The sequence below is a fragment of the Agelaius phoeniceus genome, chromosome 6, assembly GCF_051311805.1.
Source record: "Agelaius phoeniceus isolate bAgePho1 chromosome 6, bAgePho1.hap1, whole genome shotgun sequence".
NCBI lineage: Eukaryota > Metazoa > Chordata > Aves > Passeriformes > Icteridae > Agelaius > Agelaius phoeniceus.
In genome coordinates, this window is record NC_135270.1 from 439,449 (window position 1) to 500,396 (window position 60,948).

Genomic DNA, 60,948 nt, shown 5'->3' on the forward strand with positions numbered 1-60,948 from the left:
GTGCTGATGGAACTGTGAGATGTGTTTTCTTTGCATTCCTAATGAGCACAGAACAGAGGGGAAGGCTGCTAGTTTAAAGCAAAAAGCTTATTTTTAAAAGTCTGTGGTAATTCCTCACTCTTAAAGAAGTTTACTGTGGTCTATGAGTGTGTGTGGAAAGAAGGTTTGGGTTGTTTGGGTTGTTTGTTTGTTTGTTTTTCTTTGCTTGCATGTTGCTGACCTAACATTCTACATAATTCCAGTGTGTTTTCAAAAGTTCTTGCTAGATTTGAAAAGTTTCCAGAGAAGAAATTGTCTGGTCTAGAGTATGAGTTTCATCTAACTGTAGAGGAAAGATCTTATGAAATTTGTAATACTCTCTCAGGTTCTGAAAAACCTTTAGATCAATTTTATACTGATAACTGGGTTTAATACTCTGCTTTTCATTCACAAAAAACAAAAACTTGGGTTAAAATTAATGTGTTGCAAAGTAGGTCTACCTCGGTTTATTGGTTCTGTCAAAAACCTTACTGTGTACTAACAGATATGTAATGTCCTTTTGAAACCCTGTCCATGAATTCCATGTTGGAATCCCCTAGTTCAGGAAAGCCTTTTTGGAGAGTCTTGGTGAGACAATTTTGTGTGAAAGCTTAACGTGTAACCATTTCATCCCTCCAGTGTTACCTGTGCAGATTGGCAGTGGCATTGCACTCTAGGTCTGCTGAATCCATTTCCTGTGCACAGAAACCACAACAGTCACTTGTAGGTGGAGTAGGTCAGGAGTGTGGACATGGGAAGTGCAGGGGGTGGTGCCAAAAGGAGGAGAAGAAGAGAAATGAGGAATGTAAGGAACAGCTCTCTGGCTTTAGCTGTGGGTGTCCCTGAAGGCTGCTCGAGCAGTGCAGCCACACGTGAGGGAAAGGCTTTCCCTGCAGCCACAGCACCCAGGCCATCATCACACAGGAAACTTCCAAGCACTGCTGAACTTGGTTGTGTCAATGCCAAACTGCTGGATCGATTGATGGGCCAGAAGTGGCAGCTTGGGGAAATATTTGGCCATCCTCTAAAGGAGAAAAGTGAGGGCATAAAACTGGCGGTGAGAGGGTGATTGTCTGTTCATTAGAGACTGTGTGATGTAAGAGGTTTAAAAATGGCTTGTTCCTGAGTCAGTGGAGCTTCTCTGAGGCAATCTTCTCACGCATGTTCTCTGGTGCTTTTTGGTATAAATGCCATTATTCTCCAATGCAGCATTCAGTTGGGCTGCAGGTTTTAGTATTGCTTAGGTAATCAGAGCTTTGAGAATGTATTTCTGGACTGGAGTAGATCTGCTGGTGTTGACATCTTTGAAAAGGTTGGCTGCTTGAAATTCAGTTTTGCCTGGGTGATCCTGCCATTTTCTAGGGAAAAGGAAAGTGTGATATTAGCCATTTTTAACATTTTGTTACAGAGTATTTATTATGAAATTGTGACCGTGTTCACAGGGGTTCTTGGATGAGGGAAAAGACGAGGATCTGACTCCATGTTTCAGAAGGCTTGATTTATTGTTTTATGATATATATTACATTAAAACTGTACTTAAAGAATAGAAGACAAGGTTTCATCAGAAGGCTGGCTAAGAATAGAAAGGAATGATAACAAAGGCTTCTGTCTTGGACAGAGAGTCTGAGCCAGCTGACTGTGATTGGCCATTAATTAGAAACAACCACATGAGACCACCCACAGATTTACCTGTTGCATTCCACAGCAGCAGAGAATCATTGTTTACATTTTGCTCCTGAGGCCTCTCAGCTTCTCAGGAGGAAAAATCCTAAAGAAAGGGCTTTCCATAAAAGATGACACCTTGAGTATTCTGTATTTCAACCAATTATTACTTGGGATGCATTTTGCTTTTGAATTCACGGGATGATGTTTAATTTAATATTCAGTCAGAAGTACTCGGTGCTGTTTACCATGACAACCAAAAACAATGAATAATATATTTATGTCATCCATTAATAACCATCCAGCCATTTAAAAGTTTCATCCTAATGCATTCTGGAAATCTGCAAATTAATTATGGAAAACCCTGAATGACTATAAAATTGAAATGCTGAAGAATTTAAATGATGCAATTAAATGCTATTGCATGTAACTCAAAGTTATTTTCTTCTAATACTTACTCATCAGTCTTAATTTCAATACCAGCGTTTAGCAACAGAATCAGCTCTTATATCATCTCGAAACATTGGAATTTCAAGTCAAGATTGTGTTCTTTTTCCTTTGGTTGCATTATTTCCAGGCACAAATTGAAAGCCTTTATTTAAACAAAAGTGGTCTTTTTAAAGACAGATTACAATGCTCATCAAATTAAGGAGGTTGAGGTCAGAGGTGTCAATTCTTGTTGTTTAAAAAACCCCAATGAACCCAGTCATGGGAACTGGTCTCCAATCACAGCTACCTAAAAATCCTGATTAAACTCTGTGGTGCTGGCAAATCCATACATAGCTAGTACTAATAAGTAAGATTTGCTGACCAGGCTGCCTGAGAAGTTCATATGTACATAAATATCTTTATCCTTATCACAGTTAATGACCTGACAATAGCCATTGAAGAATAGTTTGTCCCAAAACTAACTTAGACTGTAAAATCCTGAATGAACAAGAGGTCATGCAAACTGTATCCCAGTTAAAAACCAGCACAGTGGTGCAGAAAATCAAAGCTGTTGGGTGTGTACATTGGGTGTGCAGTGAAATCTTCAGGCAGGTCAATTGCTTTGAAAATGAAAAAAAATTGTGATTTTAGGGAAGGGCCAATTTTAACAGCAAGAGAGAGAGGGTATAGGATCCCAAGGAAAAATAGCTTGAAGCATCAGGAAATCTTTTATTTGCTTATTTCTGTTTGTTTCACTGATATCAATGCTTTTGTATAAGCTCAATCATTTTGACCAAGGCCAAATGACTGTGCTTAGGTAGTTCTGTTTTAGGTACTATAAAATCTGAGAAATAAAACACTCTGCAGGAATGTATTTTTTATCAGAAGTTCCACTTTGTGTATCCCTTTAAATCAGCAATTAAGGGGAGTGAGACAGTTTAAAATCTCTTCATAGTCTGGACTGGAAGGCAGCCCAGGAACCTGAACAATGTCACCTCACTGAGTCACCCTCACTGCTGACAAATCAGCCTGGAAATCCAGGTTCTGAGCCAAAACAAGGAGAACAGAAAATAAAAGCCCAGGTGAAGACAAACAGTAGAGTAGGCAGGGCTGAAATGTTTTTTACTAGGCAATCTTGAAAATAATTTTGTTTAAATAATCTGATTTAAACTCTAGAGAGAATGTTTTCTTGAGGGTAAATTCATTGAAACAAACATTTTGAAAAACAAGTCATGAAGGGTATCCATCTTATAGAAAACAGATTTGTTTTTTTCTGTATTGTTTTCCTTCTCTTTTCATGAACAACAGTAAAATACATGTATTACATGTAAATGATCAGATTTGGCCGTTTCAAGCCAAATTTAATCCAACTAAATATGTGGGGAAAAAAGTAATAACAAAGTGAAGCAGGTTTTTAAAATTATGTGGTTTTCATCAAATAATGCTTATTTTGACATTCCATTATCTGGTCGCGTATTTTGGGACAAAAACCATTAATTATTTCTCATATATCCTTAAATAAAACCAGCCCAAGTCTCTCAGTACAAACACTCCTGCTTTAAATTCTGAGACCCTGAGTGTTTCATGCAGTTTTGCAGTAATACAGGTTTTTTGGAATATCTGATTATGTCCTTACATTGTTTTATATGTATCAGAGGAAATCTAACATTTGATCAAGGTGCTGACTGTGATTTTTTCATTTGATAGCTGTCATAAAATTTCTGTATGACATTATTTGGCCTGGGGTTTTCATTGATTAGTTTTGATTAGATTTTGGGGGTTCCTTTTGTTTTTTAAATTTAGTAAAAAAAATCTGCTTTTATTCTAATTCTCCTATCATTTTGAGAGCAGAGCAGTGAGTCGGGCAGTACTCCAAGCTTACAGAGCTGTGTTGTTGCTGATAACAAGGGGAGGTTTTCTCTTTCTCTTTCAGTGCACGAGAGGGGAGTGCTGGAACCCTTGGCAGGAGGAAGCCCTTCCCTGACACACGGACGTTGGCCGAGCGCTGTGGAACAGCCCCGGGCTCTGCTGGAAAGGTAATCCACGTCTGGGCTCAGTCCCAGCAGAGCTGTGCAACCCCATCAGGAGCACGGGGATCAATATTCACCTTCCTTCCCTGATCCCCCACCACCGAGGCTTTCTGCATGCAGGGCCTTAGCCTTTGCACCAGTGTATGGATCTGTCCATGTAGGATCTAGCTTGCCTCAGGGGCACTACGAATACAACATTGCACAAGTCCTGCCGTATCAATATTCATTTGTTTTTATTGATTAGTTGGCACTTGTAAATTCTGGGTACTGAATTAATGGGTGCTGAATAACTACTTTGATTAATGAAGCTAAAATTGGCTTTAGCATCCTACACTAACTACAGACATTTTTTTCTATTACAAAGCTAATTATTTCTTTTTTTATGATCTGCAGCTAATTTACTTATTTGCTGATCCTTGGCACCTCACTGGAAGCCACAGAGTAATGAAAGAGAAGCTATTTATAAAGGTTCCTAATTTACAGTATTACACAAGAGCATCCTTACTCTAACTCCATATTTAAACATTAGAATTAATAAGTGAATTTCACCAAATGACTGCATTTCAGAGGGTAAAATTTTAGAAGATTAATTTGAGGTGCTGCCTCTTTTACCACTGTTTTGGCACATTTTGTATGTGTCTTATTCATGCATGTAGTTATTAGTGGAGACACAGCATAAGGTAGGTGAACACATTCTTGAATGTGTGCTCTGACACACAGTCCACGTGTCATGGTGGTGTTGTCTTTGCTATTTCCTTTTTGCACAGAAGTTCTTTGTCTGATTTTTATTGAACCATATCTTTTGGAAAAGATATATTTTCCTTTCGTCCTTGGTAAGTATAATGGGGCCCATTTTTTCTTTTTTTGGAGCCTTCTCTACACAATAAAAACCCCAGTGGAGGCGGACAGTGCTCATCCTCCATAGCTGGTCTGGGGCCTAAGCAGCAACATTATGAGAGTCACTAGCAATGTGTGTAAGAAACAACTCACCACAAGGGAAAATGAGACACAGGCACAGAAATCCCAGATCTGTTTAGCAAGCTACTTTTTTAGAGCTGCTTGGAGAATGTGACACGCAGTGGTGACGTCCTTGTGTCAGGTAATGCAGGTGACCAGCGCAGACACAGCAGGAGATGAGGACTCCAGACTGTCAAGCACTCGCACTGTGGGGGTATAAAAACCCAGGGGTTCCTTTGTTTGGGGCTCCTCATTGCAGGCACCAGACTGGAGCTGCTCTTTTTCTTATTGCACCATGAATAAAGTATTTTAAGGGTCGTGATGTCTGAGGCTCTCCTGTGGGGATCCCGGGATGGAGCCGGTGAAGAGACCTGGTCTGGCTGTGAGTGTGGAGGGCACAGGTGAGAAGGGGCCTCAGTCCCAGTGCAGGAGTGACTCCAGGATGTCCAGACAGGCATGGTGCCTTAGCAACTGCAGTTCACACCTCTCAAGGTTTTCATTAACTTTCATGGGAGAAGTAGCCCAGGTAAGGGCTAACAATCTATGGATGAGGGCTCTGTTAGTTAAGTGAAAAGGGAGATGTGCTGTGCAAAACTTCTTTGTTTATTGCTTTTGCTGACTGGCTGGAAGTGGGGTCACAGTAAGCTCGGAGGGCTTGATATAAATGAAATAATTTAACCAGAAAATACATTGTAGGGAGATAGAATATAAGAAAATAAAGGTAGTATAGAAAGTAATCTTAGCCCTTAAGGAGTTGCAGCTGAGCCAATTATTAGAGATTGGCAACAGGCCTGACTTTACCAGGCCAGAGCTGTAGCCAATAATAAGAAGAGTGTTATAAAAGAGTGGATTGGTTGGTTGAGGGGAACTGTAGTCAGTTGGCTGCTGTGAGAAGAAGGAAGAGTCAGTGCTTAGAGGAGCTGCCTACGAGAAACATCAAGGAGGTACAAAACTTTAGCAATACGGAACTTTTGTAATATAATGACGACAAAGCATCTTAAGGAAGGTGACTCTGCAAAATGCCATCCTTAACCAATCTCACATTTGTGCCTTTAATAGTTGTTATTAAAGTGTGATTTTACGTAAATGAAGATGTATATGGTTTCCGGATTGATGGAACTCAAGCATGGGATTACTGTAATTTTGCACAAAAATGCACCAAGGTATTCTCAGCCAGCATCAGAATTAATGAATGAAAGCAAATAATTTCAGTTCTTGGGGCCATCACAACTTCAGTGATATTGGGAAATCTCCCAGTGGCACAGGGCCATGAGATGGTGGCAGCATTCCCTTAGTGCTGCTGGCACCACGAGGGGTGGCTGCACAGCCGTGTGTCCTTTGTGCTGGCTCACTGATTGCTGTGGCTGGGGGTGCCTTGACATGAGCAAGAGCAACAGTCTCTTTTAGGAAGTTCAGGAGCCGTAGGTTATCAAATATGGTTTATATTGGCTAATTTAACTGTTGAATAAAATGTAGGTGATATCTGCAATTCCTGTGCCAGGAAGCGGGTGTAGAAGTGCAAAAACGCTTGGATTTTAGCGTATGGCGTTATACATCCCAGTACAGTGTGTGTAGGAAGGTGGATGCCAGTTCACACACATTTTCAAAAGCAGGGATGACTAACTGTCAGGCTGGAGAGCAGAAGTCAAAGTTTGCTTCTGTAATGGGCTGTGCAGAGTAGCAATATTTTTGTTCAGGTCTCTAGTAACCTGTGCATTAGGAATAAAAATTACAACTTAGCTGTTTAGGAGTCAACGAAGAACAACTGCTGTCCTGTTTCTCTGTGAGCAAGGGCTGAGCTGGTGAGTAATGACATCTGGATCAATGCTGATTTTTATTTGCTATTTCCTGATGCTAAGCATGAGTCTCCTTCACTTTCACTGCTTGAAGTACGTATGCCTTCACTGCTCTGTTTTTCATGATTTCTGCCTTCCCACTGAAGCTTGATCCTTTTAACAAGACCTGTATGGGGTAGTTTGCAGTAAAAAGTATGGATTGTTTTTGGGAATCTACTTGTTTCTGACTTGCACCTATTGCACTGAGCCATGTTTGTAAATGTGAAGCTGAAACATTAGCAATATTGCAATACTGTACATTTTTACTTGTTATTCAGAAGTACTATTAATAGTGTCCTGTTTATGGATGACTAAGCAAAAAAATTGAAATGCAAGTGAAAAAAAATTTGGCTAAGAAAGAACAAAGTCTTGCCCACATATGCTTTAAAATAACAGTGTTCTGAGTGGTGGCCCCAGGCAAATAGTTCGACGTGGAGTGATGGGAGCAGACTACTGGAAGTAATTATAAAAAATTGATGAGTTGATAACATAATGCTATAAAGCACCAGCTTCATCTGTAGCTTTTTAGAGTACAGGAAACTTTGACCCAAAAAGGTTTAGAATGGCTGGAAGGCATTTGATTGAAAAAAGGGGAACTATAAAGCTTAAAATAAGAGGCAGATTCAAGTGCTGGTAAAGTTATCATTTTAACTGAGCTGACTTTTAGTAGACTGAATTCCTGTAAACCATCTAGTGCATAAAAATAAAGCAAAATGGTAACTGAAACTATATTTTGTAGCACAACATCTTTTATTTCAGTATAAGTAAAGGACAGTTTGAACAGTAGAAGTGGAGTTTTTAGAGGAAGGGTTTTGCTTTAATGCAAGTTTGGAGACTAGAATGTCAGTGGTGAACATTTTGAGAAAAGCGAACATCTTTGATTTGAAGCTATCAGGATTTTTTGTTCCTCCTTGTAGAGAAGAAAATAACCAGAATCAGTCACTAAGGTTCCTTTGAAGTGCTCTAGCAAGTTATGAACTGCACATGTTGGTAACTGTCTGCGTAGCAAAAGTGCTTTCCTTTTAGGAAGTGGGTGAGAGAAATAATTTGAAATTTTCATTTGCAAGATGATGTTCATGGTAGAAATGGCTATAAGTTGTCCTGATCTTTCTAAAAAATATTTCTTTGACAGACCTTGTCCAGATCAGGAAAAAGAGTCACTAACAATCTCAATTCACAAAAATATGTTTAAAAGACCATTAGTACTTTAAACCAAGTTTAGAGGTATTCACTTTCAACCTACCGTTGCTCTTGTTCCTTTTTGCAATAATAATAACTTCAATAATAATAATTTCTGTTCCATATTCCTGTTTATTGCTGTATATATGGTATATATATATATACCATAGCTATGCTTCTTTATTTATTGCTGTAACAAACACCCGGGAAAATTGTGCAGTACCTTATTCTAAATGATATAGTAACCTGGCCAAAAAAAGAAATTAATTCACACTGTGCGTACAGTCTGAGTGAAAAGAGCACAGCTCTCGTTTTGGTAGGTAATGCAGATTGGTACAAGGTTAAGAAACAGGTTACCTTTACAACCTTACAATTTTTGTGAAAGTGTTAGCACTTAAAAAAATTTTTTCTGCTTGGTTTTTTAAGATGTAGTGAGACTGCAGGAGTTGGAGGCATGCCAACTTGTCTTGTGCAGGAACAGGTGAAAATGATTTTAAAAGCAATATTTGTGTTTTACTTCATTAGCTTTCTCTTACTTACTGGTATTCAGACTTGGCTCCTACTCATGCTTACCTGCACACCACCACCAAAAATCCCCCACACATTCCCTAGCCCTGTGAGCTCCCAGGAAAGCGCTGCAGGAATTCATCAATGGAATGAACAGCTGTCTGAAGGCTGCCCACACCTGCACAGGGAACTGGGGTTTAGCTCTTATCCCACCATGCTTACTGTCTCCTGCTTGGCACAGATCCTTGCCTTTGTTCTGGCTGTCAGAGCTGCAGGAGGAACGTTGGTTCCAGAGGGAAGTTTGTGCTTCCTGGGTTCTTTGCACCAGGCAGAGAATTCTGTCATTGCTGGGAGCTTGGCCATCAGCAGAGCAGAGGGACTGATCGGCTGGGGTCAGCGTGATCCAGGGACAGGGATACCAGCAGTCAAAATAGAATCCCAGATGTGTTGTTTGGTAATGTGGGAATCCCAGCAATGAACATCTGAAAGGTGCTTTTCAGAGAAGGATTCTCTTTTACCAGAGTTTCCATTCAGAGGTTTATAAGGCCTGGTGCTTGTTTTGGAATTTGCTAATCTTCGATTTTCTCTGGCAATTAAAATGTGCACAGTCAGTGATGGAAGTAGAACAATTAAGGTTGTGTAAAGACCTGGCCTACTCAGATTTTTCTTGGAGAGAAAAGAGGTGTGGGAGGGGAATTAGCTAAAGAAGGCAGTACTTCTGTCACCTACAGCCTACATGAAAACTCTTGCTTATTTAAAGAAATAAGCTGTCACTGTAACTTTGGTGGATGGGGCCCAAAAGGAGGATGAAATTCAGGCACTTTTTCATACACTTGTGGCATAATGAGTGGCTGTACTTCTGGCAGGGTATCACAGTACATGAAGTAAGTTCAGGTTACCTGTAATCTTGATATCACAAATGATCTAGTATGGGTCATAAATCCTGTAAATTTGAGGTTGCCTAAAATAGAGAGCAAAATGATCAGTCATTCTCATGAGCTGACCTAGCCTGGGTAATCACAAGGAAGAGTTGTGACAGGAACTAAAGGAAAATGCGGTTCATTGAATCTTTTATAAATTGATAAACTCTTGCAGCTTTAAAGGAATGACCCTTTCAAAGCAAAATAATGAAATCCATCTCTTGTCAGTTTGGGGAGATTTATAATTGTAAGCTGATGAATTTTAGCAATGCTGTCAGTCTGCTTTTCAGATCAATGCCAATGAAATATTTTGTTTACAATTTAGCCTCCAGCTCCCCTGAAATTTGTGAGTTTTAATACCAGAAGTAGTTATGTCTAACTCTATCGATCCACTGGTAAATTAAATGGTAAACAAAAGCAACCTTATTATTTTGTCAAAATGCTCTCAATAGGAAGCAAAACTCTTTATTAAAACAGGATATGTTACACTGAAATGAAAAGGAAGTTTCATTTCAAGAACCATCTTCTAAAAAACAGAGCAAGACCTTCACACAGCTAGATTTATTTGATGGGAATAGTACAAAGGTAATAAAACTGAAATTGTATATTGAATTTCTTTTCCCTGGAATAAAGACCAAGGACCTAAAAAAAGATCTAAGACCTACCTAAAATGCACATATGATAAATTTGCTCCAGCAATGTATTTTCTTTTTTTTCCTTCAAGTAGCTAATGAATAACTTTTCTTTTTGAAATTTTAGGGCTTATGTATTTCTATTTCATGTCGAATCCCCTACTGATCTCTGAAATATGTTGTGCAAACATACATTGTATGTAGGTTATATATTCACAGTGACATTACTGTGGTACAGGAGCACAATGAACGCAATCTTTAGGGGGGCATTTCCAGTGCTGAGTAAGTTAATATTTCAGCCACGTTCCAGCCCATGGAATCATTTACTTTTGAAAAGAGCTTTAAGATTATCAGTTTAAAGTTATCAAGTGTGCTGACCCTGCACTGCCAAGCCCACCACTAAACCATTTCCCCAAGTGCCACATCTAGGTGGCTTTTGAGTAATTCAGTAGGAGAGTAACTCCTAGCTAAGGACAGCCACATAAATGTTTTTTCTTATGTGGCATGATAATTCCATAAAAGAACCAAGTTAACAAAATAACAATATATTTTTAAAAAATCCAAACCTGCATGTAATGCTAAACCATGATTTTAAGTTTTTTTCTTGATCACACCAATCTGAAGTGCTTGCATCACTACCGGCCTCTTAACAAATTTCTAGAGATTGAGATTTGTGCAGCTTACAAATGCCTGTGGTTCTATAGTTTATCCATCTCTAAATACCTCCTTGAGATGGTATTGGCTATTTAGGCTTGAGGCAACATGAAAAAATTGCTATTTTTATGATTAAAATCTACCTGCTACAAATAGGACATGAGAATTCCTTTGCAAGGCATTCATCTGCCTTTGGGATGCTCCCATCTGTCTCTGGGAGCAATATTATTCTCCAATAAGTAAAAGAACCCTAACAAAATTAACTTGTTTATAAATCCTACATTTTAGACTCTTTTAACCTTTGACATGATGGTTTTCAAAGCAGTTTTTTTTTTAATGTTTCCTCAAGTGCTTTGCTGTGCTGAAGCCCTGGCTGGAAGTGAGGCTACATGTCCATGCAGGATTAGATGGGCTCTGACTGAGGAGCTTTTCCCCGCTGCTCCAGGTGTTAGTGCAGGTTTTGTGCTGCCCCAGTGGCAAAGCCTTGTCTCCCCAGCCTGGGAGAAGTGTCAGTGCTCTAGGAATTTTCAACCATTCCATCACCTGGAAATACAGGATGAGAATGCTATGGTAATATTATTTAAATTGAAGCTATTCAGCATTTCAGCATTCTGGGAGCAGAATTTGAAATGTCTCTTTGAGGAGACATTTCTGAAGTAAGCCATACACCTTGTGGTGATCTGGTGGAAAATCTGTGTACGTTGGGTAAGTTGCAAAGGCTCTCAGGCGAAATAGTGTCTGCATGGTAGCACTTACTGGTAATATTCTCCTTATGCCAATACTCATTCAGAGAGCAGGGTTCCATTGATCCAGAGGAATGGCAAATTAAGTTTCCCAATCTACTGTACAGGCGTGTGTGGGATGTAATCTGTAATAGCAGTGTGTAATAATTGCAGGAGTCTCTCCTGCAATCTTTCCCTTAGAGGCTTTGTGAATGTTATCTTTATATTTATCAACTACTTGTACTAATTAATAGCAAAAGCTAAGCATAATATGATTCAAAACAAGCAAACAATTTGTTTGCCCTGTAAATATGACATATTACAGAAACATTTATGCAAAGACCTCAAATTTCAGGAGTAGGTATAGCTTAGTGTGTTCTTTGCTTTTGCTTTTCAGTGTGATTTCCTGTTGACACTGGTAAACTCTGTTCTGTTCAGCATGGGGACAAGAACATGACATGGCAACTTGCAACTCTACCCAGCCCTATGACAGGATGATATGGAAATTTTTTCTTGCTGTTTCCACCGATCTTATTGATCTGAAAAATAAAGCCAATGGAAGGAACAGGATTACTGTTTCACAGCAAACTTAGATTTCTACTCCTTTCAATTTTGGTCTAGATCTGCTCAAAGTTGCCATTTCAATTTTCCCTATTGACTGAGAGCAGGTAGAGTTCTGTTTCCAAACCACCAAAACACAAAAACACATAATGAAGCAGCCCCTGCTGTTTCGTTGCCATTCTTGTCAGAGCTACCGCTGCTATTAGCAGAGAAGCTGACAAGAGCACCAGTGCCACTGAGCAGGTGGGTTGTCCCCAGAATGTATAATTCTGGGCAGTTTATCCCAAAATGACCGCAGTCTAATCCACACTCTTTTATTTGAAGCCACCATCTCGAAGGTCTATGAACTTTTCACTTCCTTTTTGGAGGAAGGGAACTGTGCTTTGAGAAACACCAGCATTCAGATGGATTGGCTGGATAGAATATATTGTATGGCTGGATAGAATATATTATACTGTCCCCTTGTCACAGAGCTCAAATTTCTGCCATTACCAAGTGTTAATGCCCCTCAGAGTTTCAGCAAGGTCTTTTACAGCTCTTCCTGACATGGGCAGATGTTATTAGTGTCACTGATGGAATGAATTGCCTCTGCCTAGGGCTGCCATGGCCTCTGAAGTCTGAGATAGAAATTTTCTGTCATCATAATGTAAAATATACAAGCACTGCTGAGAGAATCTGGAGATTTTTGTATCAGAACATGCAAATTTTCATTTATTTTCACCCTCTGCAGTGAACCCTTTGTCTCCAGCGAGAGAAAGGGCAAAGGTGTTACAGAGTGGCACCTGCAAATAGCCAGCAGCCTGTTGCTGTCATTTGCTCTTAGCCGTGCTCCAGCTCTGCCTGAGCCTACAGAGGACACCTCACCTGGCTGTGTTTTTCTCCTGGGCTGCCTGTGCCTGATGAGCCATTCCCTGTAGGACAGATCATGGACACTCCTTAGTAACTCTGATAAACTGTGGAGAGCAGCTGAAAGGAGCCTTTGCAAGGGGATGCTGGGATAGCAATAATGGCACAAACACAGCTGCACTGGGGGAACACCCAGAGTAAATATTCTGGAAGTTACTGGGGTGAGACAGTCCCATTTCACCGGTGACCCTGTGAGGCTGAGCTAAGGTTTACTTGGCTTTCTTCATTCACTGTAAATGTTCGTCCTCTCTAGGTTGTGATTGCTCATGGTCATTACGGGCATGTATCTGTCTGCTGAATTAGATTTCAGAGGTAAGCTCAAGACCTGTAACAAAATCTCATTTAGTCTTTTTGTGATTAAAATAATCTCCCTACCTCTTTCTTTCCCTTCAGAAACAAATTGATTGCTGTAGAAGTGTAGGTAGAATCTTTTTTAAGAAGATGCCTGCTACTGGAATAAGATTGAAGTTGACATTTTGACTGTAGGTCCTTCTAGCTGAGGAACAGATTATTAAAATACTTCTAATTATAGAAATTGCTTAGGTGTCTTACACTATGAAAAAGAGTATTTTACAGGGGGTTGGGCAGTGTCTCCTCAACAGGAGAGTTCACACAGATTGCTCTGCCCGTTGGGATGCCAGTGAGCCAAATTGATTCTCAGCAAGTTCTGATGTGCTTAGCACTGAATCTGACTCAACTTGACAGTTCTCTAAGTGAAGTGGGATTGATAGCCTTACAGCAGCTCCACTTGTTTTTCTTTCTCCTTTATTTAATTGAATAAGAGTTAGTGAAATTCTATTGTCTGTCTCTGCTGTGCAGACCCACAGTGTAAGTATAAAGCTGTCTTTGATGTGCTATGACCTCATGATTTTAATCTAGCCAGATGAATTGCACAATTATATATTTCATGACAGTCACAGTAGCTGGGCTACAGGAGTTGCTTGAGAAGCATAAATTAGCCATATGCCCAGGTATTTAATTAACAAACATCCTATTCTGGATCTTGCTGAATCTGGCATCTCAACTGTAAAAACAATGAGTTGTTCTGTTATGCTTAGATGTGCACTTTGATTTTCAGCAGATAGAGTTATTGAGTCTTTGACAAATAAATTAGGTAAATAAGCAGCTAAGTATGTTAAGAAGCAGCTCCTGTCTGCTGTAAATTAGTCTGGATTTGCTGACTTTGAGAGAGGAGGCTCCTGCCATCCCTGCCCATGCACGTTGGCGTGCAAACAGCCCTATCAACTTAGCTCACACGGTGGAACCCAGTGCTCTGCCCTGTATGGTAGCAGCCAGTTGAAAATATTTGTATACAGACAGGGCTTAAAGGAGCTGTAGAGCAGTCTGATGGTGCTCAGGTAAGGTTCTGTGATTTGGGAACACAATCAGAGACAATTCAGAGCAGCAGTACACTTGTGTTTTCCAGACTTCTGCAGTGGCAGGACTATAGAAATTATCCCTGTGTTAGCTAAGAGCTGACCTGCTGTTCTTATGCCACTAATACTGACATAGACACAGATAGATGTATTTGATCCTTAAATGCAAGACTGAAATTTTCAAAAATAAAGCTACAACATCTAAAAATAAATAGGATGCTGCGTAACTCAACATCTGTCTGTTGAAATCAGAGCTGCAGAAGTTTATAGTATGAAATAGTTATGTGTAATATTTAAAAAGGGCAATTTTATAACTGATAATCAACACTTGAGGTTATGTAAACTGAAATAAGGAGCATGCTCTCATTTTCAAGAGTAAAAGCTACTTGCTTATGAAAGGCATGGGAGCAAGAAGAAATTTCTTCACTACTCACATCACAGTTTGCTTGGAGGTAGATGATGAGCTTCCATCAGGGAAACCATCATCCTTCTTCCTTTTTGCCCTATGTAGGCCCTAACCGTGGATCACAGGATTTAGCAGGGCCATTTACAGCACCGCAAGATAGATAGAAGGAAAGGTGTAGCAGTTATTGTAGACAGCACTGGATGATCCATCACTTGGATAAGTGAGCAGCCTGTTCTTCCTTTCTGTTCTCTCCAATAAGGACTTGACAGACAAGAAATTGTCCTCTGTGGTACCTAAACTATAAAAAGTGTGCTGGAACTATTGCTGGAGTGATTGAGCCTTGCTTTGTGCTGTTTCCTGCTGTGTGTCATGGTCTGCATGTTCCAGTTCTCTTCCCCTGATATTAGCCCTTGCCAAGAGGACCATCAGTTGTGAGAAGGTTCAGCTGTCTGTCACACATTAATGAATTCACCTTTTCTTCTAAAACTCAAAAGACAATAAGGCATAGATTAGTGTTTAAAAAGTTAGATAGTGTACTAACATGGTAACTTTCAGGTAGACAGATATTCTCAAGCTATGTTATAATGATCCCTGAATCAATTCTTTAGTGAATTATTGAAGTTAACCCTCACCTTAATTAAGGTCATGGAAAACTAAGTTTGATATCAAAATTTATTTATCTCTTAAGTCTTTCTCAAGATGTCACATCTGAGATAGGAATCAATAAATTAATTCACAATGCTGATATATTGCAACCACTTGGCTTTAAGAAAAGAACATTTAAATATTTCCTTATCTAAGTATGCACACACTCACCTGAGTTTATTTTCAATGTTACTCATTAAAAAAAAATCTCTTGCCAGTGTTCAGTGCTCATGAACAGTTATGGTTTTCTGAGGAATCAGTACTTATTCCAGCACAAGTGTCTGGGTTTGGAATGGGATCATTTCATTTCTTGAAATCAGAATATGAAATCAGGGAGTTGCAAAACAGTATTTGCCACTTAATGGAATCTGTTTCTGCTTTCCAGTGTGTTAAGGTTTTAGATCTGAATTTTCATCTTGATAACTTTTCTTTGATTCCTTACTGAGGTTTATTGTCCAGAGAATGTGTTGTGTCATCAATCTAAGCACGTGCATTATTCTTTTCATTATTTTGCAATAATAGAAAAAAGTCTAAGTAATAGTCAGTCTAAAAATCTTTCTAATCTCATCTTGCTTATTCTGTTTTAATTTTATCTTGCTTATTCTGATAGAATTCCAAAAATCAAAACTCACTTGTGTATTAAGGTATTCTCAAAATTGCAGAAGAAGCTACTAAAGGTTTGGAGAAATTTTCCAATCCTTTTAATTCCATTAAATTCTTTTAATTCCATTTACAGAGAATGATTTTGTAAGGCTATACATATTTCCATTATTTCTGAAGTTGATAGAATGAATTATATTCTAGAGTTGTTAATCTGTTTTTGTGGATGAGTAGAAATTATCAAAATATTTTTAAATATCTTTCACATCCAGTGATGGTCCACGTTCATCGCGTTACCTGGGTAGTTAGCTGGAAGCAAATAGGCAATTTTGTATTAATTTGTGAACAAGCAGTGTTAGCATTGCAAATGATGCAGATGATGCAAATACCGAAAATGGTCTCTATAAAATTAAAATCACTGACAGTATACCAATATTGCATTTTGAAATATTCCTAATGCAGCTCTACTGGTGTCTTGAAAATCATCTAATAAAGATTATTGCTCTTTGAACTGTAATAACAGACTAACCATTTGAAACATCTGCTATTTCCCCGAATCATTTCTTACAAGCTGTGGAAGACCTATGGGTGAATTTGAAAGGAAAAACCCAAACCTGTTGGGTTTTATGTCACTCTCATCTAATTAACATAAGCAGGTGTCTATTTTTTTCTGTAGATGTTATTGTGTCCCTTTACAGAAGTGCATGCATTTTATACATACAAAAATGTTTTAAGAAATCTGTTTTTTCCTGTTATGCTGGAATTGGTTCTATATTCTCCATTTGTCTTGTGTTTTATGCCTGGAAGGCCAGGATGAGCAGTTGAGAAACTCATTTTGCATGGACTTGACTTTTAATGGCAGGTAAATCACTTTGTTGAGATTCTATTTAAATAATTAATATTGTGTGAAACTGAGGCCACTACAAGATGTTGTAGCCAAAAAGTGACTTTGAAGAAAGATTCCTAAAATGTAGTCATGCAGAAATGTCACAGAGGCTTGAAAAATCAGAATATTATTGGCAGATGGTTTTAGGTCTTCATTTCCTTCTGGACAGTTTTTCAGTCTTGAGATGGTATTCTCAGTAGAAAAAGGACTTTCAAGGATTCAGGTCTCTGAAGCTCTTGATCTTCCTTCCAGTTCCATTGAGCAGTTCTGATATTCTGTAGCTCAGTATCAGAGTATCAGTAGCTCAGTCTGAGTAGAACTCCCTCCAGATCATAAGTTACTTAGGTGGGCAAAAGTATTCCGAGAACTTGAATGATACCTTTTCTTGGATGTTTCCAGGTTTTGAGCAGGGAAACCATTTTCCCAATGCCTGTGATACTTTATCCTCCCCAGAGCAGCCAGTGAGACATTGGAGAATGGTAACATGCATAGGTGGTAAGCAGTTGTAGTTGATGAAATCCAATTAAACTGGGTAGCAATTTTCTTCCATACCTTTGCTTCTCCTCCCCAGCTCTGGAAGTACAAAACCGGAGGCTGGGCTGGTATCCAAGGAGGAACAAATTCAGCCGGGCTTCATCCTCCTGGAGTCAAGATTCAAGTAATGGGTTTGTGTTTCATTAGTAGTTTGTCTTTATAAACCGAGTTTCTTCAGGCTGAATTTCATCCTGAAAACAAGGGTTAAGTCAACACTATCTTGGTTGGTGTTGCTTTGAGAAAGATTGATTCTTTCATTTATTCCTTTGCTCCTATACCGGCTGAAATGCATTATTTGCCCTAAAATGATGGGTGTGTGATAACTCTAATGGGCAAAGCCAGGTAGGTCCATTTTTGCTCCTCACTGAAAGAGTAGGAAAAAAAGGAAGGAACAAAAGAAATAAACTTCAATGTGTGCTTCATGTTGGTTTTGGAGCACTGGGAAAAACCCATTTAATTTTTTTTCCTCTTCATTTTAGGTTCTGAAGGAAATGCTCACCTTTTTAGCCAGCAGATGGTCAATAAATATTCTTTTAGAGTAGAGGAAGCAGTGTAGATCTATAACAGCAGTTGTCTCCATCTGTTGCCTTTCCCTCACTTTGCATTGTAATTTTCCTTTAGTATGGAGTTGCTGTCCTTCTTCCCCTTCTGACCACCCTCCTTTATTCTGGATAGCATCCTGGACAGGAAGACAAATATGGCTTGTGATGGGGAGAAAATGCTGTCTGTGCTTCTTTTTTGAGCCCTGAGAGCAATTTCTGGAAATTTATTAATTTTTTTAATGCCAGTTTTTAAATAGCCTAAGTTGGAAACGAACTAGGGGAAAAAAATAAAATTCAGTGTTGTAGTATGGAATGTTAAGAAAACCAAATTGAGGCTATGGAGCCTTACCAAACTAATAAAGTGATTCTCATTTACCACAGTAGGGATTTTTAATAACCTTTTCTATACACATGATTAGATCCTTAGCAGAAATAAGAAGGTGCTATGGCCTCCCAGAAATACCCAGGGTTGTTTCAATGGTGGTCTGAGGCTCACTGAGTACACCAAAGACAGAAAAAGCTCATGGGGTATTGCTGAGATGGTTAAACTGCAAGTTTTCCCTTTATTCCTGAGGTTACCAAGTGAATACTTGTTACAGATTTCTGTGTCATGTGAACAGTGCTGACAGACTTGATGTATCAAATCTGACATGTCAGTGAGTGATTTACCGGGGAATGTGTGGTAAGCAAAAGTAAAATCAAGGGAAAGTAGTAAGTAATATTTTCTAGGAGACCCACGATTTCTGGGATTCTCAGGAGAAGTGTGATTTTAAATTCTTGTCTGTGGGAAATCCCTCCTTTGTGTGTTGTGATTGACCTTGATATTTTCTCAGATGGGTTCTTGTTACTGGCAAATGCTGATCAGGATGAACTTAGGTCCTAAAAACCCAAAAATGCTAGTACTTTTAAGTGATTTTACTTGTAGAAATATGAAAGTAGAAACCTTCCTGCATCACACATCAGATTAGGGATAACGGCACCAAATAACTCCACAGCCCTTCAAAGTTCAATTCCTGAGTGTTCCTTTCAATCAAAAGGTACTTTTCTGTATTCTCAGTAAAGCTGCCCAGAAATTATATCAATGCAGATGTAAATAAATATTATCAATGCTTTAATCCTCTAATAGAACTCAACTTCCATAATCTACTGAGGGAGAGCACCGCAGGGAAAAAAGCAAGTTTGAGTTATGACTGGAAGTGTAAGCTTTGGAATAAGAGATTGTTAGAAGGTACACTGAGCTTCATAGGTAATGTACTCAGTGCCAGGAAGCTGCCAGCTGAGATTTCAGTGAAATATGAGGAGAAAATAATATCAAACAGTATGATCTCTATATGCTTTTACAGGCCAAGCACAAATAAAAATATCACTCTCTGTTATGACAGTGTGAAATAGAAAATGTAAAGCTGAACACAATATTCTGGCAAGTAAACAGAGGAGACAATCTTAGCTGAAGTGAGTGTATCAGGAGGTTCATGCCGTGTTTCAAGCCTGTAGTATTCGAGGGGATCAAAGTTCTCCAGACCTTTGTTCTCTTGTTCTTTCCTACATTGCCAAAAGCTAACAGAGAAACGACAGCAACTAACATTTAAAAGTATTTAAACAGCTCTGTATTCAAGTAGGTCTGTGTTAATGATTGAGAATGACAGAAACACTTGAAGGAGAAATATTCAGGGTGCCAAAGATACATCCTGTTCAACTCTTCAACTTTTCTCACTACCTAAAAAGTGGAGTTTGGGAGCCAACAGTTTTAATTTAAAGAATGCTGCAGATGTGCTCTGTACTTGTCCAGTAACTCCAGGAGAGGTAAGCAAAACTCTTATTCCCCAACCTGCAGACAGGGCTGGGGAGTGACAGATGAGCTCTGCTTGCTGACAGTGTCATTACCAGAGGCCAGAGCAGGGACTCTCTGGGACTCTAATTATCAGCATAAACTGATAATTATTCATGTACAGCGTTGCGTGGGTGATTGGATGGGTTACGCTCTCTGTCAAGGCAAATGTTCAAACTGCTTGAAGGTGGGGAATATCCTCATGGATACACTTTTTCTCCTTAAGGGACTCATTCAAAACTGGTTCAAGTGAGTGACTGATGAATTTCAGTGTTTTTGAGTTTAGTATTAAGATCTGGAAAGTGCAGGGTGCCTGAGTTTATCTTTGTTTCGTTGCAAGGAGTGCAGAGTACACTCTAAGTGGTTTATCTCAGCTAAAGCCTTCACCTTAGGGGGCTGTGTGTTTGCTCTACCATTCCCTTGTTTGTTTAAATTACTCCTACACATTTCCACGTGTTCTACATGTGTTAATGGGCTTATTATTTCACAGATGAAACACTGTCTTCCCTCTGAGGATTGCCATTTGCAGAGAATCATTCTTTTCAGTGTATTTCTCTTCTATTTCCTCAAGTACCACCCTGACCTGCCATGTTGGACCTAGACCACAGCCTCACATCAGAAAGGTAAATTAATGGATTGAAAAGGCTCCTGGAAGGACTCCTGGCTTAGCTCCTGTAAGTACCGTTTTCAATGAGAGTGGAGGGAGAGGGGAAACTGGAAGGATGACAAGACAAACTATTTATAGGCACTGAAGTTATAAATTGTAGTCTCTGTGCGCAGCACATCAGAGAACAGCGTTTTCTTGTAGTTGGAACACCAAAATCCAATTGCAAGTGTAGAAAAGGAAAGTATTTGAATTCTTTTTGCTTGCCTCAACTGAAAGGTCTTAGTTCTTGATGGTCTGAGCATTTTTACAGTTCAGAATTGGTCACTAATATTAGGAGATTGCGTTCTGCCATCTGACATGTTCTGAAAAATTGGCCTGTATAGCAGCATAGTGCAGATCCTCAAACCTTCTCAGCATAAAGAAGTGACAGACACCACCTCTTCCCTCTGTCTAAAGCTAAACATCTTATGTGAGAAACAGAGAACTTGGCCTGTGTTAGTCTCTAACAGCAGCTGCTTAAGTGCCTTGGCTGCATAAACACTTGGTGTAAGTAAAAATGGATTCAGATCTGACCCCCTGTTCCTTTGGATCTACTTTCCATGTGTCTGCTGTTTTAATGGTTCAGTTCTTGAACAGAATTTTTGTAAGAAACCGAACTTATACAAAGCAGTTCAATTTTTTTCCTTTTTCTTCCTCCTGGCAAGAAGTATTCTTAAATTAGAGCCATTAACATCTATTGTATTGCGGAGAGTGCACATGCCAGACATTTTTTCCCTCACTAATGTGGAGTGGGAGAAACAGAAGTTTGACTACATTAATGGATTGTGGGGAGTACACTCGGCTACCCACCAGCTTACAAGGCAAAATGTAGCAGCATACAGAACTATAACAAAAGGAACTGAGCTGCAGGAGGCTGTAATAAAAGGATGGTAAATGAAATCTAGCTGCATATCACCATGACAAGTAATTCCTAATGGAATTCACTGATCAAAATTCTGCTGGCCTGTCTAAGGCAAAGGAGCGGTTGAAGCCTGCCCTGAAGGCTTTGTGCTGATAATGCATAGGTGAGATAATCACACTCAGTAGTAGGGACCTTCCTAAGTGTTAGAGTTACACATATCAGAATTATGCTTGTGTTGGGAACGCTGGGATCTGCAAGCATTTCCCTCCAAATTTCACATATTCAATCCTTCTGTTAAAGATAAAAGCTTTTTTGGCAAGCCAGTACCCTTTTAATTTCCATTATTCTTTTAAAAAATAATCGAAACGGTCAGATGACTTTGACATACTTACCTGTTTCATAGGGTACAATTAGTTGCATGCATTGAAAGATGCAAGATTGCCATCAGAACCATAACTCATGGTGTGAAAATAGATTCCAAGTGAAAGAAATTAATAAATCCATGCTGGATTATGCTACTGACATTTCTCTATCTTCAAATGTTTCTGTGAGAAAACAATGATGTAAAACAAGGAAAACTTAGCTGAATGAAAGGAATAATTTCAGGATGACTCCCCTTATGAAAGATGTCCTAATTAATTGTTGTACAATATTTAAGTGATGAGAGGAAGAATTGTATGGAATGTAAACAAAAAGTGTTTTAAAGCATTTCAGAAGTTTTAAAGTTATTTAACAAAGGTTTAGGTATTGCCTACTTCGTTTTCTTTTTGCAAAGACAAAGGGGAAATTGGCATGCTGAATCACAGTAATTCGTGTCATTAAGCTAATTGTTACCCAGGCAGTGTGGCAGTAGTCACTGTTGGAGCCATTCCTGGCCAATTTATCAATATTAGAGTCTAATACATTGATTAAAATCAGTTACATATGTCAAGTGAAACCTTGGTTTTCCTGCTTCACGACGCTAACTATTTGCCAAAATGGATCTATAGAGGAGTTTTCTTTTTGGCAAGTTGAAAATGTGTCATATCGAGGCACTAAGCCAGAGACTTTGAATCAGCTGGCAGAATGACAAAAAGCAGAATTACGTTGAAGGGAAAGAAGTAAAGTTTCTCTTGGATGAAGGATCAAAATGATTTCTGGCAAGAGAAATAGCTATTGCCAAGGAGATGTGAAGGCCCATCTCTGCTCTCAGCTACCAGCACGTCTGGTGCGGCTGTAACAGCTTCTTCTGCTGTGGAGTCATACGTGCCGCTGTGGCCTCTGTCCTTCTCATCAAAACAGCCTTAGTTCTCTAATCATTTCCATGAGAATGACCATTCCTGGTTCTTTTCTGAAATATTCTATTTGTGCATAAACATTTCTAAACTCTTAATAACCATTCTGTAGTCCATGTGCCTGATCTGTTTTCACTTCTACTCAATTTCCACTCCCCAAGGGAGAAAATTGAGTCCTTTCTCAAAGCATATGACACTAAAAGGATGTAATATTTTGGCAAGCCTCATTACTGTCAGGTGACCTGCTGATCCTCATTTATCAGGAGAGCACGAAATAATAGAAATAAAATATTTTCAGCAATTGTCAGTGGTTATACAAAGACGTACTGTCACCAAGGATGTAGGTCACTTCAGAAATCAGAGCCTCAGTAAGGGAGTACCTGACCTGAAAATGAGCAAAACTTGGAGAAGTTAGACTCAAATGATTTATTGTAGTGGTCCAAGCTGACTTAGGTGGCACACAACATGCATTGCTTTGGAGTAATCACCTGCAATGTCATGTAGGAAGTAGCACAGGAGAAGGGTTAGGAAAATAATAATGGAAATGAAAAAATGACTGTTCCAAGGCCAGCAGTATGTAAAACTCTGCAGAGGATTGGTTTATCACTGCAGGTAATACAATAATGCAGACAGACACACACACCAGGTCTTGCCAAACCATCTTGGGGTTCTCCATTCTCCTTATTGCCAGCTTCCAGCTCCCAGTTCACACTGCTTTTAGCTGGCACTTGAGTTTACATTTTGAAAGGTAATGGAGATGCAATTTTGTGGTTGGCCAATCATTCCTTGACCTTGGTACAAACCTGGGAGAGAAGGGAGGGTGGTGGGAATGCAGTGATCATCCACCTGCTTGTAGCTGCTACCTTGTAATGTCAAATCAGGCAGGACTTGTGCCCATCCAAGAAGGATTTCATCAGGCCTAGCACAGACAAGCTGAACGTGTCCTGCCCTCTAATCACAGATCTGGGCCTTTGTGTTATTTCAAATTATTATTATTAGTGAAAACAACACTAATATCAACATAACAGAAAGCAAAGTAATATTGCTGAAAAATAACACACCAAATGTTGAAATTGAAGGAGAAAAATAAAAGGATTTGCACACTGGTCAAGATGTTGATTGTGATTTCAACCAGAAAGTGCAATAAACATCCCTGAGGAAAAAGTTTTTGTACTGCTATGTGCAGTTAATCCACGTCCTCACCTCTCTTTCCTGGTCACAGTGTTTCCCAATTAGATTTCTATTTCAGTACAGTTTCTATAGCAAAGAACTTGCATAAAAGAGAAGGAGGGGGAGATTTTCAAAGTACCCTTGCTAATTAGGTGTCCAGCACTCATGGATTTGGAAGAGGAGCTGGGTCCCTGAGAACTCTTCATGCCTTTGAAAAATTGTGCTGTAATCTCTGCCAGTTCCCTGTACAGCCTCCAGCCTTCAAAGACTTCAAGCCCACAGAAGAGACAGTGCGAGATGCCTGGGCTGCATTCCCCTTCCTGTCAGACCTGCTATTTACAACTGGAAGGTTTCAAAAGGACAGCCTATATGTTGTTGACAGAAAGGAATTTTAGGGCTCTTAATGTTTTGCACATGAACTCCTTACCTGCTGCAATGCCTGCTTTAGTGTAACTTTAAACATAGGATTTCAGTAGGTCTGTGTGGAATCAATACATGTGACAATGCATTGAGCACCACTGCTCAATGCTCAGGGTTTAATCAGTTTAAGAAACATTAAGTCAGAATCACAGCTTTAAATGACTCTGCTGTTTTCTAAAACTGTGACTCATTTGTTAGGCCAGACAAGCTGGGAATTAGTTATTCCATGTACCATGCTCAAATTCATTGAATCAGCAGTAAGAATAGCAAGTTATTTTAAATCATTCATCTCCTGGCTCATCGGCAGTCAGAATGTCTTTTCTTTGATCTTAAAACTAGCAGTGAGGATTTAAAGAAATTTCTGTTAATAGAAATGAAAAAATACTGTCTGATTTTTACTCGACAGAAGTTCTTGAAATGTTAAGTGCATATTTCTCTTTTTCACCACGGCTGTTATGTGGGTATTGCTGTGTTTTCTGAGCTTTCAAAGGCATAAAAAATGAAAGCCTTACCTATGTCCCTGGACTTTGTTAGATAAATAATTTTAAAGGATTTTTTTATGTTTTTAAATCACCTGGGTTTGTTTGGAAAGAAAGAAAAGATATGGTACTGCCACCTTTGTGACTGGGACAATCATTTTTACTGCAATTTTCCAGCTAACCTGCAATGTCTGCTCTGAAATAATGAAATAGACACGATTGCCTGAGGCCTATGCAAGGAGTCTGAATATGTCTTTTGTTCTAAACTTTCCAAAATAAATTGAATGGAAGCCCAGTGTTTGCTGACATTACAGCAGTAAATAGAACATGGTGTCTTAGGGCAGAGTTCAGGAAAGGGGAGAAAAACAGGGAGCCTTTTTCAAAGTTTTTTTTTTCATACATTTTCAGGTTTGCTTACATCAAAGATTGCCCCCAAGCCTGCAGGAAGGAATTTCATTACTTGCTTGTAACATTTTATGGTTTCTAAAAAATATTGCCTTTATGTTTGATCCAGCATTAGGGAAAGAATAATTTCCATTTCTGGTTCTGCATCATTTGATCTTCCTGAGGTAAGGAAATTGAAAGCACTCTTGCAGTCATTGTAGGCACACTACGCAGGTTTCTTCCAGGAATGCTACTGATGAATTCATTTGGTTAAAAAGAAGCTGAAGTTTAATCTCCCCTAACTATAACTAATACAAAGATCACAAATACAGATGATTTTCTAGATTTGCACTTAAGAGTTTCTCTCTTTTGATCACAGGGGACCTTGGACAGCTCCTTCCTTAATTTCTGCTCTAAGTGTTCAACAAAGTGAATCTTCACTAGTTCTGTGTCTTGATAGTGACTTTTGATAATAAATAAACATTCTTTTTTTTCTAAAATACTGTAGCCTAAGAAAAAAAGGATGATCAAAAAATTACCTCTAGGTTTGTGGATACAAAGGTAAGTTGTTAATTTTCAGGTTCTTTTGTTTACTTGAAGCAATTATTGACGCCTCTGAAAACCAGCACATTCTGTTGACTAAATTCACTGGAAGGGAAAAATTTACGTGTTTTATACAGACCTAAGTCACTGGCATAGAACAAACAAGGTACCACAAGTGAATATATATTTCACTTAATTGCAGGAGATGTGTGATTCTTTGAGGGGAAAAATTCAAATAGGTAACACTTCAAATGCAGGGAACTTTTGCTTCTTTTAACTATTAAATAATTAATAAGCTAAATATAACCCCCCCAAACTTTTATTATTTTCATGACTAGAGGGTGCTGATTTGTCTAATTTATTTAGAACAAGAAACATTTTAAAATGTTATAGCTTTGGTTTGCTCAGTCTGATTTCTTAAGAATTCTTGATAACCCAGAGTGAGGGTCGAGGATAAGAAAGGTAGGAGGGTGAAGATGGTAGGGCAGTATCACCAATTCAATTTAATCTTGAATTCTAAAAGCCTGTTCAAAATCAAATCAAACATAGAAGGAAAAATTAGCATAAGAATCACCAGCAATAAAAGTAAAGAGAAAGAATAAAGTAATTGCTTTTCACTAAAGTTTAAAGCAAAGCAATAACAGAGAAAATACTGCAGCTTAAAAAATGATTTTCCATTGTGATGATTCATGTCTAGCCTCTAATAGGTGTTATTTCCCTGCTTTGCAGTAATGCATTCATTACATGCCCAATTTAGAGCAAAGTTAGCCACAGAATTCTTTATAAATATCCAACAGTCACTCTTCAGCTCATCTTCAATGCTACATCAGCACCACAACCCAGATGGTAACAGTGCAGCACGACAAGAAAATGTGCACAATCCTTCTCTAGCACTGTCTTATTAGCTGAAAGAATAGGCAAAAATGACAGCAGTTCATTGTATAATTCCTTAGTCCAGTTTCCAGTCCCTTTGGAATCAGCATTAAAATGCTTGTTGTTTGGAAAGAGCATTTGCTTTTCACAGGCACACCCTGGATAATGGTTAGCGCTGTACTGGGAGCACTGGTCTGGTGGAGGTCTTTGTGTTTTGGCACGCGTCACACGCTGTGAGTCCAAACATGTCCTGTCAGGCAGGAACCATGGGTAAGACCATTCTGATCTAGAAATACTTCCACACAGTCTTTGTGTCATATACAAGGTGAGGGAAAGGTGCGTCCATTCAGGCCAATGAAATTACACTGAGGAAAGGTGGGCTTGGCTGAAATTAAACCCAACAGCAATTTACCACTAGAAATTGGTAGCCATTTAGCGGTTACTGTCGCTACATGAATTCAAAGAAGAGGAAAGATGTACTGGTTTACTCAAGGTACTGAAGAAAGAACCTTTTTAACTAATGTAGTAGCTAACTTTCTTCAAGCCCAGGAATTTCCAGAGTACTCTACAGTGAACAGACAGCAAGGAGTTTTCAAAGACATTTCTATCTTACTCTGCTGAGTGCCTATGAAACTCTCAAATTTATTTTCATTGCCCCAGTCTTTAGGGAACTTAAAATTTAGGTGAAATCTGGGTACATTTGTAAACACCTCCAAAACACTACATTTTTTTCAGATGAGTTGATTATGATGCTCATTTGCAAGAAATTGTGAAGAGAAACATTTGAAATCCAACTTTTGTTTCAGGAAGCTTTTAAAGCACCTGTTTTTTTACAGGTTATCAATTGTATATTGCATAGGTACTGACCTGTAAATATGAGCAATGCAGTTTGTATGTTTACAGTTTAACAAAGAAAGCATTATAAAATATGTCACTCAAAATAATAGTCCAAAAAAGATTGATGTTGCCACTTTGGACATGCCTTTGCCAACTGTCATAAAATGATTTTTAGAGCACTCTCAGTTCCTAAGGATTGTCTGTTGAAGCAATAATATGAGGAAACAATCTATCTGTCTGGAAATGCCATTGTCAAAATAAACCAGACATATTTTCAACTCTGGGATGTAGCAGTGATGAAAATGTAACAGTGCTGAGTCAATGGCAGAGTTGTCCATGAGTTCAGCAGGACGGAGGTTTCATCTCAGAGCTTCTAATTTTCATGAGTTTATATATTCATTTTCACCCCTAAAAGGACACATCAAGAAATACAAGCATTTAGTTATTCTGATGCACAGACTAGGAGAGCAGGCCAGGCCATCTGGCATCCAAAAAAATATTATGATTACTGGGGACTTGTTTCCAAAATATCAATTGCTGAATTGGTTTTTTCATTCCAGCAAAAGCAAACAGGTTAAGAGCTTTCTCTCTGAAGTTGATGTTATTTCTGCACAATACAACAGATGGAAGTGCTTTTCACCCCACTCATCACTAAGCAGGAGCATTGAGCCTTATTTTGAGAGGTCTACCAGCTGAAGTTTACAGCTTCATCAGGAGCATATTCTAACTTCTGCTATCATTTCTTGAACAAGTTACAGCTTTGTGCATTGTGTTTTGTCTGGGAAATGTTCCAAGTTTCAGAGACCTGCTCTCCACTAATTTAAAGTGGATGTTGTGTGAAAAGTAAAATGTCTTTGTAATACGGGGCTGTAAAGTCACAGCAAATTAACGCAGCCAGCAGTGCACAGAATGACACATCTGTGCCAAGTACACCTTTGTGGCAAGGCACTGGCTCTCAGTTTGCTGCCTGGGAATCTCTGCTGCTCCTGGACAAGGTCTTCTTCTGCAGGTTGGCTACAAAATAGAAATGCTTTAGCCTCATTTTTTGAAATAAAAAAAAAAATACACATGCTGTTAACCCACTCAGCTGAAAAAAAAGCCATTGGCTCAGCTGCCACCATTGGGCTCCTGACTCTTAGACATCCAGTGTAAAATCAAACCAAATCATTGAACACAAAGGGCAGTGGCCTCAGGTCCAAGTCAGATTCCTCCCTTAATTCCAATTGTATTGTCCTTAATAATTGTATTAAGGACAATAATTCATTTTTTTTCAGCAGTCAACAAGTGCGTATATGTCGCAGACATCTTTCATGAAAAATCCTTTCTTAGGATTTTTCCTTGTGAGAAGCTGCAGTTTCAGCAACCAAAAGTAACCAATGGTTATCTGCTGCTGTGCAATGCAACAGGTAGACCCGTGATTGGTCTCCTGTGGATGTTTGGATTTACTGACCACTCATGGCAGAGCTGGCTCTTGCTCTCTGTCTGAGACACAGATCTTTGTTAGTCCTTCTTTTCTATTCTTAGCTTAGCTAGCTTCTGAAGAAACCTTTTCCTTTCTATTTCTTTTTAGTATAGCCTTAATGTAACGTATATCATAAAATAATAAATCAAGCCTTCTGATCATGGAGTCAACATTCTCATCTCTTCTTCATCCTGAAAACCCTTGTGACCATACATATAAGTCACACATAGAAGTCATATCTGTACCGTCCATATTTCTAGGCTGTTAAAGAGGGCTGGACAAATTATTAACTCTTAACGTTCTTACCAGCATTGCACAGCAAATTACATTCTAATGGGCAGGTCATGAAAGGAGCAACCTGATGTGGTATTGGACTGAATGCCTAGATTCACAACATTGGGAGGGGTGGTAATAATAATATTTTGTGTAGCTGTAGAATACGTAAATGTACAAAGAGCAAAATAGAACAGAACCAAACAGAAATAATAAGACCACCTTCTGATAGGTGACAGTATTGAGTATCCAGTTATGAGAGCCATTTTTCTAAGGTGTGTAGAAATGCTGGAGATACTTATTTAAGAGTTTCTGCTAGAAAAGTTTAATAACAGAGTAATATTATGAAACTGAGAAAACAGGCTAGCTATTGAAATTACCATCATAGCTATATAAATTTGGCTGTAGATTGCTATTGCCAGTAAAGGTAACAACTCTGCACTCAAGTCAATGAAAACTTTTTAAATATCAAGTCCCACAGCAACCAAAGCAGAAAAAGTTGAGCAGCTCCAGGCGAGCCAATAAATACCACTGAATTTTATTACTCTGAGAACTGAGGAATGAAGAAAGTTGCACCCTGAGCTTTGTGAGCTTTGAAGAGAATATTTAAAAATTAGGTTGAATTTTTTTGGGACCTGAGCTTTGATACGTGGAGTACAATGGAACTGAATTCATATGAATTTTCTTTGTTACAAGCCTTGCTTTGCTGGCTGAAACTGTAACCCAGGCGGAGAAGAAGAAAGGCATTGGAAAATCTCTGCCTCCTTCTGCCCCTCAAGTCATTACTTGTGTAAATACTTAGGAGAGAAGAGGGTACTGTAAGACACACTGAGACAGAAGACAAGTATTTTATGACAAATTAGCTTCAGATATTATAGGAGTCTCTATTAGGAAAATAAAGGAATGCACAAAGATCTTACCAGGGCAGCCATTTAAACCATGCTGCAGCCTGGCTGAGTGCTCAGGACTGTCCTTGGTGCATTCCAGTAGTACAAGGACTTCTGTGGTTTGTCATTATTGATTGGTGGGGCACAAAAGATCAGTTTATTGTGATTTCATTTCTCCAGCCCTAGACTGTGGAAATGAGCAATCCTCAAACACATTTACAAAGGGCTGTAAATGCAATTAATAAGAAAAGCCACCCTGCAGTATAGGTGGAAAAGCCCACACCTTAGGTCAAAGATGCTCAATATACTTTCAATCTCATCTAACCCATTGGAACTTGCAGATTTGTGTTTCCTGAAGGCAAAATCTGAGAAACGGAAGAAGTATTTTCACTTACTTCAGTTTAAATAAGAAGGTGGTCTCTGTTCTCAGCTTCTGCAGCCATCTGTGTATGTGGTCATATCAAATCCTACTGATACTAATTTCGATGGCAAAGAGTAATATAATGAAGAGTTAAGTTTATCAGTCAAATGGATAAAAATAATCCCACTTCAAAAGAAATGATTTTCTAATTCTCTAATGAGTACCTGATTTACATGTAAACAATGGTTATGGTTAATTAATTAAATGTCACATGATTGTTCAAAGTGCACTTACTGCTACTTGTGATGCAGTTTAGTCATAAACAACACAGCCAAGGAAGAATAATTTGAGACACATTTGCTTGGGCTTGCTGCTATTGGAATATCCCTGCAATTGCATTTTGCTTCCTGAAAATGGGACCTACATGGGTAGGTCCTTTTGTGGCTGTAGTACCAGCATAGCAGCAGGGCTGCTCTCCTTTCCTGAGAAGGGAATCTGCAGTGTGTGTTTGAAGTTATTATTGCATTTCCTGATTTAGAGTGGAGATCTGTAGCACAGAGTGGCAATCTTCTCACTTTGGTGTTTTGGTAAACCAGAACTAACTGTTGCCAAAAGGCTTTCCTGTGTTCTCACTGGTACAGTTGGTGTCTCCTCCTTAGGCTCGCTTTGTGGCTAGAAAATTTTATACTGACAGCTGTATGTCTTATTTTTGTTTGCTTTGTTTTCTCATGTTGATCTTTGCTGATTCTTCCCTGCAGTGTATCCTTGAATTAGAATCAATAGACAGTTTATTGTGGAGGAAGAGGAAGAATGTATGCAGACGACAGAGAGGGGAATCTGAAGGCTTTGTGGCCGTTGGATTCTGTCGTAGCAATTTCATTTCTAATCAGAGACTTTATTTATTACCCTGGCATCACCTGTCATCCTGATGAGGATAATGATTCAAGTGTGGTACATTTGTACTTCCTTTAAACTAAAAATAGGCTCCTTTTAGTTCTGTGTCTTTTCAGGATGTCTTTCATTTTTCTTTGACAGCTTAACTCTGGTTTTCATTTTAACTTAGGAAATAGTTCATAAAATACAAGTAGACAAATTCTTCCAGGGACCATGATTTTTAAAAACATTTAATGATGCAATTTTTGTAGAGGGACGGCACTGAATGTTTTGTGTGTAAAGTAGCTATTAATCAAAACCTACAATATGTAACAAACAAAGCAAAACAAAATTGGATTCACCTCTTTTCTTAAAAAAGAGCTGTTCCTAATGATGGAAATTAGAGATACTTTAGCAAAATTGAATGCTCTCTATCACAGAGCTGAAACCCTGGAAAATGCACTAAATGCCGTGAAACCCAACTGGAAATTCTTGTTTTCATAATCTATTACAAACTTGATGGATAACAAAGTCATGGTTGACCTTTCGGGGAAAGCAAATCAGATGTTTTTTTCCAGAGCATTTATTATGTCCCTACTGGATTCCTTATTTATCTGGTGTGAAGAAATCATACACATGACTTCTGATGAAGACCGTGTGTAACTGTACCTATTTCTGCTTGGGCTGAGGTTTTCCCTTTATTGGTACTATTGCATAGATCACCTTGTTGGGATGTATTTTTCCATGCAGAAAAAGAAAAAATATAATATTATGTTTTTTAGTGTAAGGAATGCAAGTTTTCCATATCTTGAGGCTATCTGGAGCATTATTTGGTTTAAAGGAAGCATTATTAGTATTAGGATTCCCACTTTGAGGCAATTGGCCTGTGTTGATCTAAAGGATTAGGGCCTGTAGCATTTTCAAAACCTTTGTCAGAGGTTTCTCCCCCTTGTTTACTTTGTGTCACTGATAGAAATGTATCATTTTTGGAGTTGATATTTGTCATACCAGACTATGTGCATTTAGAAGGGAACACCCGCATTCAGCATCACAACAAAACCTAAACACCAGCAAAGTGGTGACAATCCTTGAAAGGAAATTGTAATTAAGTTTTTAATTATTTATTATTACTTCTATAATCATTTCATGTCTGAACAGTAGCTTATGATAAAAAAAATCTCCATCACCTGGAGCCGTGAGGCAAAGGCTTTTCCATTAGTCATCATACTCTGCATAATGAGCAGCATTGCTAATGAGACACAAAACACTTCAAAGTTATTCAATCAGCAGTCTGAATAATGAGATTTTACACAAAAATGTAAATAGTGAGCATGCAACAAAAGCAGTAAGGTGGATTATAGCTTTTTCTTTTAAGCCACCATGAATGGATAGATTGAACGAAAATTAATTACATTTTATAAATAATATAGTGTTCCACAGATTCCTAAGAAAACAGAATAGGCCAGGGCACTTGGTGCTTTAGAAGAATATGAAATTAAATATGAGACATAGCTGCTTTGAATAAGCTTTATTGGAATCTCTAACATTGCCTTTAAATTTTTGTGGGAAACATCTGCAAAATGTTTCTTATAATAAGTCAGAAGATTATTAATACCATATTTGACAATTAGGTCAGACTTAGAGATCGGCCTGTAGTATACATTGATGCAAATTACATTAAAATATATATTCTATAATATAATAGGCATCAAGCCTGTCAGAATTCAAGGGGCATCCAGACAATGCTCCAGTCATGCTGCTTAACTTTAGGTGGTCCTGTGAGGAGCACAGAACTGGACTTGATCCTTCTGTGTCCCTTCCAGTTTGAGATATTCCATGGTAGCAAAATACCACGTCACATAACAGCAACCTGAGAAAGGACAATGGGTGACTGAGAGTTGAACATAATTTTTTCACATGTACAATCATATGGTTTTTAATCCTACTACTTGAGAGAAGCAAAATTAGAGGACAATGTTTCAGTTTTATTTAAAATGCCATGAAAATCAGTATCAGGACTGGTAAAACTAATGGCAGCTTCGTGATAGATATTACTGAAAAATAAAAATTTTTACTGATGGAAACCAGGAACATTTGAGATTTGACTTTGGATGCTTTGGAAGGTCTATGTTGCAGGATCATGCTTTTTTCAGAATAATTCCTGTATTTTTATATGAAAGAAAAAATGTCTTTGATGTAAAATTCTGCAAATGTTCAGGTGGAGCTTTATAAATCAATCAGTAGATTATGATTATGAGCAGTAGCAAACTCAGTTTCAAAGCAGTGTGCTCCCTTTATAATCATGTCAGCAGGGAAAAGCTTTGCTGCTGGCCATCTGCTGTTCAGGCAGGCTGCACTAACCTTCCACCTGCCTGAAAGAATAAAGGTGTTCTTTAGAAAGAGACACCAGAATTGTATTTAAAATTATTATTCAGAGCTGCAAAAAATTGTCAAAGTCGGAACCAGCAATGGATAGAATATAACTTAGAATTACTGAGTTATGTTGCATTGAAGAGAAATATATGATATGGGTCTCAATTTCTTACAAAATCTATTATCCCTTATGGAACAAACAAACAAATGAACAAGCAGACCCAAAATAAAACAAAAAAATTGTCTGAAAAATAGATCAATTTCTAGTGAATGTTTTTTACATTGCTGATTTCACTAATTCTGTTTTAAATATGTAAGCTACTAATTATCTCTGGTTATCAAACCAGATTCAGTGGCTAGGAGATGAAGTCCAATGTATTCAGACTTTAAATGCAAACCATGAAATTTTTACAATTCCCAGTTTGGTGAGAAACAACAAAAATCAATAAATAAATTTCAGTTGTAAGAGACTTATACAGAAGAGACTGGGATTAGGATTTTCAAGTTTATCTGTTAGAAAGGGCAGAAAACTACAAAGGGCAGAAAACTTATTGAGCTTCACTTTTTGCTGCACATAAATATCTGATGGTTTAAATACCACTCCTCCCAAGATTCATTGCTCCCAATGATGAAATGTATTTTTAGCTCAGCAGCACATCTCCTGGTGTGGGATAGGTAGCTGTAAACTGGACCAAGACTTAAAATAATGGCCCTGTCATTTTTAATTGTTCAGGAATAATATGAATCATTGTGAACTCATTTAGTATTAATTTGGTTGTTATAAAATGCTTCTATAGATCCTCTCAACTAATTAGCTTGACCTTCCTTTTGAAGGGTAACCGGTGGCTGTCTGGTGTTCAAGCTTGACTTGGAGCAGAAGGCAGGCTGGGAGCAGATTCCTGAGCCCCAAGTTCAGCCTTTCCAAGTTTCCTTCCCACCCTTTGACAAGAACTTGGTTGGATAAATGCAACAATGACCTGGTTTGCTGGTTGCATATGAATAATGAGACTTGATGTTCAAAATGAAAAGCTTTTCTGGATCTCCTCTAGCTGTGGATCTCCTTAATTGCTGTGATGTTTGAGGTAGTTCAAACTTCTCCACTCTTCTGGGAGTAATGATGCTTGTGCATCAGCACAGGAATGTTTAATGAAGAGTGTCTGGGATGCAAGCATATGCCTTAACAGCAAGTTTAAAGAGAAAGAAAATAAACTGTATTTAAGATACATTTCTTCAAAAGGGGCAACACCACGCCAAGAGGGAGAGACAAATAATTCCCTGAAAAAACAGTGATTTCATTTGTCCTACATGACTTCAATGAGATCATAACTTTTTTTTTTTTGAGAAATAGTGATGATTTTGCTAAACTGAGCTTTTAATGCAGAAGCCAGTGACCCATCCTATTGACAGAGATGGATACTGCAAGTGCAATAATTTGATTGCCAGAATATGACACAAAGTAGATAAGGTATTTTATCTTTTTCATCCACTAGATTATGCATTCTCCTTACTTTGGTATTTCTGATATATTTTCTGAGAATCAGTTTTGTCTCATGTAAATGGTTCTCTGGAGAATTTCATAACTAGAGGCAGCAGAAATAAAAAATAAAACCTGTCATTAAGGAAAAAATATTTTGCATTGTTGGCACAAAAATAATCCAAATATGCACATGGCCAGGCAAAGCAGTGGAGCAGTGGTTGAGTTTGTTCAGAAAAATGTCCCGCTGTTCTGTCAAAAGCAGCACATGTATCTCATGTCATTGGGCAAGATGAGCAGGCCAAGCTGTAGACTTGTAGTAAAATACCCAAAGAAGAGGTGCAAGTCTAGGATGTCCTTCCAGGAAATTTTAAATCTATGTGCAAGAAAGAGGAAAATACTGTCTATTTTTTTATTTTTCTAAGGTGATGAGTTAATATTAACTGTTTTCCTGTTTCTGCTGCTGTGCTTCCCCCTTCTGTGCAAATGTGTGCAGAGTTGCTGCTGTTACATAAAGAATGCAAAGCAGTAGTTTATTTTCTTCTTGCAAATTAAATATTCTGTACATTTTTTTTCTGGTGTTTTTTTTCCCCTTTCCTGAACATCCTTGTTGCTGTTATTGTAGGCAACATAACCCTGGTTGAAAAGAAATCATCTGTACAGAAACAAGAAGAGTGGATTTGGGAAGAAATTGCTGCAAAGAATAAATGCTAGACTGATGTTTTCAAAAGAATAAATGCTATTTTCAACATTTTTGGCATTTTTGGTAAGTGCACAAGTAATATTCTGCTGTAACCTATTTCCAGAAATCTTTTGCATTGTGTAAGTCACTCCTTTGAATGTCTGTGGCTGGGAAGATCACAATATTGTCAAAAGGTGTTCAAATATGATTATTATTTCAAATGTAATGGATATTTTCTGAGCAAATGAATTCTTGAAAATCAGAGATGTTAAAGATATATGAAGACTGAACCCAGTAACCTGCATTCAGATTTTGATGTTTAGTCAGAAACATGTCATAAGTCAAGAGACATTGTAATTACCAATGGATATTCTTTACCAAGGTGCGATTATTAGTTTAATTTTTAATTTTTTCAACTTTGCTCATTCTTACTTAAAGGAGTTTAAGTCTTTTCATTTTCTTTTTGTAACTAACATTTAATATTCCACATCTGGTTGCCAAAATGGAAAATGTGTATTATTTGCTTACAGTAGAGGTGGGAATTATTCCTTGCCATAGCACTGGTATGAAGTTTGGTTTAAAGCATGAAAGATCCATTTTAGATTCCTGAAAAGAGGTATTAAAATTTCTTGTTAGATATTGCTGATTGTGATTGAAAACCACTCCATTGAATTACAGTAGAGGGAGATGAAGGACATCTTGCAGCAATGAAAATGGTTGCAAATTTAATTAAAACATTAAATTATTGTTGGAATAAAGGTCATAATCATAAAACCTAATTGAAGGAAGTACATTAGCATGTACCCTAAGGTATCCTTTCCATTTCCAAATATCTATTACATATTTGACATTTGAAGAGGAAAGAGGTTCCATTTTATCTGGATGGATGAACGGCGATGGGGAGAAGTGTTATACATAATACAGTGTAAGAGCCCCATTTTTCAAAACATCATTTGCTCCTTGCATAGGTGCAACACTCTGATTTTATGTCTCTGACTGAGGAAATTCCCCTTATTTATTGAGCATCATGGACCTGCATAGGGCAGAGGACATCATATCATGTACTTAGACTTTTCCCTGTGGAAAAAGTGGAACTTAACTCCCTTTAAATTTGACAAAGCCTCAGTTACCAGCTGTCACCTTGTTACCTAGGCTGCCTTTGTGAGAGATGTGTTGCTGCCTGGAGAATGGGATGTCTGTGTAACATCATATGAAATGCTTATCAAAGAGAAGTCAGTATTCAAAAAGTTCAACTGGAGATACCTTGTTATAGATGAGGCCCACAGGATTAAAAATGAAAAATCAAAGGTAATTTATTTTACACTAAGCAAGAGATCTGTGTGGGTTATTTAGTTGATGGTGTAGGGACTAGTAATGTTTAAATATATATGTTTGATATTTGGACATGTCTCACTGTCCTTCAGTTATCAGAAATTGTAAGGGAATTCAAGACTACCAACCGACTGCTATTAACTGGAACTCCACTTCAGAACAATTTTATTTACATGATTTTACATACAACATTTTACATACAAAATTACATGAACTCTGGGCACTTCTCAACTTCCTTTTGCCAGATGTCTTTAACTCAGCTGAAGTAAGTCTTTTGTTTCTGAATCAAATTAATTTTGCTGGTTTTCCCAATTTGAAAGTAGACCTGGATATGTATAGTTAGTGGTGTCAGTTACTGATAAGTGATAGATGGAGTTGGAAATGTTTGTTATAAAGCTTTTCATAAAATAGGCCAAATAAGGTCATTTGTTCTTTTACTTCCTGGCCATATGAGAGTTGTATTTGTTCACCATTGTGATGCTATTGTACCTTGAAAGGAAGCCTCTTATAAACCAATGATTTTGTTGATACAGGATTTTGATTCGTGATTTGATACCAACAACTGTCTAGGGGATCAAAAACTGGTGGAGCGCCTTCCTATGGTGAGTCCTTTTGCCTTTTATACAAGGGTTACATTTACCTAAGTTAAATCCCAAACAGTTCTTCTAATACTTCTTATGATAGACTATTAGGATGAGAGAGATTATTCCACAACTTTTCAGTCAAGCAAAATTAAGTCCAAGGACACAGAACCATGTCAAAGATCATTTTGACCTAATCTTTGAGTCTTTCAAATAAAGCACATGTATATCCTATGTATAGCAAATAATTTCTCCATAGAGGTTGCTTTTTTTTTTTCAGATTGTCTAACACTAGATCATGTATCTGTGATAGAGAATATCTGCTCTTTGCTTCATCCATTGACCTGATCAGTGTTTCAGTTTCCAAAATGCATTTAATGGTGAACCTCTTTCAGGTGCTACGACCATTCCTTCTCCGTCGCATCAAGGCTGATGTGGAGAAAAGCTTGCCTCCAAAGAAGGAAGTTAAAATTTATGTGGGCCTCAGCAAAATGCAGCGAGAATGGTAATTAATGCATGTGCTTGACTGGGCTGTGGTTCAGGCTCAGAAGGAATGTGCTGTCTGTGACTTGGAGGTTGTGTAGAACTCAATTTATTCTCTCTGGTATACTCCCAGTTTATTCCTGTTTCTTTCTGACACTGCTATGACAGAACCATGCATGTCAGGGAGATTTACCTGATTAAATGAAGAGAAGGGTGAGCTTTAGACAGTATTTGTAGCCTAAAGACTTATGAAAACTTGCTTAACTTCTTGCTTAAAGGAGAGGAGGTTCAGGAGGAACCTTTTTGCTCTGCACGACTCCTGGATGGGAGGGTGCAGCCGAGGGGGTCATCAGCCTCTTCTCCCAGGCAACAGAACAAGAAGAAATGGCCTCAAACTACACCAAGGGAGGTTCAGGTCAAGCATCAGGAGGAATCTCTTAATGGAAAGGGTTGTCAAGCATTGGAATAGACTGCTCAGACAGGTGGTGGATTCACCATCTCTGGAGGTATTGAGGAAACAGCTGGATGTGGCACCCAGTGGATGGTGGTGTTTAGCCTAAGGTTGGAACTGATGATCTCAGAGTTCTCTTGCAACCCAATCGATTCTGTGAGTCTGTGCTACATTTCTGACTTGCCCAGAGGCAAAAGAATGACACCCAAACCATGTCCCATGGCTGCCATGATGCTGAGGGCAGGTTCTGTCTCCCACAGGCTTTTCCTGGCTTACATGTATTCAAACCTTTCCTCCTCCTCCCTCTGCACCAGCAAAAGATGCAGCTTGTAAGTCATCCCCCAGCTTCATTTTAGAGTGAACAGAAGGGTTTTTTTCTTTCCGTGCTGTAGGTATACCCGAATCCTGATGAAGGATATAGATATCCTGAACTCAGCTGGGAAGCTGGACAAGATGAGACTGCTGAACATCCTGATGCAGCTGCGGAAATGCTGCAATCACCCGTACCTCTTTGATGGAGCAGAGCCTGGCCCACCTTACACAACAGACATGCATTTGGTCACTAACAGTGGCAAAATGGTACTTCTAGACAAATTGCTGCCTAAGTTGAAAGAACAAGGTATACATCTCCTTTCTGGGGTTTTGAGAGTTTTTTGGTTCAGTAATATTTTTGTGTATTCTGAGCAAAACCCAGCGGACTTTAGCCAGGATTACTGTTGGTTTCTAGTATGATACCAGCTTGGATCAATAGTCCATTATGGCTTTTTGTGTTGAAGTGTTTTGATTTCTTTTTTTTTCCCACTTTTTCATCGCAGCTAAGTTCACACCATAAAAACATCATTTGATTGGGGCTTTAGATTTTCTTTCATAGTTTTCTTAGCTATCTGAAATATAATTATGTAGTATTTTAGCCACGCCTTTGATTTGCCATGAAGGACCATTTCAGATTCAGAGTCCTCATACATAGCTCAAGTCAAATCCTGTGTGAAATGTTGGTCTTTCTTGCTGGATGTGATTTTGAACAGTACCTGAGGTTTTTCTGTGTATTCTATAAACACTCAGACATGGGGGAACTCTTGAGTTGTTTTAAAGTTATTTGAGCTTTGAAATGGATTACTGTAAAAGTCACTTGCAACAGAGTTTTTGACACTGGAATAAATTTTTAGCTCACTATTTTTTGAGTATGCTTACAGTAGTAACTTTGCTAAAGAAGTTGGATGTAGGTTTGTGAGTGGGGACACTTTGCAGGAAAACAAAACCACGTCCAAACCTCAACCTTCTGTAGTATAGAAGTAAACTGTACTTTGTATCTAGGTATCATCCAAGCAGCTGTGACTGTATAACTCAAGACTGAAAACCAAGCAATTCAGTGGTTACTGTGCTTTTTTGATCTTGGTTTCTTCCTGATATCAGGTTTATTGATGAGGTGTTGTAATTAATACTGGACTGGTCTCAAATCAAATTAGCATCTTAAACAAGAGAGTTCAGTATTAACCCTTGAGTCCAAAGGACAAAAGGAAGTAGAAACTTTGTTATATCCTGTGTTTTACTTAAATTTCTCCAGTAGACTGGAAATGGCTGAGTGTATATGCATAAAGTACTGAACCTTTTCTTTTTTTTTTTTATTTAAGTTGTTCTTGGCAGTAAACTGACAAGTACTTAAGAAGAATTCACTTTATTTCTAGAGATCTTAAATCCAAAACAATCAAATACTTCAAAATTTTATTATTTATACTTGATAATGTTTTTATATTTGTGCTACCATCTTACTCTGCCATGTCTGGGAACTTTTTCTTGAGGAGTACAACACAAAATGAAAAGGAGAAGCCAGCCATTAATTAGACAGTGACATATCAGGGTAAGACAAACGTGTCCTATGGCATGGATGTGCTGTGGCAGCAGCAGCTGCAGCCCTGCATTGTAGTTTGGGTCTGAAATTCAAACGACTTTTCTTCTTAGTACATGGAATTGCCCTCCTTCCTTTTCTGGTAGTGCAGACTTGGAGAGTTTGTTTAATCTTACATTTTGGTGAAAGCATAAGAAACCTTTTTACCCAAACAGGCTCAAGGGTTCTAATCTTCAGGCAGATGACAAGAGTTCTAGATATTTTGGAAGATTACTGTATGTGGAGAAATTACGAATATTGCAGACTGGATGGACAAACTCCTCACAATGAGCGACAGGTATTTACAACTTCAGGGATTGTATTTATGTAAAAATAGTACTTGTAAAACATTTTGTTTAACTGATACATTCTTTTCATTGATTTAGGCTTCCATTAATGCATTCAATGATCCTGACAGCTCAAAATTTGTGTTCATGTTGAGTACACGAGCAGGAGGTCTTGGAATCAATCTGGCTACTGCTGATGTTGTAATTCTCTTTGATTCAGACTGGAATCCACAAGTAGATCTCCAGGCTATGGTAAGATTCCAGATGGAAATTATGGGGTTTTGTTTTTCTTTTTCTCACAGTACTTTGCTAGAAATGTGTACTTCCAAAATAAATTGGTATTTTCCCATTTTAGCACAGGAGCAGGATTTGTAAGACTAATTTTCAGTTCAAGTGCAGCTTCCACTGTGTGGAACCATTAGTCCTCAGTCACATTTGGGTTATACAGTGTTTTATGTAGTGGGAAATGCTGGGTGTGTGCTACACCTCATAGTATTGTTTAATGCAAATAGCCTACTTGAGTAAGTAAAAATGAATTAAATCTAGGTTGTTAATCCCAAAACTATAAAGCTGTTGTGGGGAGTGGAGGTGAATGTGTTTTCACTGTTTTTCCTGCGATCTTGAAAATGAGATAAAGAAAAGTTGAATTAAAGTTTTCAAAAACTGCTTTTATGGTGATGGTAATGAAAGGATCTCATTTTAGTAACTATCCTTAGGGGTTTTTTTAAGTAGATGTGGATGCATCTCCATCCTGGATACACGTCAAGGACATTAGTGACCACCTAAGAAAGCAAAGCTATCTAAAAACTGCCAGTGGATTTTTGGATTTTTGGTTGGGGTTTTTTTTGTTTTTTTTTTTTTTTGACAAATGAGGGCTTTCAGAGAGAAGTCTTGGAAATGTCTTAAATTATTTCAGTTAACCTGTGGGTCTCAAGTACTCTAGCAAAAATCACTTCAAAAGAATGAAGGAACTGGTGTCTAATAGCTCAAATGAGGCAGTACCAGCTACCACTACAGGTGTGTGTTGAGAATACTGATTCTCACAGTGGTTCATGTTTCACTAGTCAGGAGAGGCAGGGTTATTGTATTTTTCTTGAACTATTCATGGCACTACTGAAGGATTTTGAGAAAGGCAGCTTTTGGTCAGCAGAGAGATGATTTCTTCATGCTTTGATTCTACAGAAGGTTGCTTAAGGTCAGAAGCATCCAAATCTTCTCCTCTGTGTGTGATTTAATGAAAAACCCCAAATCCTGCTGTTTTTTAGCTATGACACATAGAGACACACTCACTGTCAGTGTTATTGAAAAAAAAAAACCCCAAACCTGCAATGTAGATAAAAATGTAATATCTTGGGTAGCCATGGATAGCTGTAAACATTTTAGTAACCTGTGCTGTTCTGTTTTGTAAATTTGTGTGCTGTAAATAATGAAAATCTTAAACCTCATTATGTAGTCATGCTGGAAGGCAAGTGCTGACTTTTTTGTTACTGTTTTGGGCAGGATCGAGCGCACAGAATTGGGCAGACCAAGACTGTCCGTGTGTTCAGGTTTATTACAGACAATACCGTGGAGGAAAGGATAGTGGAGCGTGCAGAAATGAAACTGCGCCTGGATTCCATAGTCATCCAGCAAGGCAAGTATTATATGAAGGCACTTCGGATCTAGGATGAAATTCCCTTCTTCTCCCATTGTAAATCATGGTGGAATCAGCCAGTAAGAACCAGTGGGAGTGTTGCTTTTGCCTCATCTGAACTCTGAAGGGAGTTCATGTGCAAAGGCCTCATCCACTTGGAAATTTGTTTTACTGTAGGAGTAGGCATTTCCTCACTAACTTTTTGCTTACCTGCCTAGTGGGGTATAGTCATATTTGACTTTTTAAAGCACTCAGTTTCTTCTTTCACTTTAAATTTAAATGAATGCCTTTCCTTTTTCTAATAGACAGAGAAAAGTAAGGTAACCTTAGTTGACTTGCTTGGAATCAGTAATATGTAGTTTGTATGTGGAAATATAAGGGGGAGAAAATCCTGTATTGCTCCTTCCATAACATAAACTCTTCAGTGAGTTGCTATCCTCAAGCATTTTTATCTTTAGGAAGATTGGTGGATCAAAACCTGAATAAACTTGGAAAGGATGAAATGCTGCAAATGATCAGACATGGAGCAACACACGTGTTTGCTTCAAAGGATAGTGAGATTACAGATGAAGATATTGATCACATTTTGGAAAGAGGGGCAAAGAAGGTGAGAAGGTTTGAAAAGGGGAAGCTCACCTGTAGATTTGAATGTGATGGCAAGATAGTGAGTCTCTGGATGATAACTTGGTTCCAAGCTGGAGAGAAAAGGGGTTTTTGCTGTAGAGGGTTTTTGTGTTACTCAATCGTGTCTGTTTTTTCTGATGTTGTCAATAAGATGTTTTATAGTCAAGTACCTTCTAGAATGGCTCCTCTTCTTTCTGGCAATGGGATGTTTTAAAATGAAGTACCTTTCAGAGTGGCTCCTTTCTGGAATGAGGTGTTTAATAATGACGTGCCTTCCAAAATGGCTCCCGTTCTATCTGGGAATGAGATGTTAAATAATGAAGTACCATCCAAATGGCTACTATTCTTTTCTGTATCCCCTGTCCAAGACTGCAGAAATGAATGAAAAACTTTCAAAGATGGGTGAAAGCTCCCTTAGGAATTTTACTATGGATACTGAATCTAGCGTGTATAATTTTGAAGGGGAAGACTACAGAGAAAAACAGAAGGTAATGTTTTAAGTTTCTTTTGGAGGAATGCCCTGAATTGCATGTTTTAGTCATACTTATTTAAGAGGTATTGGGTAAAATACAGTGTCATCTATGAAAATAGTTTAAATAACACTTATAACACTTATAATGAAGTAGATGTAGATCTAATTTTACATAAAACTTGTAGCTGGTCTCATGATCTTGCAAGACATAATTTTTGGTTTTGGGGATGATGGGTTTTGTTTTTATAGTTGGCATTTACAGAGTGGATTGAACCCCCTAAAAGAGAAAGAAAAGCCAATTATGCTGTGGATGCTTACTTCAGAGAGGCTCTTCGAGTCAGTGAACCAAAAGCACCCAAGGTGAGTTGACTAATCAAAAGAAATAAAGTTTTTCAATATGTATGGTAAATGGCTGAAGCTCTAAGCAACAAATAGGTCTTGAGTCATAAAAACTGCTCTGTTCACTTTTATAAAGTGGAGGGACTATCTAAATTTAGAAAAAATTTCCAAAAGACTTGAGACAAACTTCTGTGAGAAAAAATAAGAACAGTATGAAACTTGTAAGACGTTAGGGAGGCTAAGATCAAGTTTTTTCTGGTTCTTATTTAAGCAGCTGTAAATTTTCCTGTGGAAGATTAATGCTTTAAACACGTGTGACTTTTTCACCAGCCACCTCCTCCCAAAAGACCTCTCTTCCCCTTCTCTCACTGCTCTTTTACTTTTAGAATTCTTTGTGGTGGTTGGTGTGTCTTGCATGGTGTGACTTTTTTCCCCCCAAGTTAAGACAGTGCATTTTTGTAACAATAATGCTTTTTGTTTGCTCATAAACTTAAATTACTTCTTACAAGCAAGCAGATTCTGGATGTGAAAGGGAGCAAATGCAAGCTTTGTGTTTCAGGCTCCACGGCCTCCAAAACAGCCAAATGTACAGGACTTCCAGTTCTTTCCTCCTCGCCTGTTTGAACTGTTGGAAAAAGAGATTCTCTACGACAGGAAAACAATTGGTTACAAGGTAACTGAAGAATTTCCTTGACCAGAGGGCTGGAGCACCTCTCTTAGGAGGAAAGGCTGAGAGTTGGGATTGTTCAGTCTGGAGAAGCAAAGGCTCTGGAGCAACCAAATTGCAGCCTTTCAGTACCTAGAGGGGGCTTGCAGGAAAGCTGAAAAGGGACTTTTTACAAGGGAGCAGCTTTAAACTGACAGAGGGCAGGTTTGGGTTGGATATTGGAAGGAAATTCTTCACTGTGAGTGTGGTGAGGCACTGGCACAATTTGCCCAGAGAAGCTGTGGATGACCCACATTCCACTTGCTTGGAAGTGTTCAAGGCCACGTTGGACAAGCCTTTGAGCATCCTTGTCTAAGCAGAAGGTGACCCTGCCCATAGCAGGGGCTTGGAAAAGAGGTGATCTTTAAGGTCCAGTCCCTTCTGTGTTATTCTCTAAATTCTTGCAATGGAACAGTTTAATGCAACAGTAGGAGAATAAGTACTTTTCCAGCCTTTCACAGTAATTTAAATGAAATAAAATCATGTTCAGCTGTCGAAGCTATTAGGTTATATTAACAAAAAGGTGACAATTAGTAATTATCTGTGAAAAATTAAATCAGTTTTACAAAGTGCAAAACCTTTCAGGTACCTCGTAATCCTGATCTCCCAAATGCAGCCCAAGCACAAAAGGAAGAGCAGCTTAAGATTGATGAGGCTGAACCTCTTAATGATGAAGAACTGGAAGAAAAAGAGAAACTTCTAACCCGGGTATTGTCGGTTCTTCAGTGAGACTGAAATCAGCCAAAGCTTGTTTTGTGTTTCACAGCATTATGGGAGCATTTCTTGGTCACTGATCGGCATGTGCCGTAGTTAACACATCTGCACAGTTTGGTTCAGACTGAAAAGAGTTTCCAGCATTAGGTTTGTCATAGGCCTATGTCATAGGATATCTTTGAGGAATGTGCACCAAGGATTCTCCTGAATCCTAGTCTGGCATTCACTATAGACTGTGATGTCTTTCCATGAAACCTTGCAGAATGGCTGCAGAGCTGGGTGTGCTGCATTCCACATTATTTAATGCACATATTCTGCCTCAGTTTCACACCCTTATGGAAGTGAATCCTGGGGTCTGAACAGTCAGTTTTCCTAAACCACATCTGGTAGTGGATAGTTCCCCTCACTAAAAGAGGGTGTGAGCTGAATAAGTATATAATTAGGAAGCCTGTATATTTAAATAATTTAAAACCAGGTGAATGCTTGATATGCCTTATTTGGATATTTTATTTACACGTTGTATTTTGGCAGGGGATCGGAATTACAGGACAGGATTTCTTGCTTGCGTAGTAATGAGCTGGAACAGCTCACTGTGGAGACACCAGAATCACAGAGGTCAGGAATCAGTACAGTCCAGTAAGCTGTGGCTAAATCACAACATGGCTGGCAGAACTTGCTACTTCCCACTACTTGTAAAAGCTACTGGTAATATGAAATGAACCTACTTTAGCTCATGACTTCAGCAGTGCTACTTGTGTCTCTGCTGAAAATCACCATCACAAGGTGGCTTTAGTCCTTCTGAGGGAGAGTGACCATGCAGTGGTCACTGCAATGATGCAATGGCTGAGGGTGTCTGTGAGGCACTTGGGGGGCCTTTTTGACAAAACAAAAGCCATTACACTACTTTCACTTGAGCAATTTTTTTTTCTTAGAAAGTAATCCCACAGAGAGACTATTAGGAGGAGGGATTAATTTTTCAGCTGAAAACTTACCAGAAATTACTAGGTAAATAAAGAACTAGTGCTAGTCATTTTGCAGTATTGAAATAGAGAGACTACAGTGACTGCAGTATAAAAAGAGTTCTACTAAATTACAGTGACTGCAGTATAAAAAGAGTTCTACTAAATTAAACTGCAGAGAAAGAAAAGGTTTAACACTGTGGAATGATGGAAGTGTTACAGGCAATTTCAAGAAACCAGTTGAATCAAATTTGGAGATGGACAAATCCTGAACCTCTGTGCAATGTTTCCTCTTGATTGCTGTATAGGGCTTCACTAACTGGAATAAGAGAGATTTCAACCAGTTCCTCAAAGCCAATGAGAAGTGGGGCCGTGATGACATTGAAAATATAGCACGAGAAGTCGAAGGAAAAACCCCAGAGGAAGTCATTGAGTATTCAGGTAACTTAATTCTGTACTCAGCTCTGAGAGTATCTAACTCTGCTTGGCTCATTTGAACTGCCTGAGAACATGGTAACATCCTACTGCTGAGAATTTCTTACACTGCTGTTCTAAGATTTTTGGGGTAGAATTATATTGATGTATTTTGGATCTGCTGCTCTGTCTTTTACCATCATTACCGCCTGCACAACTAAGGCTGTACTAAAATGCACACCTAAACTCCTGCTGAGCCACTTCACTGTATCCTGAATCTAACTGGGTAGCACTGTCTTCAGTTCTTGTTAATTTTTGCAAAGGGAAATGCTGAGAAACACTGCTTAGCTGAAGAGATTTCCCTTTTCCTTGTATTCATTAATGAGAAGTTAACCTTTACCTCCTCCTCGAGAGCAGAACTCAGTAAATACATCACGATTGAACCTACAGCCACCACTGGTAACCTGAGTCTTAACCTCGCATTAGAAGAGATTTTTTTCCACTGTAGTGTAGCTGCAAAGTCCAGGCATTACATTTCTAAAGGTATAGAGCAAGTTGAAAATGTGCAAAAATCTTGTACAAAAACCCCTTATTTAAACACCTAATGGTCTTTCAGGCACTTGCTTGTCTTCGGGCACTCAGTTGCCCTCTTGCTTCTATTGATAAAACTGTATTCTGTTACATCCGTTTTCATTTGAAGAAGCTTTGTTTCCTTTGAGGAGACTGACACACAAAAGTCTTACTGGCCTGTATTGTACCTCACTTAAACTGAAGATTCCTATATCTACCCTCTTCAAAACAGCATTTGTACTACTGCAGCACATGGTAGCTGGAAGGGAAGGTTTCTTACCAGCTCAAGGCATGTCTGTTGTTACACAGCAGTAAGCTCTGGTAAAAGGAAGGAACAGCTAACATCCTTTTTTTAAGGTTAAACCCCTGACTTTTACAATGCATGATAAGATACTAAGAAGTTGTTCTTTTCTTAGCTGTGTTCTGGGAAAGATGCAATGAACTCCAAGACATAGAGAAGATCATGGCTCAGATTGAAAGAGGAGAAGCTAGAATTCAGAGACGAATCAGCATAAAAAAGGCTCTCGATACAAAGGTGGGTTTGCTCAGTTTCTTTTTTTTTTTCCTGGTGCCAGTGAGGGGAGATGCATGACCCCTGTCTGACCAGTGCTGCTGATGTATGAAGACATCTTGGGCATGACATTGGTCTCTTTGCATAACACTCAGCAATTTCTTCCTATGGCTTTTCCATCCCATGGAAGTGCTGTGATGACACCCTTAGCTATGGTCTACCCTGGTGTTTGTAACAGTCTTCTGTATTACAGCACACAGTTCAGAGCGCTGTGTAACTCCACATAGTACAGGCCTTGGGGAGGAGCACAGTTCCTTCTGGACACGTGGAACTGAAATTAAGAGAGAGAGAGAGAAATGGAGAGAGGGGGATGGAGAGAGGGAGAAATGGGGGAGATAAAGGGATGGAGAGGGATAGAGAGAGGGAGAGAGAGAAATGGAGGAAGAGAAGGGAGAGAGGTAGGTGGGTAGAGCAATAGGGGGGAGAGAAACATAGGAAAACAGGTGGAGAGAATTGGAGTAAAGTAGAAACAGGTAGAGATGGCAGAAGACAGAGGGAGTTAGAAACATCAGATTAGAGAGCACTTAAAAAAGACTGATCCAACAGTCTTGGGGAAGGATGGGAGATAGACCTTTTAACATTTCTGCTTTTGTCTCTTTCTGTGGTGCATCATATCCATCCCTTCCATAGCTGAACCAGTGGGTCTGGACTTTCTGACAGGAATTCAACAGAAAGCTTTTTCAATCTTTTGTCCCCCTAGAAGCAGCCCAAGTTTTTGGGGCAATCCATCTCAAAACATTTCTGTAAAATTTCCTTTTGGTTCTTGATGCTGCTCAGGGCCATCAGACTGACACAAAACCCCCTCAGTCATGTCCCCAGCCCCGGTGGAACGGCTGAGCTCTCTGAACTCCAGCCTGGCACTGTCCCACCGTAATTACATTGCAATTGTAGATAGAATTGTGGCAGGTTCTGGGCCACTGGCTTGGAATCCTCCTGAATCCTCAGGGCTGACCACGGCATTTGTCTGTACTTTCCTGTCCCTGGGGCTGATCACTCCGTGCTTCCCAAGGGACGGAGCACTCGCTCTGCACGGCTCCTTAGAGCTGAGGGTGCCTGCCCACACTGAGAGATGGGTGAGTGAGCGACGCCGTAATGTTCAGGTTGGTTCGGCTTATCTAGTTCGGTCGGGCTTATCTAGTTCGGTCGGGCTTATCTAGTTCGGTTGGGCTGAACGCGGTTCCGTCGCGTTCTGTTCAGTTCACCTCAGCTAAGCTCGGATGGATTCGGCAAATCGCGGCCAGAGTCGGCCGTTCGGGTAGGCTCGGCTGTTGTCGGCTGCTGTCGGCCACACTCGGCTGTCGTCGGCCACACTCGGCCAGACTCGGCTGTTGTCGGCTCCACTCGGCCACACTCGGCTGTTGTCGGCTCCACTCGGCCACACTCGGCTGTTGTCGGCTCCACTCGGCCACACTCGGCTGTTGTCGGCTCCACTCGGCCACACTCGGCTGTTGTCGGCTCCACTCGGCCACACTCGGCTCTTCGGCCCTACCTGACTCTGCTCCGCGCTGCAATGGCGGCCGCTGGCAGGGCCCCGCTCCCCGGCCTGAGCCCCGGGAGGGGACAGAGCGCTGGGACAGCCGCCTCAGCCCGGCTCACCCTGTCCCTGCCCGGCCCCGCGTCCCCCGGAGCGCGCCCTGCAGCGCAGAACGCGGCCTTTGGGCCAGGAGCGGGGACAATGCCCTCGGCTCGGCAGCAGCGCCGGGAGGCAGCGGGCGGTGCCCTCAGGTGAGCGGCCGGAGGGGAGGGAGCTGGGCCGGGGGCACCGGGGCCGGGGGCACCCACAGGGGGCCGGGGCTGCTTTGGGCGCTGCTGCGTGGGACCCGCTGCGGGTGGCACGGCTCTGTCCCGGGCCTTGCGGCTCTCTGGGATCGTGTGCCGTGGAATGAAGGTGGGGCTCGTCCCAGCTGCGGGAACAGCGTTTTATTGGGTGAGAAACAGAGTTCACTCTCTAGAATTTTTACACGTTTGTTAAGGGATAAAAGGCAGCGCTGGGGTGCTTGGCTGTTTGCCAGGAGCACCCGGTTCCCTTAAACCGTGTTCTCTAGATTCTGTTCCATTGCAGTGGGGTGTGCATATTCATTAGAGTTTATACATATTCCAAGAGTCCTTTTCAGTTTAGATGTTCTTTTGCTTGGTTGGAACCTTCGTGCCATCTTGTGGATTCAACCAATATACTTTATTTCTTCCTGTGGTGCCATCCTGTCTTATTTTCAGTCCCTCGTTATTTGATAACGAGGGTCAGTAAATTTTTCCTTTTTTTTCAGTGCTCTGGTTTCTGTTTCTGTTATCTTGTGTTTCAGATAAGATTGTCCCCAGCTGTGGGAAATCACCTCATTATCTGACACCATTTTCTGAGTTCCTTACATGTAACAGCATTTGAACATTTCACAGTCTCTATTATAGTCTATTATAATATTACAGTCTAAAATAGTATCTGTTACAGTGCTGTTTATGAAAGCTGTGCAGTGCATACACGAACTGACAGATTATCCTTGATCCAGAGCAGTAGTTACAGACTGTCCCCTCTCGGGAGTTTTGTGCTCAATAACACCGTGCCAGAGCTCAGACATAAATGGCAAGGGCAAGAACTGCATTTGTTCTGTTCCATTCTGGGCTGGGCTGAGCTCTGTTTGCCGGGAAGCAGCGGGATGGGTGTCCCTGTGCCCACCCCCCTGGGTCCCAGAGAGAAGCTGCTCCTGTGGCTGCAGCTGAGGGGCACTGGGAAACCTGAACGGTCCTGATGGAAACCGATGCCAAAGCAGGTTTGGTTGGGTTTGGGACTTGCCATTTTCCCCTGATCCATGGGTTTTGCCTTAGGAAACAGGAACTGGGCACCAGGACATTTTGTTAGCCTAGAAGGGACGAGTTGGTTTGTATTTATTTCCTGAGGCACCTGGATCGATTTGGGTCTCAGTTGGCACCCGAGAGCCTCCTCTGTGTCCTGGGTGGGGTGGTGGCTACCAAAGGGGTAAAAGGTGGAGCAGGAGGGTGGGTGGAGAGGAGAGCAGTGGCTCTGTGGGGATTTGCATCTGGAAAGGGCCCTCAGTTTCCTGGCGGGAGTCCTGGAATCAGAGCTGAGAGTCGCTGAGCAGTGAGGATCGTGCAGCTGCAGCGCGGAGAGTGCAGAGGCTGCAGTGGGCGTTGTCTGCTCGCTCTCCTGATGTCCCATCTCTAATGCTGGGCTGGCACCCAGGCACCTCCCAGGGCTGCACAGCCTCAGGGCAGGGGTGGTTTGTAAATGTTTTAAATGCTGCAGCAGCTCCCTCAGGCTGGATGAGTGTGAGGATATCCAGCTCTGCCTTAGGGCTTGGAGCACGGCAAGGGTGCAGGGCTCACGGTCAGTCTTGTTTAAACACTTGTAATAGCAAAACATTTTAAAGCAGAGACTGTGAGGCAATAACAAAGGCGAGTCTGTGGCAAGGATAGGTCCGGGCTGTCTTTATTAAAGACCCACACTGCTGGATGTTGTGTCAGAGCCCTCTGGGGACAGAAGGTGTCCCCAGAGCTTCATGAAGCCCTTGTTTCCTGCTGGCAGGGCAGGGGGTGAGCCCAGCCTCGGGGGCTGTGTGGCTCCTCCTGCCTGGAGCAGGGACAGCCCGTGGGGCTGAGCCCCAGAGGTTCAGTTGCTGGAGCAGGTGGGGATCTCTTTGTGCCTGGGAATTGTCGCTGCTGCGTTCCTGTCCCAGCTGCAGGGTTCCCTCAGAGCCCGTGCCCTGCAGCAGCACTGGGAGCTCCTGGGCTGGGCAGGGAGCAGCTCTGGCCTGGGGCTCTCAGTGCCATCAGTGCCCATGGAAAGCCAGCTGGGTTTGTTCTGCTGCCATCAGCCTCTCTGCTGTGCCAGCCTCGGTGCCAGGGCACAGAGCTGTGGGAAGGCTCCATCCCATCTGTGCCAAGCGCTGCCAGCGCTTCCAGCAGCGCTGCTGGGGCACCAAGGGCTGCCTTTGGAGCCTGGCTGGCACAGAGGGTGACACACTCTGCCCTGCAGCACCCAGCTGCACAGTTCAGCCAGCAGGGAGCAGAGTCAGCTCTGGGCCCAAACCAGGTTTTGTCCCCCAGAGAGCCCCTGAGCTTCCTGAGGCAGCACACAGATGTGCCCTGGCCTTTGGGGCTCATGGTGAGGGCTGCCAGGGGATTGTGATAAGGCTGAGCTGAAGCTTTCTTAGAAAAGCCATCAGCTGTAAGGAGAATCTCTGGCAAACAGGTGGCTGGGGCACTGGCTGGGAGCAGGTCCTGGCCTTTTCTCTTCTTTTCTTTAAGCTGTTCTTAAGAGGAGCCCAAAACTGCAAAATGGAAAGGAAGGGGGCTGTGGGGGTGAAAGTTGCTTTGCATTTTTTGAAGTGTTGCTGTGGATTTTGGTGTGTCAAGTGGCACTACCAAAACAGCACTGGAATAACCAAACTTCAGGACTCTGCGCTTAATTCCTTGAATGTGTTTGTGTGGGTGCAGGAAATGCCAAATCCCAAAGCAATTCCATGTCTGTAACTTCAAGTGCAACATCTTTAAAAGCAAGTGCTCAGTGTGGGCTTTCCATGTGGGTGCAAATGGCCCAAGGCCTTTCTTGTGTCCCAAAAGCAAAAAACCTTTCCCTGGGAGGTTTTGGAGGGGATTCTCTTTGGGATTTCTTGTGGTGCAGCATCCCGGGTGTCCCTTCCTTTGTGCCAAGTCCAATGGGAAAGGATGGAATGGCTGCCACGTGGGCTCTGGGATAAAAATGGTTCTGTTCAAATGAGGCAGAGAATGCAAGATGAAAAATGAGCATCCTTTCATTGTCTGAAATAGTCAGGAATAAAAGTGCTGGCAAAGGACACGTTTGTGTTTGAATTGGTGTCACCTCTCCTGGGTAAAACCCCATAGTGAGCCAGCAGAGCAGAGCTAGGAGAGCTGGGATCCTTGGACTTCCACAGTGGACTTAATTTTCTTTTCTCCTCTCTTTCAGGGCAGGAAAAATCATCCAACTCCTCCCATGTTTGCCCGAAGCTTTGGTGTTGGAGCAGCCAAAGGCAAGAGGCTTCAGCAGCAGGGCTCTGCGCTGGAGGGCTCTGGTCCTGCCCACGCTGTGGGGTGAGTCAGAGGGACACAGGGCTCCCCTTTTCCTCTCTGCTGGCATGAGCTGCCATGGCAATGCCATTGCTGCCAGCCCAGCCCCAGCTGTGCCTGCTGGAGAAGGGCAGAGGTGCAGAGGCAGTGCCAGAGTTGCCTGGGGCTGCTGGAGCTGTGGTGCTGGCTGTGCCCTGAGGGCAGCTTGGGCATTGTCTGTGCAGCCCAGGGCTGCTCTGGGCCTTCCTTGGGGAGCTCTCAGTGCATGCCCAGCTCTGCCAGGGCTGGCAGCCGCTGCAGGGCTGGGTGACAGCCTCTGCTGGGGCTGGGGGCAGGCACGGCCCTGGCACAGGGGCAGGGGCAGGGCTGGCAGCATTTGGGAGCCGTGGGAGCAGAGTGAGGGGTGGTGCTGGGCACAGGGGTCAGCCTGTGCTCGTGTCAGCACAGCCCTGCAGGGCCCTGGCATCTGGGAGCAGCTCCAGCTCTCCTGGGGCCCAGGGATGGGCTCTGAGGGACTGGCTTTGCCTGTGCCTTTCCAGGGCAGCAGGAACAAGGGCAATGTGGTGCCAGAGCTGGGGCCCATCAGGCTGTATTTCCCTCTGGGAAAGCAGAACAGACTCTGGGCTGAGCTGAGTTTCCTGCAAGGGCTCAGAATCCAGGGAAAAGGGAGTTCAGGAATTGCATCTGCTGCTGGGAACATTGCCTTAGGCTTGCTCAGTTTGTGTCTGTGAGCAGTGGGCTCTGGGCTGGAGAGGAGCTGTTGGCAGCAAAAGATGGAGTCCATGCTCTGCAGGGATGTGCAGGGAAGGACTGAGTGGGAGGGAAGGGCAGTATTTAGAAATGAGATCAGCATTTCTCCCAGAACTGGGGTGCAGCAGTGATGGGGGTGGTTGGCTTTGCTCTGGGCCTTGTTATTCCTTGTGCAATTTGCAAATTCTGCTGCATGATTTACTGTCCAGTATCTTTCTAACAAAAACTGACAGAAATTGAGGTTTAGGAGTAGAGCTGAGGTCCATTCACTGCACAATCTTGCCAAGGCTGGAGGACTGGGATGATGGCTGCTCTCAGCAAAGGCCACTTCTCAATGCTGTGTCAGATTTGCCTCAGTGCCGGGCAGGAAAGGTGAGGGTTTGGATCAGGAATTGTGCAAACAAGGCCTGGGTGTGGTTGATTTGTTTTGTTTTTCAGTGAGCCAGGGCTGGCACAGGGAATGGTGCAGGTGCTGCTCTGGCACCAGAGCTGCTGCCCTTTGGAGCCATGTTCAAGGTGTGACCATAGAACACTTTGGGGGCTGTTTTCAGCACTCTGGGTTTCAGAACTGCTGTCCCCAGCCCGTTGCCAGCCCTGGGACATCTGCTCTGCTTCCAGGCTGTCCTTGCTGGAGCAGCCTGGTCCCTGCCGCGCCCAAGCCCTGAGACACAGAGGGAGCCCTGTGCCCAGGGGCCTTTGGCACCTTGTCAGGAAGGTGGCAGCAGCCCCGGGAGCAGGCTGGAGGTGAGAACTGGGTGTTGGGAGCTGAGGAGTGCTCATCTGGGCTGGGGGGAAGGGGCAGGAGTTGCCATGCCCCTGGAGCTTTCCTGCTGGCATGGGGCAGCACAGGGAGCAGCATTCATTGTGCCCCTCCCACGGGCAGTGCTGGCCTGGGTGTCTGTGCTGTGCCACCAGAGCGTGGCACTTGGCTGCTGTCACTGCTGTCACTGCCAGCCCAGCTGGGGGCTGTGCCCTCCTGCCAGCCCCAGCCAGGAGCTCCAGGGGTGCCTCTGGGCCCTGCTGGGAGCGTTTGCTGGGAATGTGCCCCATCCCTGGGAGCGTCCCTTTGTCCCTGGGCTGCCAGCCAGAGCTTTGGGCTGCTCAGGCTCAGGCTGGGATTGCCAAAGGCACCGAGAGGGAGCAGCACAGGGAGGGTGCTCAGAGAGGGGCTGGCAGAGCCCAGCTGGCAGGCTGGGCTGGCTGCTGCAGGTGGGGCTGTGTGCACTGCAGGCAGGGAATGTCCCCTTCCCTCAGCAGCCCTGCAGATCCCAAGGGCTCCCAGAGCAGGATTTTATTCCTTACCTCCCTTTGTGGAGATTGATTCTCCACATTGCCATGAGCAATTCTTGGATTTCTCTAGGAGCAAACCTCCCAGCAGAGCCAGATTGCAGCGGAGGCCAGAGCTGTGTTTGGAGCAGGGAGTGCTGAGAGCTGCGTCTGCCTGTGCTGCCCCAGCCTGAGCACAGGCACAGGGAACAGCCTGGGCAAAGGGATTGGGGCAGTGGCTGATGCCCAGGGAGAAGAACACAAACCCACAGCCCTTCAGCCTGACAGTCCCCTCCACCCAGAGCTCAGCACACATCCTCACAGGGAAGCCCAGCAGCTGAAGGGAAAAAAAACCCACAGAAGAAAAAGGTGATTTATTGTGCTGTAAAGTTCTTTCAAGTTGTTATTAAAGCCCAACCAACATTTGCTCTTGATTTTGGTTGGGTGAATAACGAGCAGTGGGCACAGGTGATGCCATTCATGTGGCTGAAAACCTGGTGTGATCTAGAGGGGATCCAAGAACTGTTTGTGTAGGGCAATGGAATGTGAGGGGATGTCAGGGGCAGTGAGGTGGCATTTTGGAGGGAATTGCTGAGGTCATTGAAGGGAGACGAGCAGACAATTTCCCTGGGAAATCCCAGGCCCCTCGGGCCCACAGCCAGGACTCTCCAGGGCTGAGGGGGCAGCACTGGAGACTCCCTGTGGCCTCCTTCCTTGGCAGCAGCCAGCAGGGAAGGGAGAAGAGGATCCCTGTGGGATGAGACTGCAGAGAGCGAGCAGAGGAGCAGCCTCGGGCTGGAGAAAGGCCAAGGGACCAACACGGTGGCACCAGGGCACCTGTGAGGAACAGAATGGACACTTGGAGGCCACATGGAGGTGAGGAGTGCATGGTTTGGGCAAAATGTCAGTGAATCTCCAGAGAGATAAGGAGGGGATATTTAGGAGGGAAACGCTGAGGTGAGGAGTTCACCCAGCCTGGCACAAGGTGTGTTTGCACAGGCTGGGGCCAGAGGTGGGGGTCAACCCAAAGCCAGCCCTGCTCAGCCTCTAAATCCCAGGATAAGATGTACAGGCTGCCCACTGAGGGATTAAAAATACATAAAACTGAAACCAAGAGCATTAATGAGATTCTTGGGAATCCCATTAACTTGTTGGCAGAGCTCTTGACACAGTTTGGAGCTTTGATGACAAGAATGCATTTCTTTATTTGGATTATTCACTGTGTGGGATAGGGGGTTTGTTTGGATTTTAAGGCCCTCATGGTGGCCCTGACACTGCTCAGGAGCTGGTAGAGAAGCAGAGTCAGAGCTCCTGGCAGGCACAGGGTGTTTTCCCCCATAGTGGATTGTGGAGCAATTGTCTGGGACCCGGATTGTCCCTCTGGGTGATGCCACTTGCTGTGGTTTGTATCATTCCATCCATTTAATTCCCAAAACTTCTCAGCCCAGGGGTTGGAGCTGACAGGGCAGGACAAAGATTGTTCTCTGTGTGGTGCCCAGATTTGGGGTTCCCTGTCAGCTGTGCCAGTTCTGATGAATTCTACCCATAGCCCCAAATTCCCTGCTCCATTCCCGCTGCAGTAACCTCCCAGTGCCCCATGGAGTGTGGGCATTCCCATGCAGAGCTGCTGCCTTGGACAGCAGCTGTGTCAGGAGCCAGCAGAGCTTCCAAGGAAGCTCAGCAGCACAGGGCCAAGGCCAGGGTTCTATTCCATAGAAGTGGCTGTTGAGAGCCCTCAGCCCAATGGTGTCCCTGGGCTCACTGGCCAGAGCTGCCTGGAATGGAGCCCATTTCACCCCCCTGAGCTCCAGGATGGAGAAGATCCAGTGGATGGTTTAGAGCAGGAGAAGGCAGTGGCCAGATGTGCTCCCAGCCTGAGCTGAGGCAGCCCCTGTGCCCAGGGGGGGACATCTCTCCCTGCAGAAGCTCAGCTCCTTTCAGAGCCTCAGCAGGGGCCTCTACAAATTCTTTTCTCTCAGGAAAGGGATGCACAGCTTTGTCTTCAGCACACCTCCAGTGGCACCTACCTGGGAAAGCTTTCCATCACTTCTGCACTTCCAGCTGGATCCCTGAAAAACTCCGAACTCCATCCCACTGATTTTCAGGTACCTCTGAGGGCTGCTGCCTGGGATTGAACATCTGTGGGGGAAGATGGCCTTGGCTTTGATGCTGCTGATGGCCGATGGCCTCAGGCTGGGGAGGAGGGAAGGGATTTGGGGTGGCTGGGCCACAGCTGGCAGCTGTGTGGGAGCTCTGAGCCAGGAGTTGCTGCTGAGCCCCTCTGCAAAGGGCCCGTGCCTCCATTCCCAGCAATGCCAGCTGCTCCTTGGGGTCCTGCTGGGCTGCTGGTGGTCTCTGTCCGGGCTGAAGCATTTCCAGGGGCCTGCTCAGAGCAGCCCCTGGCCCAGGAGCCACAGTGCAGGCACAGCTCCTCCCCTGCAGATGCCAAAGACACGAGGTGCTGCTGCCTTTCAGGAGCTCCTGGCCTCCTCCTGCCCTGCGCTCCCAGCCAGCTGGGACACAGCCAGGGAACACCAAGGAGCATGGCTGGCAGCCAGCAGGAGACACCGAGGCCCCTGGGCCAGAAAAACAGCCCTGGCCTCAGCAGCCAGCATGGTTTGGAGCTGGCAACACTCACCTGCAGGCAACGCCCCCCGGCACTCTCCAGAAGAGCTTTGGCCACGGAGCAAGGTAACCCTCAGGGCTTGTCTTGTTGGCTTCTTCCTGGGGAAACAAAGGGACATTGTGGGAGCACATTTACAGCTGCTGGGGAAATCCTGGCAAGGGCAGAACAATCAGGGCTATGGGGAAGAGTTTGGTGCTGCCATGTTGAGTGCCAGCCAGTTCTGCCCCACAGCCATTGCAGGGGCTGCTGTGCAAAGCAGCAGTAGCAGAAGGGAAGGAGCTGCATTTGCAGAGGAGTTCTCTTAGTGGCAGCAGTCATTGCCATCCCACACAGGGCCTTTGGAACAGCCCTGGGATTGGCTCAGGTGTTTGGAGCAGGGTGCTGAGAAGGCCAAAATTCTGGGTTTGATGCACAGCTGGGCCAGTCACTTCTCACATTGGACTTGATGATTCTCACGGCTCTGGAAATAAAGAACAAATCGTTTGCACTGGTTTTTTAACCCATGGGGTTTTTCCTAGCGTTTCCCTGGGGCTCCAGTCCCACCCCAGGCACAATGGCAGCGGGAGCAGCAACGCCTCGGCCCCAGCGGCCGTCCCAGAGCGGCTGCTCGTGGCTGGGAAGCTGCAGCCCCCAGCAGGGGCTGCGGGCACGGAGCAGGGGCTGCGGGCGCTGGGGCTCGTAGGGGAGCGCGGCGCTCGTGGCGTTACCGGGCCGGGGGGGCTGCGGGGCGGCGCCGTGTCCGCCAGGGGGCGCCCCGCGGGGCGGGCGGCGGCGCTGAGCGAGCGGCGATGCCCATGGGGTCCCGGGGCCGGTACGGGCGGTCTCGGTGTCCTTCCCGCTGCCAGCCGCGATCCAGAGGCTGCTCCGGGGAAGCGTCGTCCTCCTGGCGGCCATGGCAGCGGCACGGCACCGGCTCCCTGCCGCCGCAGCCGGAGCGTGCCTGGAGCCCCGACGAGACCCAGCCCCGCGCTGGCCGCAACCGGAGCGGCAGCGCCTGTCCCGGAGCGGCTTTTCCCGACCGCAGCGATAGTGGTCCCGATCCCAGCCCCAATCCTACCTCGATTCTCTGGCCTTGGCACCCATACCCTGCCCGCCGAGAAAGAAGCAGCTCGGCCCAGCTTCCACAAGAAATAGCGGCAGGACCAGGATACGAATTCCCAGGCCTAAATCCCCATCCCCGTCCCGGTCCCAGCCGAGCGCCGTGGACCCCGCGCAGCACCAGCAGCAGCCCCCGATCCGGATCTCCGCACAGCGCTCCGACCGACGCTCCCGCCGCCTCCCGGGATGAGCATCCCGCGCAGAAAACGGGACAGGCGCCGATCCGCCGGGATTTATGGGCGGGCGGGGGGCGGGGGGGGAGGCGGGGCCCTGGGGGCGGGGCCGGCACAGGTGCGAGGGGCGGGGTCTGCACAGGTGTGAGGGACCCCAGTGCGGCTGCGCGGGGCGGGGCCTTGGGGGATTTAAGGCGCGGGGAGGCCGCGGCGGAGCCATTTGCTCCTCGGCGTTGGGTGAGGGAGGTTGCTGCCGGCCGGGGCCCTATATTTCTTTTTCTCTGCGTTTCTTTTCTCCTGCGTTTCTGTTGTGTTGTATTTCTGTGTATTTCTCCTCTCTACCCTCCCTTCCACCCCTCCCCCACCCCCTACACCCTCCCCCCCCCAAACCCCCCCCCTCCCTCTCCCCCCTAGCCCTCCCCTCCCTCCCCCCCTACGGCCGCCCCTCTCTCGTTCTCTACCCCACCTACCCTACCCTACTTTCTCATCCTCTGCCTTCCCTCCCCAGCCGGACTCCCCCCTGACCCCGCTCCCAGCTCCCCCTTCCCCCCCACCAGTCGCTCCCCACCCGCCCTCAATCCCGCTCCTTTCTCCAGCCTGCCTTCCCCCCAGCCCCGTCCTCTGCTGTCCTGCACACCCCGATCTCTCCCCACCTTCTTCTCCGTTCCCCTGTTCTTGTTTTCCATTCCCCACTCTCCTCCTTTTCTCGCAGCCGCGGGGCTCGGGGTGCCGGGCAAGAATAAAGCCCTGAGGGCCGGAGCCCGGCGCCCCCGGCCTCGCTGGGGTCCCCACACGGGGCCGGAGCCGCTCTGCGGGTCCCCCCATTGCAGTCCAACACACCGCCCGACACCGCCGGGGCTCCGGCTTTCCCAGCATCACACTGGGGGGGTCCTGGGGTGGGGGGCCCGAGTTACAGGGGCCCCCTCATTAGGAGGGGATCCCAGGGGGGAGGGGGGTTTAGGAGGGGCCCCCTCGTTAGGAGGGGGTCCCAGGGGGGAGGGGGGGGGATAGGAGGGGCCCCCTCGTTAGGAGGGGGTCCCAGGGGGGAGGGGGGTTAGGAGGGGCCCCCTCCGGAGGAGGGGGTCCCTGGGGGGGGGGTGGGGGAGGGCCCCCTCCGGAGGAGGGGGTCCAGGGGAGGGGGCGGGGCCTGGGGGTAATACCCCCCAGGCCCCGCCCCCTCCCCTGGACCCCCTCCTCCGGACGGGGTCCCGCCCCGGCCCCCTCCAGGGACCCCCTCCTCCGGACCGGGGCCCGGGGGGAGGGTGGGGCGGGCGGGGACAGCACGGCAGGGGACGGTCGTGTGTCTGGCAATTTTTTTTTTTTTACGTGTGTTGACGCTGCAGAGTGACGTGCCCCCCTCTACGTCCCCCCCACCCCACCCGCCCTCCCCCCCTCCCGGGCCCCGGTCCGGAGGAGGGGGTCCCTGGAGGGGGCCGGGGCGGGACCCCGTCCGGAGGAGGGGGTCCAGGGGAGGGGGCGGGGCCTGAGGGGTATTACCCCCAGGCCCCGCCCCCTCCCCTGGACCCCCTCCTCCGGAGGGGGCCCTCCCCCACCCCCCCCCAGGGACCCCCTCCTCCGGAGGGGGCCCCTCCTAACCCCCCTCCCCCCTGGGACCCCCTCCTAACGAGGGGGCCCCTCCTATCCCCCCCCCTCCCCCCTGGGACCCCCTCCTAATGAGGGGGCCCCTGTAACTCGGGCCCCCCACCCCAGGACCCCCCCAGTGTGATGTTGGGAAAGCCGGAGCCCCGGCGGTGTCGGGCGGTGTGTTGGACTGCAATGGGGGGACCCGCAGAGCGGCTCCGGCCCCGTGTGGGGACCCCAGCGAGGCCGGGGGCGCCGGGCTCCGGCCCTCAGGGCTTTATTCTTGCCCGGCACCCCGAGCCCCGCGGCTGCGAGAAAAGGAGGAAACGGGAGGACGGGGAGACAGGAGAGATGGGGGTGGTGAGGACGGGGAGGGAGAGGGGTCGGAGTGACGACGGAAGCGGGACAGGAAGGGAAAGGCCGAGGTGGGACAAGAGGGACGGTGGAAAGAGGAGGAATAGAAGGGAGTAGTGAGGAAGGGACACGACAGGAACGAGTGGGGGGAGTCGGGTTTGGGAGGAGAGGAAAGGAGCGTTTTAGGGCGAGAGGGAAGGGGGAGAAAGAAAGGGAATACGCGGGGAAGGAAGGAGGGCTAGAGAGAGGGACAGAAAGGGAGGCCGAAGCCTCCGCGCCTTACCTGCGGAGCCCGCACACGGAGCTCCCGTCCGCACCGTGCTCTGAGTGAGCAAATGGC

The 60,948-nt window shown here is 43.1% G+C and overlaps 2 protein-coding genes and 1 long non-coding RNA gene across 3 annotated transcripts; all 3 read left to right on the top strand.

The window, feature by feature from the left end:
• The first annotated feature begins 40,590 nt into the window (after positions 1 to 40,590).
• LOC143694267 (SWI/SNF-related matrix-associated actin-dependent regulator of chromatin subfamily A member 5-like) lies at positions 40,591 to 43,345 on the top strand. The gene is made up of 4 exons (XM_077179448.1): positions 40,591 to 40,732; positions 40,821 to 40,973; positions 42,222 to 42,358; positions 42,817 to 43,345. The coding sequence occupies exons 1-4, from the start codon at positions 40,637 to 40,639 to the stop codon at positions 43,190 to 43,192; spliced, it is 762 nt and encodes a 253-aa protein (XP_077035563.1). The 5' UTR covers positions 40,591 to 40,636; the 3' UTR covers positions 43,193 to 43,345.
• A 22-nt stretch (positions 43,346 to 43,367) lies between these two features.
• On the top strand, positions 43,368 to 48,545 carry LOC143694268 (SWI/SNF-related matrix-associated actin-dependent regulator of chromatin subfamily A member 5-like). Its single transcript, XM_077179449.1, has 5 exons — positions 43,368 to 43,466; positions 43,700 to 43,810; positions 44,349 to 44,462; positions 45,081 to 46,609; positions 47,569 to 48,545. The coding sequence occupies exons 1-4, from the start codon at positions 43,377 to 43,379 to the stop codon at positions 45,222 to 45,224; spliced, it is 459 nt and encodes a 152-aa protein (XP_077035564.1). The 5' UTR covers positions 43,368 to 43,376; the 3' UTR covers positions 45,225 to 46,609; positions 47,569 to 48,545.
• A 529-nt stretch (positions 48,546 to 49,074) lies between these two features.
• On the top strand, positions 49,075 to 57,901 carry LOC143694269 (uncharacterized). Its single transcript, XR_013182615.1, has 2 exons — positions 49,075 to 49,448; positions 52,660 to 57,901. It is a non-coding gene; the product is annotated as an uncharacterized LOC143694269 (long non-coding RNA).
• The last annotated feature ends 3,047 nt before the right edge of the window (positions 57,902 to 60,948 follow it).

Coding starts and splice junctions, on each gene's coding strand:
- LOC143694267 (XM_077179448.1), top strand. CDS start 40,637: ATGACAAGAGTTCTAGATATTTTGGAAGATTACTGTATGTGGAGAAAT. Junction 40,733..40,820: donor CTCCTCACAATGAGCGACAG/GTATTTACAACT, acceptor TCATTGATTTAG/GCTTCCATTAATGCATTCAA. Junction 42,359..42,816: donor ATAGTCATCCAGCAAGGCAA/GTATTATATGAA, acceptor ATCTTTAGGAAG/ATTGGTGGATCAAAACCTGA.
- LOC143694268 (XM_077179449.1), top strand. CDS start 43,377: ATGGGTGAAAGCTCCCTTAGGAATTTTACTATGGATACTGAATCTAGC. Junction 43,811..44,348: donor GTGAACCAAAAGCACCCAAG/GTGAGTTGACTA, acceptor TTTGTGTTTCAG/GCTCCACGGCCTCCAAAACA. Junction 44,463..45,080: donor GGAAAACAATTGGTTACAAG/GTAACTGAAGAA, acceptor AAAACCTTTCAG/GTACCTCGTAATCCTGATCT.